The sequence below is a fragment of the Rosa chinensis genome, chromosome 3 (genome assembly GCF_002994745.2).
Source record: "Rosa chinensis cultivar Old Blush chromosome 3, RchiOBHm-V2, whole genome shotgun sequence".
Classification (NCBI taxonomy): Eukaryota; Viridiplantae; Streptophyta; class Magnoliopsida; order Rosales; family Rosaceae; genus Rosa; species Rosa chinensis.
The window spans coordinates 49417453-49489541 of record NC_037090.1 but is presented as its reverse complement, the minus strand read 5'-3'; the positions used below and the strand labels follow the sequence as shown (position 1 = coordinate 49489541).

The following is a 72089-nucleotide window of genomic DNA, read 5'->3' as shown; positions in this document are numbered from 1 at the left end:
AAACATTCCGCTACGCAGCGAAAACCCTATGAGGTCGGCGTACAAGAGGTATAGCACTTAAAAACCAATTAGACACGTATTGTACATATTTGATGAATACATCAGCACCGAAGAGTATATGATGGAGAACCGCTGCAGTCGGGCCATCACTCGGGAGGTACTGAGTAACAACAAGCATATACTGTAACAGGATAGAAATAAGTCTACAAAATCTAACAACCTAATGCTTTGATACTAACTGACAGGACCCGCCCCGAATTTTACCCTGAAACCCTAGTTTCAAAATTTCTTCGATTCTCTCTCCACACTGCAAATCGAGGCAAGAGGCTCGGGGGGAAATGATTCACTGCTCAAGGCGCTCTGATTAGACCCGGTTTCATCGCCTGAGATGGCCAGAATTGGGGGAATTCGCCAGAAACCTCGATCTGCTACAGTAAACTTCTCAGCTCCATATCTCACTTCTTCGGCCGAATCCTGACGACCCATGACCATAGGCATGTAGGGAGGAAGGAGATGAGTCGACCACTGCTTGGGGGTTCGTCGTTTGGTTGTCGGACGGTGACGAAACGAAGGGAAGAAAGAAAGAGGCCGACGCGAGGGATTAGAGAGTGGAAGAGAGAGAAATCGGGGTAGGGGTAGGTTTCCCGAAATGGAAACTTACCCGGGTAACTTTCTATATATATAGAAAGTTACTATTCAGTAACTTTAGTATTTTGGCCATAACTTTTGCATACAAACTCTGATTTTTACGCACCATATATGCACGCGCTCGGTTTAATGTCCTCTACAATTTTCATGCAGAAAGTTTCCTCAAATTCTGACCCGAACAAAAAGTCATCTTTTAGGGCCACTAAAAGTATCAAAACGACAGTAAAAGTGAAAGTAAAGATCGTTTACCGTCCAAATGACTAATAAATCGGTAAATTCAGGTTCGGGACATTATAAATGCGGTCTTCACATCCATTTGGTGAATGACTAGATTATGTACGGATGCTAAGGCTATTAAAATCCTAATGGTGGTAATCCTAGTGACAGGTAAATAAGTGTCAAATTAATCTAAGTCCTTTTGTGTAAACCTCTTAGCTACTAGCCTAGCATTGTATTTGTCTATACTTCCGTCAGGTTTCAATTTCCTTCTAAACACCCATTTGCCTTTGTAACCTAGTGCTTTGCTTCCAGGAGGCAAATTTGTTAACACCTAAGTGTTGTTTTGGATAATAGATTGAAACTCATCACTTATGCCTCTTTCCAAAAAGATGCATCTATAGATGAAGTCTTCCTTATAAGTTATGGGTTCTCCTTCTATTGAAAAGGTGTAGAAATCATCTCCAAATTTCTTTTCTACTCCAGCCCTTTTACTCCTTCTAGGATCTAAAGGTTCTGCATTTTCATTTGTGGTTGAACTGTAAGGTTTGTCTCTAATTTGTACTTTCTTTGGTATTCGGGTTTTGAAAGGAAAGATATCTTCAAAGAAAGTAGCGTTTCTAGATTCTATGACAGTGTTGTTTGCAACTTCCATAACATCAGAGTTGAATACTAAGAACTTATTGGCGTTGCTATTTTTGACATAACCTAGAAAGATGGTGTCTACGGTCTTGGGACCTATTTTCTTTCTCTTAGGATCTGGTATAAGTACTTTTGCTAAACACCCCCACACTCTAAGGATTTTGAGATTAGGTGACCTTCCTTTCCACAACTCATAAGGAGTTTTGTCATTCTGTCTCACAGTTATCCTATTAAGTATGAAACAAGCTGTCAGCATTGCTTCCCCCCACAAATTCTCAGGTACTCCATTACTAAGGATCATGGAGTTGACCATCTCTAACAAAGGCATATTTTTCCTCTCTGCTACACCATTGGATTGAGGTGAGTAAGGTGGAGTGACTTCGTGAATAATTCCATGTTCTTCACAAAAGGTATTAAGATCATTAGAGGTATATTCTCCACCTCTATCAGACCTAAGTCTTTTGATCTTTTTCTATAATTGGTTTTCAACTTCACTCTTATATACGTTGAACTTATCAAACACCTCATCTTTTGTTTTGATAAGAAAGATATAACAATACTTAGAGTAGTCATCAATAAATGTCACAAAGTATTTGTTTCCACCTCTAGTAGGGGTTCTATTTGAGTCACATACATCACTATGTATAAGTTCTAAAACTTGTGTGTCTCTTCCTACAAGCTTGTTATAGGATAGCTTAGGTCGTTTGGCTTGAACACACACTTCACATTTTTGTTTAAAATCTACAATAGACTTTGGTATTAACTCTAAGTCCATCAATCTTTTGACTTTGTTCAGACTCACATGTCCTAACCCTCCATGCCACACATCACAAGATTCAACACTAAAAATTTGAGGAGAAATTTTATTCATTTCATGTGCTACATTCAAATTAATTAAACCTTCACAAACGTACCCTTTTCCAATAAAAACATTATTCTTTGTAATAACAATCCTATCAGACTCCATTATAATTTTGAAACCTTGTTTCATTAAACATGAAGCACTAATAAGATTTCTCCTCACTTCTGGAACATGTCGCACTCCCTTGAGAATTAAGGTCTTCCCAGATGTCATTTTCAGCTCTATGTCTCCTACTCCATGTACTGGTGCAACAGTGTCATTTCCTAGGGTTACACTTCCTCCACTTGAGTCCTGATAATTTTAAAAAAACCTTTTGTCAAAACACACATGTACATTTGCTCCAGAATCTACCCACCAATCACTATTAGAGTGTGTAAAATTAATTAAGGGCTTAGAACTATACCTCAAAATATGATCATTTGGATAATCTTGATCTACAAACATATTTACTTGAGCTTTTGGACCCTTTTTCCCTTTGTTCCATTTGGGTTTAGGCTTGTAGACTTCTATCTTCTTAAAATGGCAATCCCTTGCTAGGTGATTGGTCCCCCCACAGACAAAGCATGCTTGCTCTCTCTTGTCATTGGAATTGTTATGGGACATATTTGGGTGGGAATGGAACCTATGGTTGAAGTCTCGACAAAAGCAATTTTGGTTTTGGTGGAATGAATTGTTTCTATTGGTTCTCTTGAAGGAATTCTTTCTACGTTGGAACCTATTCCTATTGTTTGAATTCTCCACTAGATTCACCTTAGATTTTTCTTGTTCAATCTGCTCCTCTAACCTATGCTTCTCTTCTACCCTAAGGTTGTTGAACACTTTGGTTAAGGTCAACTCTTCCCTATCTGTGCCTAAGGCTCTTGGCAAAGTTTGACCAACTAGGGGGTACTTTATCTATGAGGCAAGACACTTTGAATTCTTCTGTAAACTTAGTTCCCTTTGACTCTAATTTTCTTAAGAGGGTCTTTAAACTCATGGATTTGCACACTCACAGTTTTCTCCTCAACCATTTTGTAGTTTTAAAGGTTGACATAATAAAACGATCTATGCCTGCATCATCTAACCCATACTCAGCTTCTAACTCTTCCCAAAGGCTCTTTGCACTAGTGGTATCACGATAGACATCGTAGAGATCATTAGAAAGGGCGCTAAGAATCCTATTGTGACAATGATATTCTATTTCATCTTTTGTCATCTTAGGAGTGGTGGATTTTGAGCTTTGTGTTTCACTAGTGGGAGTGGAAATTGTAAGTGTGGTTTTCTTTGAAGGAGTCTCACTAGTTGTATCTTCTAAGGCGGAAACTACCCCTAAGACGGTTAGCCAGTACCTCATTTGTTTTTGCAATCTCCTAAAGTTTTGGCCATCAAATTTTTCAGGTTTCATACTGTTGGTTTCTATGGTAGCCATTCTAATTCCAACAATCAAGAGATGCAAATATTTCTGAAAATTGAAATACAAGTCTATTTGAGATTTCCTAACTTGAATCAAGGACTAAACATTTAATAGAAAATATATGTATTCAAGCTAACTAATTACACGCATTTATATGCATGTAATTGTATCTAAAACACTAGAAATAAGCTAATCCTTGAACCAATTATAATGTAATTAATCCAATTTTATTTATTGTATAGAGCATTGGTCAACCATGGTCAATCAAATATGGAAGGAAAGAGAACTTAGTATATTAATCAAGTGGCTTAATTGGTTTAATTGCCAAAATTAATTAACCTAACTATTGGTGAATTAATAAAAGCATGCACGGGCAGTGTTGTTTAATTGGTTAGAAACCAATCCAGATTGGACATGTGGCAGCCCATGGTTTAATTAACCATGATTGTCACCAAGATACCCTCAAGCACGGCAAGATTTCTGTTTCCTCCTTCCACTCCTTTCATGACACGTGGCACATATCATTCTCTTCCTGCAGCCACACATCTCGGCCACCCTTAATTCCATATAAAAAATATATCTCATCCTCTCTTCAAAAGGAGACCACGACCTCACCTCATTCCATATACATTCTTCTTCCCCTTCTGCCGCCCACCCCCATCAAGACCACAGCTCACCCCATCACCCTTCTCTCTCTTTCCTCCACACCATTTATCACCTTACCAAGATCCATTTTCCTCCTCACCAAGATTCACCTAACTAAAATTCCATCAAATCCTCATCAATTTCTCAAAGGGATTTCAAGGAGCTTCAAGGGATCTCATCTACATCAAGACTTGAGATTGGGTATAGTGGGAAGCCATAAATCAAGGCTTGTCATAATTGCTCCATAGCAATTTGTGACTTGTTCTTGTTACTTTTCACTCTTTTTCACCTTTACCTCTTTAATTAATTGATGAATATTGTTGTTGATTTGTGGATGGGTTGTGAGTAGTCTATTTAGGAAGCTAGGGTTTGAGCCCTAGCATGAATTTAATGTAATAAATATGTTTTGATTTAATGGTTTTCAATTTCATGTTTGGCATATGTTCTATTCTATAATATTTGGCTTAGATGCATGCTTAGGAGCTTGATTAACTCTTGATTGTGTAGATGAGCATGTCTAGAACAAATTAAGGGACCTAATCACTTCTCTAATTTATGGTTAGGACACTTGTTTAGAACATGGTTAGTTACAATACCAATTTCGATTGCCGTATTGGCTAGCTTGAGAACCTCGATTCTAGGACTCTTCGCCTTTTGGTGCAACTAGAGGCCCTAACAAGGCTCTAGATTGTCCCAATTGAGTTTCTACGACCTTTGACTCGGAGTAGGAATACCCTTTAAGGAATCTAATAACCCATGAGCTTTGAAAAGCCTTGGGTACGGTTCTTGATGCCACTATGAATTGAGTAACCATCGTCAGAATATATTTGTGAATTAAATTTGGCTAGAAGGATACCTTAGTGACCTAATTTCGATTTCTTGATTAGTTTCTATTATCTTTATTTTTAATTTTAATTTTAATTTTCAATTGTTAATTTTATTTTCTTCGCAATTAAAAAAAAAATCAAATTTCACAAACCACTTTCATTGTCCATACCATTTGGTTGTGAGTTTCCGCATTTATTTGTGGTTCTCTTGACCAATTTTAGGCTTGGTTGTTCCGAGCCGGGCATGTAAATAGCTTGGTGCTATTTTTCTAGGTTTTGTTTGTTAAATTGTTGGTGACTTAGTAATCGGCATAACCAAAGATTAAAGTTAGCTTTTCAATCCCCGTGGTACGATAATTTCGGGTTCAAATATTTCCCACTTCTTTGATGACCATGCCCTTATTGCGCGTAAGTTGCATTCAAGCACCCAAATCACTAACAATAACAATGATATCAATAAAAGCTGATAGTAAATGATTGAACATATATATATATATATATATAATAGAAAGCAACAGACACAATAATTACTATTTTCTTAACGAATTGTCAATTTGATTGTAGAAAGCAAAACAACCAATTAAGTATAAAATTGTAACAGCAATTCTAAAAGGTCTAAAGTGAAGTAGATAGTTGATTGAAATCGGTTAAAACAAACTTAACATGCTCGGTTAAAAGAAATGAGCATGTGGCTCCCGAGACCTAGCCGCCTCTGTGTGGTGCTCCAATTGTGGAGATCGGTGCCGGTCTCCTCTCTAAGTGGAGGTTGTCTCTCCACATCAAGTTGTTGGCCCACATCCCTCCAACGTCGATGCCTCTCGACGACAACCCATAAAAGTCAACTACTGGTGGCTTTACCTGGAATCTCATCTCACCGAATCGATCTAGGCGAGATCGAAAATAGGGGGGCTTGGAATTTTGGGATAAGGATCCGACAGAGGAGAGGGCGACTTAAACCTCCTGATGACTCGAAAACTCGATGGTTTGGGCTGGACGGTCTTCTGATTTACCCATGGCAACGCCTTGCTTATGGTGACCAAAACAGAGAATCATGGCTCGCTGCACTTCCGATTGTAGATGTGGGGGCCAGGACCCGGATCCGATTAATGGCGGCGCGAATCTTTACACTCCAATCTGTGGGAATGGTGGAGCTAGTCGTCATGCGTCATTTTGCAGATGCTGATGGAAGAAAGCTAGGCCTTGGTGAATGCAGAGCATGCCCGCGAGGCGACCGGAGGTGAGAAGATAGTGGCGATAGAATCTGCTACTCATGTTACATGGATAGTGGTGGCGTCTTCCGTGTTTGGCAAGGTTGCAGCAAGTTGGGTGCCTAGATCATCTTGGGAGCCCAAAAGGATTCAGCGGCCCAAATCAGTTTTGGGGCTAAATTCAAATGGGCTTGGGGTGCCCAAACCTGTTGTGTGTACCTACTAGAATTGGGCTCTTTTGTGGACCACACATATACGCTCTGTTTTTTCAGGGTTTCGTATTTGGGATCCTGGAGAATCATTAATTCAACTAAATGCACCTATGGTTATCTTAGATCTAAATGTAACCTATTTACTATGTATTCTTTTCATAGTGTATAGGTTTGCTTTTGAAAATGTGAGCACTGATTGTCTAATGGGTGGTGCTAGCATGCCATGTCCTGGACTTGCCCATAGATGGCAAGGGAAGGTATGTATCCGTGCCATTCTGGTTTGAGTTGAATCAGAATTGTTTGGTTAAAAAAAATATATATACAAACTCTTTAGATTGTTGTAAAAATTTGGGTTTTGTTTCTTTGTAAAATTGATTAAAATAGAAAATAAATTTGGTAAAATAAAAGAAAGAAAAGTTAAGATAAAAATAGATAGGCTAATAGATAATATATATATATATATATATATATATATAGTAAAACTAAAGTGAGAAAACAAGCCTGGTATGGTGAAGGACGTCAAAAGACGCTGTCCTAAAGCCTTTGTAGCCTCCCTACGTGCTGGTGCTGACTATCTACAAGACTCCAAGATACGACCGTTCACAGTTGGATAGAATCTCCAAGTCACAGAACCGTTGCCCAAAATAATAGTAAAATATGGAAGGTAGTAATCGAAGTGGTAGTATGTAAATGAGGAGTAGAGATAATCCTTTTGTTGTAAACAATTACTTGGGGAACATTATTGCCTTTTATAGCTCCACTTATCTCATGTAACCTCCATCATAAAACACACCATAAAATCAGAAAATTTAATCCCAAAATGAAACTTCTATAATCTCCAAATAATTATAGGAGTAAAAGCATAAGTTACAAATTGAAAATTGAAAATCAAATTAAAGATTTTAAAATCTTTTAAAATACCAATAGTTGGAAGAAGAAGAAGAAGAAGAAGAAAAGACGCAGATTGTGTCTAGAAATCTACAATTTTAATTTAATGTTCTTTACTTATCTTTATATATATATATATATATATATATATATATAAAATCTTTTTTAAAAAAAAATGGTGCCCCCTTCTCTGTTGTGCCCTGTGCGGTCACCAATGCTGCCAAGCAGCAAGGCCAGTCCTGATCAGCAATTACCTTATCTACATCTATGTCCAAGTTAATATGAGAATCATCAACGGCTGAGACCTCGCGTGTGCATTTGTTGACTTCCTTCTCTTGAGGTTCCTTTAATCGAAGGGGTATGCCTCGGAATGTCACGAAATTGTTGAAAGCCCTTCACAATCTCGTAACATTCAAAACTATTGAAATAATTTTTTTTGGGCTTCTATGCTTTGATCATTGTTGTATGCCACAAACTTTGTGCTTGACAGTGCTATTTTATTTTAAAAAGAACAACAATATCAATTAGTACAAATATAAACAAGGTACAATGTATAAAGTAATTAAATTTTTATTTAAAGTAAAGAAAAATAAAAAAAAATTAATATTTGTTTTACACAACTAGTTCATACCTCATCAATCACATTCGAAACACTCTTATACCAATTTTTCGCTTTCCTTTATTAACAATGCCAAGCATAGAATTCTACTTTCAAATTTTTCCACCTCCCCACAAAAGCTTGAATTGATCAAACACTTTCACCGCTTCAATTTCGGCATGGTGTTTGTGAACGTCGTCCCATAGATCTTCTTTCCTTCGATCTTTTCCTAAAGCCGGATTTTGGCTAACAAATTCCAAGACTTGCATAGATGAATGTCTTTCATAGGCTGTCATCTTGTCCCGCCAACACCTTGTACGCTCATATTGGAATAGAAAATTTTCAAAAGATGAAAGTTGGTAGCAGGAGGAAGAAAAAATTTAGTGGAGTTAAGAAAGAAATTTTTTGGGTGTGTGAGATAAAATAAAGGGTACATAGATATTTATAAAAATTGTGTACATTTTTTTGCTTTCTTCTCATTAGAATTAGTCACTAATTATTTACTGTCGGATTCTATTCATAATCAAAACCAACGGTCCAGATTCCTTGATCGTTGGTTCCAAAAGTTAAAAAAATCCAACAACTACATGACACGTCGCCCACTATGCCAACAAGCTACATGACAAAAAAATTGGCACAACGCGCGTCAGTATTTATCGGCGCTAGAAAATGCGAAACGAATCTTGACGTGCCTGCCTTTTCGCGTCTACTTCTGTCTCTCTCATTTGGGCTACGTTGGAGGCCCAAGTCAGTTTAGGTTACGACCTGGATAACCAGCTTGACTTAGATAGTGGCTTGGGTCTTCTACTGTTGGGGCAACAAAAGCCCGGTGGAAGCATGGTTTTGAATATTTTTTCTAACCTGGGTCAGAAAGTGAGCTGGTGCCATGGCAAGAACAAGTCCGGTAGACTTGCTCTAAGAGGTAACACCACTTATGAGAAAACATTAGTTGTATGGTTAGTGGGGTTAATAGAGTAATTAGAGGGTTGCTTGTAGACCCCCGTACTTTTATTTATTTATTTTAATTTGTTGTATAACGTATGAAACTACGTACTCATAAGGAACAAAAGTATTCGCGCTTAGGTTAAGACTTTGAGACCATTTTAAAGGATTGAGAATTTAGAGAAAATTCAATTTGGGTCTAGGAAACTATTTTTAAAGTATTGAGGCTTAAGACAAGCCCGGAAAATTTTCCCGAAAGGATTCGGTGAAGTGTCAAAGAAATAAGGATGTTTAAAGATGTATTTTCGGATTGGGCTTGAAGGAAATTAAGGGGAAAATGAAATGGAGCAGCCCAAACCCACTTGGCTCATAAGGAGGGGCAAATTAGACTTTTCGCATTCATTAAAGGGCAGAGGTATTTAAGCAACACATCCCCCTCAAACCCTAGCCTCTACCCTCATTTTCTCACATCTCACTCTCTCTCTCTTCAGCTCTCCCTCTCTCTCATCCGTTCCCTTGTCTCTCCGGAAGCCGCCGGCCAACCGCCGAGCCGCCGCCGGAACTCCGATCCAAGCGAAAATTTCCAGATTTTCTTCTCTTCATTCCCTCTTTCCATTTCTCCAACCTAAATCATGAAATTTAGCTATCCCTAGAACCCAAAGCCAAATTGGGGCTTTTTGTGACTTCTTCTTTCCAAGCTCAAATCAAGGTAATCTTCCCCCTAATCTAGCCTCTATTCATCCGATCTATACCTATTTCTTCCTAAATCCGAGTTTTTTATTTGAATTTTGTGATTTTGGTGCATGAACTCGATTTTCCCTAAATCAAGAGGCTAGGCTACGAGTTTGACAAGGATTTGAGGTAAGGATCTATCCATGCAACCTTGTTTTCGAGTTTTTGGTTGTGATATTGATGTTGGACGGATTTGTAAGTGAAGAAGGCCAAGGAGGAGGATTAGGCCGTGAGTTTTGAAGAAGAAAGGGTAAGGAATGGGTTTTGGACAAACCCTAAAATTTTTAGAATTTATTTGGTTGATTGTGATTTTGTTGAGCTATTGTTGTTGTTGGAAAAATTGTGAAAATTTGATATTTGAGAAGGGTTTAATTAGTAGGATTTTATTAGCCTAGTTTTCAAAGTGTTGGAATTTTGGTGTTGAAGATTTGGTGATTGTTGTTGTGTAATTTTGGCCAAAAGAAAAAGAAAAGGAAGAAGAAAAGAAATGGCTTTGTTTTTGGAAGAAAAAGAAATAAAGAAAGAGTAAAAGTTGGATTAAATGAGTTTTTACTGTGGTAAAGTGGTAAAAAGTGAAGAAGGTGAAAGTAAAGGTAAATTCGGTAAAAAAGAGGTAAAAGATAAAAGTGAAAGTGTGGAGGTAAAAGTCATGGTAATAATGAAAAGGTGAAAAAGGAGAAGTAGATGGGTAAAAGAAAAGGTAAAACTTTATTTATAATTATTTACTTATTGTTGTAGAGAAACTGAAATTGAGAGGAAATCGCTATGTATTCTCATTGATAATAGGGGCCACTTTATATAGAGGATTACAATGTATAGAATCTCAATCATACAAGGAAAGTAATCGTACATTGAATAGGAATCTAGATCCTTCTAATTTAACCCTATTACCATTAGGTCAAGTAACCTAGAGTTTGGGCCAAACACAAATTAGGGTTTACTTGAACATTTCCCCTTGTGTTGCCCAAACGCGGTGCTTCTCTCGTTGCCTCGTTAAAAACCTTGCCGAGTAACAAAAACCCAGTGGGACAAAAATAACATCGGTCGAAGGGGAAAAAGAGCACAACACACCCTTCACGTTTCAAGGTGAACATGTAGACATCTCCCCCTGATGTCTGCGTCTCCCCCTGATGACTACGATCATGAGAGTTCAGATAATTTCCGCAAGCCAATTCTTGCCACATGTTTCTCGAACGTGGATTTGGGCAATGACTTAGTAAACAAGTCTTTCATATTATCCTCAGATCGAACCTAGTTCACTTTGGTATTTGAGGAGAGTCTGTTGTTGCTGGTTATGCTTGGTGTTGTCGCTTTTGATGTAGCCTTGCTTCATTTGTTCAAAACGAACAGCATTATCCTCACTATGCCAGAAAAGTAATCAGACGACAGAGGAGATCTGTCGTCTGATCAAAAAAATTTCTGTTGTCTAGTACGGTGCCGTCTCTTAGGGGTATCAGACAACAGATTTCCTCTGTCGTCTGAAAAATCAGACGACATAAAGTTTTTTGGTCTTCTGTTTTCTGATGAAATCAAGACCTATGTATTAGTGAATTCAGACGACAGATAAATGTGATGTGATCTGAAAACAAATAACAGTTCCTTGTAATTTCTATGATCTAATGTTTATTCCAAAGACAGAAAAATGTGGTTTGAATGCTCCAAAGTAGAAGATATGAAATCCTATTTGTTGTCTGAATGGACTTATAATAACAGTTTAGTGTTGTTTTATTCAAATTCCAATAACAGTTAACTGTCATTAGCATTCAGTTCAGATTACATTTATCGATCGTCTTTAGTAGCCTACAATAACATTTATCTGTTGTTTTAGTGCACAAGTAACAACATATTTTTTCTTGTATCTGTTGTTTTTAGATATGTCCAACAACATATTTGTATTTCATTTTGTCGTTGCTTTTTATTTCAGATGACAATTTTCTGTTGTTTGAGTGCGCAAGTAACAACATATTTTTTTCTTGTTTCTGTTGTTCTTAGATATGTCCAACATCATATTTGGATTTCATTTTGTCGTTGTTTTTCTATTTCAGATGACAATTTTCTGTTGTTTGAGTGCACAAGTAACAACATATTTGGATTTAATTTTGTTGTTGCTTTCTAATTCAGATGACATATTTGTATTCTTGTTGCGCCACAATTATGTAAATCTGGAAACTACCCAATGCATTCATCAAATATGGAATCCATTCACAATAATACCAATATTTGATTAATCTGTTACTACAGCTATACATACATCCATAATGAAGCTAAACTTAGTAAACATCAGTTCAATAACCCATAGCAGTTGGCATGATCAACAAATGGAACTCAAAAAACACTGATATTTCATACTATTGATCATATTTGGTGAAGGAAGATTTAGGTGGTGCATTAGTCTCTTCAACAGCTGGTTTCGACACTTTTTTTCCACCTCTTTTCATTTACACTGCCTTCTTCCTTAGTGTTGTTGCTCTTTCCAAGAAACCTTTTGTTTCTCAACATGAAACTGAACATTCAAGGATTTTCAATAAAAGCTTAGAATCCACTTTCTGTAGAAAAAAATAATAATAAGATTTAGTCCAGGAAAAGCTTCTTTAAGCAAAAGCCCTTTTATGTTGATAAAAACAAATCAAGAGCTGCATAAACTGAACCACATCTGCGCTAACCAACACTCTAAAATGTTTTTGCACAATCTATAGACCTTTAGTCATTAATGGGATGAAGAGACCTATAGTCATTAATGCAAATGATCAAATAAGGTTGCTGGCAGAGTAATGTAACTCAGTTTTTCATTGAGATCGAAACAGAACCTGCCATTAGATAACCAACTATAGAGACATAAACAAACCAATCTAAAACTATAACCAGTAATCCATAATATAGTCAAAACCAACCAAACACACAAAAGAGAAGAACAAAAGAAACAATTCGATAACATAACCTATTTAAAATTGAGGTCGTCACAAAAGCTGTAGCCTTCCTTGAAAGTTGAGTCAAAATATAAACATGCAAGAAATCTCTTGAGTATTGAAACATCATATATAGCATCGTGCCAAAAAAAAAATCGTATATAGCAAACACAATTAATGATGAAAGGAATGCCAGAGAGACCTGCTTAAGGCACTCCAACTTTGATGCTTCAAATATGGCTAATTGTTTGTTCTGTATAACTAGAAGGTGTATCTTATCTTTCTAAAATTTAATGCCAATCTGAGCAGGAGGTTTAATGCCAATCTGAAGCGTATAGAAGTTGAACTTGCAGATAAATGCTAATTAAACGTACCTCACTAATAACTTCCATTCATCAGCTGTTTAGCAACTTCAATTTGTTCACTAGTTCCATCTATCTATACTGTTCTTTCAGCTGATGTGTCACTAGGGGGAAGAGGCAAAGGAATCACCTGCAAGAAACAAGATATTCAATCACAAAACCATTTGAGCTATTTACAACTCCAGTGACTTAAAAGATGGTTTGAAATTCATCTGTCTCACTAGAGCTGCTTCCACTACATAAACTGAACCCTCATAGCATAGAGAATAACTTTCTAGAAAGAGATGTAAAAGGAAGAAGAGGGAGGGGAAAAGAAATTGCCCTCATATCATGTTTACTGCAAGGCATGTAGCTTTAATGATAGGGTAGCCTCAATGTGGTTAAGTTCCTATTATGGAACAACAAAAGCTTGAAAATCAAACTACTTTAGAACCAAAGCATTGCCAATGACCCAATAATACACATCATGAAACGAATCAGAATGATTGATGCAAGATTAAGCAGTACAAAACTATAAAGGTCAGAGTATATAAACCTTGTTCCACTAGCCAATAGCCACATTCCAAATTTAATATCTTGCACTGGTCAATATATTTCTTTCAAGGAGTATAAAACTATAAAAGAGTTAAAAACTTGTACTCCTTATTTCCTTATTTCAAGAAAGCATGGGAACATAATCTCTGTAATTGTCTTCTTTGGATTTGATTGAAGTCTAAGACAAAGCAAGTTACAGATTGGTAAAAGAGACATAAAAGATCCCAAAAAGAATGCCCGGTCAGGTTCCTGTAATACAGCTCATAAATACATTACAATCAAGTTAATGTAGTGCAGACACCAAATAGATAGCAAGACCATGGAAATTCCTACTTGCTATTTTGAAATATATATATATATATATATATTACTTGTGCCAATATATATATATATATATATGATATATAATATATATAATACCTGTGCCAAGTCACATGTACCCACAGCAATTTCACTGTTTCTAGACCGAGAAGCCAGCAAATGAGGAGCTTCAATTTTGGGAACAAGTGTTTGCTTGGGATAAAACTATATTACAAAGTTCTTTACATGCCTACGAAAAACAATGTTATATAATAGTTATTAAGAATACGATTGACCCAAAAGGGCTACTTTACTAGTACCAATTTAACAACCAGCAACTTGTAAACATTGGAAGCATATATCACCTCCTCAATAGCACATAGCTTATCAGCTTTAGTGAAAACAAAACCCTTGATGTGACCAACAACAAATGCATATATTATCTGCAGCTTGGTACCCATTGATCGTAAGTCAACAAACTTCTGCATCATATAGAAAGCTAAGTGTCTCATGTCCTACCTACAACCAAAAAGTTGAGTGAGAAAGAATTGTGGTTTATTCTATAGGCAGAGAAGAGATAGATGGCTTTAGAAGACATTTCAATATACCACACTAATAAGTAAGAAAACATCTTATGCTTACCGCACACTTTACTTTCTAGATAACAGGATCTTTAGCAGAAGGGTCAAGCACAATTCCATCAATCGATCTTTTGTTTTCATAATTATCTTCAGCATAGGTAACATAGGTAGAACCAGTCCTGTAGCGTTCTTCCACCATTCTTGCAAATTCTTCCCCATCCACATCCTCCTCTTTATGAAAGATCAACTCCAACAATAAAAACAAAATGAAAACTGAAAATTGTATGTATTCAATAGAAACATCAATGTAGAAATATCTCGAAAGAAATTTGGCATTTTACAAGAAGAAAAAGCATTAGATCAATGTCTACAATAATGTAGTGACCTTAAACGGATTGATTGATTACTAATCAATAGTTATTTGAATGTTCAAATAGTCACTCTCTTTTGTTAGCACAAAGTAAAGAAATGGCTTAAAGTTTTTCAACTTTGAGGTGCTCTAGAACTAAATAACATAAATGGTGCAACCACGTACAGCTTATAAGAATATTGGAAAACCTATTACTCTAAATGATACAATTACTTATTAGACAACTTAGGTTCAATTTTACCCAAACAATAAATCCATTATGATCATCTCATTGTTTCGGCATGCACCAAGTTGTCCTAGTACAGCAACTAGGCTATACAAATGATTTTAGAAATTTCATCCTTTTGCTATCCACATGTAAAACATCTAATGTCCCTTGTAATTCATGTTGGTTTAAGCATACTAGGCTTTATTTTGGCAGCTTCAAAAAGAATTCTATTGAAGAGTTGCATTTTGAAATAATATATACATACACACTAAGTAGTGCATAACAACTTAAATCAATTAAAGTGAGACGGGATGTACTTGTGGATCACTGGGATTGTGATAAAATGGAGATGTTGTATGAAAAACAGCTACACTTCCATCAACTAAGGAATCAAAAGATCCTTCTTCCAGTAGGTCTGCTTTGAACAATTGAAGCCTTTCGTTGGCATCTGTGGCATACAAAAAGATCATAGCCATTGAATCAATAAACCATTAAAGTACAAGTTAAGAATTCCTTTGAATCAATAATTCCAAGTACAAGTCAGTAACAACTAACAACAACACATGACAACTTCCAAATTGAATCCATAGAATCGAGGTAAGAATGCACAAAAGAATAAGAATGCTTTGTCTTTTGGCTCTCTCAAGCTACTGCCTGGATGGCACATAAGAGAGTCTGTGCTGCATTTATATATAATGCCAGTGCTTCTGAATATCAGTTTATGGAAAATCAGAGAATTGGTAATGGCCTTTTTTATAATGTGTGACCTAAGAGAGAGAGTTTCAGGACTAAATTAAGAGAGATCACACACTTTTCACAATTTAAACTTAAAAAAAAACAGTACAGAGTTGAAGAAAGATGGGATTTGTCTCAAATATATCTATATATGTATACATTGTGTACGTATATACATCTGCTTAGTTTCACTACCGACTAGGAGTTTACACAATGGTATACATGCATAAATATTGTATGTATAAACCACAACAAGACAATAGCACATATATATTTATTGTGATCTTAGGAAGAGTCTAGAATTACTTACCTCAATTGAAAAAGTTATACCAGCAACCGGCAGGGCGTCCTAAGTTGAGATTTCTCAGCCTAAAGTAAACAAACACTCAAAATGAGACACGAACTAGAACCTTACAATTTGCATTAAAAGCACCTTAGCAGGACCTATGTCCAAATGAAAAATCTCACTTGCTACACTCATAAACTAAACCCCTTGAAAAATTTACAAGATAAAACTAAACAACCTCAAGTATCTACTGTAAAAATATCAAGTCAAAAGAAGAACAAAAACTAGTTCAAATAATTTTCCAAAAACGATCATTGTTGCTGCCCAGAAATAAAATTGTCACTGTCAATGGAAATTCCAAAAACTCCATAGGTTTTAATACCATCTTAAAATTATTGAAATTTAACAAAACCATTTAAAACTCAACAGTTAGAACACATTAAAAATTTGAGAGCAAAACCATCATTCCATGAACCCCAACTTAAACCATCTTTCCCTTCATACCGCAACCGAAACAAATCTCTCAACTTAAACAGGCATGGTTCAGATGATTTTCGAATTTTATAAAAATAACTATAAGATATAAATTCTTGAAAATTTTTAAAAAGAATCTAAACACAAATATAAACATCCCACAAAAATTTGAAGACTTAAATCAATCATTTGGCCTTTCAACTAACGACTGCAAGGCTTTCTTTAATTCTATCGGCAGAAAATCCTGTACCTCTATCCCAAATTGAGAAAATCCTGTAGACTTCAAAACGGACTGGAATTTTATGAAATTTTATCCAAAGAACGATTAGGACGTCTATTTTAATATATAAAAATTTCAAACCAAAATACCAAAATACAAAGTTTTTATATAGGAACACATTGGTAAAGGTCATACAGCACAGTATAAACAGAAAACCCAGATTCTCCCAAACCAAACTTTAATTCTCTTTTCAGAATATAATGCAATGGATACAAAAGCCAACAAGGAACAATCAAACAAGAGAAACTAATTAACTTCCAAAGGTGAGATATCGAGTGATGTGGAGCAAGAGATCAAGACCGTCATTCGAGGAGAGACCGAGAGAAGCGATGTGTCACTGCCAGTCATGCAACCGCAGTCGATCGTCGATTCGTCGAGAAGATTAGGAGAGAAATCTGGGTGAGTGAGGACTGGATTTCAGAGAGGATTGTGAGAGGTCGGATATTTAGTTTTGAATCAAGGGGATTGAGAGAGGACTGGGTTTCAGACTTTCCATTTAAAGAATGAGAGACCGTAAACTAAATGACGCAAAATCGAAACTCAATCAAAGAAAGACCTAACAACTATATTGAATTTACTATGAGAAACCCCAAATCAATTTCCAGAAAAACCCTAAAATGGAACACTGAACCCAATCGAAACCTCTAAACTAAATGAAGCAAAATGCTTACCAATAACCCAATCGAAAATAGAATAGTCCAGCTTCCTCTAATCTCTTGAGTCACTGGTGGAGAACTCCATTAAGCCGGACTCGAATGCAAACAGCAAGGATGTCAGGGTTGAAGGAGAGATTAGTTTTGGGTAAGGATTCTTAGATTTGAGAGATGGCCGATTTTTTAGAGATATAAATGGCTGAACTTTCCTCAAGATGTTGTGAGTTTCGAGTTTCTAGTTGCTAAGAGAGTTTTAGACAGAGGTAATGTTTGTGGGAATGAAAAACACGAAGGTTTTGTGTTATGTCAAAAGAGACTTAGAATAAAAAAATCAAACTCACCTTATTCAAACAACAGAATTTCTTGGCTCTATTGTCTGAATAGTTTTCCATTGACTAGTCACCGATAGGGTTTGGGCATTTGGGAGGGAAAAGACTTAATCTTGTTGGAGGGAAATCTAAACTTTTTGCTAAGAAAATTTCCATCTTTTCAGACGACATTTATGTGTCATCTGAATTTGCCCATATCTTCAAAATGAAACAAGCATGGTTTTTCATTGTATTCAGACAACACATTTAATTTATGTGTTGTCTGAAAAACTCAGACGACAGAAAATGACCATTCTGTCGTCTGAACTCTATTGTCTGATAGCTTTTTTGGCATAGTGCCTAAATGCTCGTATGCTCATCTTGTGGTAGACTTCAAACCATAATTGTTCGAACATCATGATTATGGATCCAATCCATAAACATTCACGAGCCACTTCGTGAAGAGCAATAATCTTTGCATGGTTCGAAGATATAGCGACTACGGTCTGTTCTGTAGACCTCCAAGATATCACAGTCTTTTCCCATGGTGAACACTTAACCAGTTTGGGAGCGACCTTTGTGTGGGTTAGAGAGGTACCCAGCATCAGCAAAACCTTCCAAAACACTTATATTATTTTGGGATGGGGATAGAGAACGTAGGCCAGCGTTGGCGGCGTTTCTAATGTGTGATGGGTCTGAATCCATCTTCTCTCTATAAGGATAGAACAAGCCCATATCAATCGTACATCTCAAGTACTGAAAGATATCTTTTACACCAATCAAAATGGCGTCGCGTTGGCGTAGAGCTATACCTTAGCTAACAAGTTCACTGCAAACGAGATGTCCGATCCTGTGCATTGAGCTAAGTACAATAATGCGCCTATTGTACTCAAGTAACTTCTGCCTCTAGCACATCTTCGTCATCATCCTTCAGACGAAGAGGATCCTTTTCAGGATCAAGACCACGGACGATCATAGGGGTGCTTGAAGGTTTGACCTTGTCAAAATGCCTAAGCATCTATTGACACAATGCTCAAGTTCCAAACTGAGACATAATCGTGTTCTCCCATAATCCTTCATCTCAAAATCGGATTTCAAGTGTTCAGCGGTTTCCCTTAACTCTTTAAGGGCTTCTAATGAAGATCATGTCCAACACGAACCGCGATGGAATCCGAAACTTGTTATGGAAACGCGTGGGCATACCCCTTCCCAATCAAGTAGTTATTTTAGCGAGTGTTTCAACCTCTTTGTAAACGCACTCCGTGGTCTAGAGCCACTTGACTTGGGTAAATGAAGTTCACCATGAACCTTCATGTATATTCCGTATCTAGATCCCTACAAAGATACGTAGTGACCACATTACCATCTCTTTTTCTCACTACGCTTTCTAATGAAGACCCATTAGTCAACAGGTTTTATGTTAGTAGGTGTTAGCATCTCTAGCTCGAAACCCTTCCTCTTCGTTAGAGAATCCATCTTAACCTGGATCGCATCTTTCCATTTAGGCCAAATTTCTCTACGTTGGCATTCATTCATCAACGAAGCGTGGTTCGATATTATCTGACTCAACAAACTCATGCACAACGAAATGCGCAACTACATCATCAATTATAATGGAGTTTCTATCCCACGTCTCATGTACACTAGTGTAAGTTTCATAGAGCTCTATATTCTCAAGAATAGGTTCTGACGTTGAGGGGTCCCCCAACAATAACCCTAACCCGGAAGATTCTCAAGAGACGGATTTTGAGTCTTGATGATCAAAGGATTAAATGTGCCAAAGTGTCCTTCTAACCAACGGGCCTCCCACGCATCCTAGCTGAGGCCATGGCCTGTAACGCCGGAGTGCCACTCTCTTTGGCGTTGGTGCCATGCCTACCTCTGTGTAGAGTGGCGCTACGTCCTCTCGTAGAGACGTCCTTCGTTGCAGGCATGTTTGCAGCATATTTGTGTGATCTCGTCACTTTAGTAGGGATCGAGATGAGACATAGTGGGGACAGGCCACGACAATTCCTGTCGTTCCTGCTGAACATCCGTGTTCTTATCTCCCCCTAATGACGGGAAGACTGTCTCATCAAAGTGACATCCGCAAATCTAGCGATAAGAAGATCGCCATGCAAGAGCATTAAGTGGCGGACGATTATTGGAGTCTTAAGTCCAACGTAGTTGCCCATTCGTCTATAAGGACCTGTCATAGTGCACTGTGGCGGCACAATTGGCACATAAATGGCTCACTCAAATGTGCTTAAGTACGATACTCGTACCCAGTCACTAGCTGTAACGCAGAGGTAGATTGAGTGGCAGTAGATCATAGATGAATTAGCGTAGCTGCATGCGATATTGCATCACCCTAAGCGGATATAAGGAAATTGGTGCGCATTACCAATGTCCGAGCTACCATCGTAGTCGTTTCCGCAAGACCATTTGGGTGTGTACATGGGAATATGATGTCCAACATCAGTCCCATTGCAATATCCATCGAAAGTCTTTCGATGTAAACTCTCTAGCATAGTCAAATCCAATTGACTGAATAGGATGATCTGGAGAGTGAGCCCGTTGTCATATGATATGTGCTAGGAGTGTAGCATGAGCAGCATTTATAGGTGGACAATGGCACAACACGTGACTAGCGTGTTTGCGTGTCAACCAACATCATGAAATATTTACCCGTCCGCAAGTTGGTTGAATCAATCCACAGAATCCCCATGGATTCTATGTAAGAACATAATGAGTATTTTCATATCCTTTGCATAGGACGGCCTCAGTCCTAATTTCACTAAGGAACGGGCTTTGTAAAACAAGCGAGAGGCTTTAGAAGCAACCAATGAGAATTTTGGTTGGGCCTGAGCGTCTGAAACGCTATTTGAAGCAAGTTGGTGATTGCAGCATCACCTAGGGCGCCATCACCATGATGGACGTTATCCATGGCGTTATGGATAGGGACTGCGCCAGCCCTAGGCTAGTGGTGGACGGAGGTGGTGCCCTAGGCAGATGCGTCGGTCACACTTAGTCCAGAAATCAACTTTTGATTCATGCTTCGTTTCGCTCGAAAGAAATGATGTCCATGTGAAGTCTTTAGTAGACAGATCATCATATCATGATTAGGATGATCTATCCTGTCGTGACAAAGCCAATATGTGTCTAAATCCAAGAGATCTTCTCTCATAACTATATTGGATTGAATAGCTCGAACAGTGACATAGAGTCCACTAGAGAGACACATAAACTTCTCTAAGATGCGTCTTTGTTCGCAATCATTAGAGGTATTGCAAAGGAACTTATTTCCTTTCTCTACATGCGTTTTCGCATGGAATCCGTTGGCTATTCATAGGTGCGATTCACCCTAGAAGCGTAGAGAGTTTCTGTGACAGTAATCAGGGTGCCATTTGGCAAGTGGAACTTGGGCTATTCCATGTCCTTGAATTAATATTGATGACCTAGCCATCGTAGTCACAAAGTAATATGCTCAGAATCAAAATTGAGTCATAATGAAAAGAACTCGAAATTTTATTCATAAGCCAATGGAGTTACATCATTGTCTCTTTGACTAAACAAAATCTAATCCAAAATGATAGCTAATGCAAAACAATGGTAGTCGTCTAACTTCTTTCGGTAATTCAAAAATAAATGTGACCAGGTGAGTAGAGAGATGTCGGTGGAGCAAGGCTCGCTTAAGTACCACTAATCTCAGGACCTTCCTAGACATCACACTTATTTTGGGTGAGCCTACTTTGAAGAAAGACTAAGCCATTGGCATTTACTACAAAGATATATGGCAATTGCCTATTACATCTTTTGGAAAAATAAAGACTTAAATAGAATTGGCGATCTATTGATCCCAGCTAGATTCGTAGTCTTCAACCCTTCATTCTAGATCATCTTCTTGATCTTCTTGTTCCATATAGTGAGCTTCTCTTGCTTCATAATATGCTTTGTAGGCAGTGACAATTTCTTCACGAGCTCTACAAATGTGTGCCCAATGATCAGATACTCCACATCGAGAACATACATCTCTTTGCTCAAACTCCATTGATTGAGGCACTTTGAAAGCGTCATTTAGATGGCTCCTAGTGTTGGTGGTGCCACCAACATGGCCAGAGGCGTTGCCTCTCTCTCTCTCTCTTTCCACGTTTACCTCTTCGGTTCCATGTTCGCCTATTTTGGCGGTTACCTTCCCAAGTAGAGCGATTATATGAACCAGAACGTCCAAATGTGTCCCTAAGATTAGGGTTTCGCTCTTGGCGCCCTCTCTTTGGAGCGCGACTATAATTGGATTCCGGAGTATGCTCTGTTCCCATGGATCTCGAATTGTAGTTCTTCACAAGGATGTTGTCATGCTTTTCAGCGACATTCATAGCTCCAATGAGCTCATGAAACCTTGTGATCCATCTTGCAGTAACATCAATTCAATAGTTCTTAGCAACCATCAATGCAGAGAAGGGGAAGGTAGAGAGAGTCTTCTCAATCAACATCGCATTTGTGATCTCTTTACCACAAAATTCCATTAAAGATTTAATGCGAAGTGCTTCCGAGTTGTAGTCAAGAACTGACTTGAAATCATAGAAGCGGAGGCTATGCCATCTCACTTCTAGGTCAGGAAGCAGGGAGTCACGGACGTTGCCAAATCTATCTTCGAGTGAGACCCACAACCTTCTGGGGTCTTCTTCATTCATACACTCGTACTATAGCGAATCATCCATATGACGAGTCATTAGGATGATGGCTTTCGCCTTATTTGCCTCTAAGGCTGCTCTATTTGCTTCCAAAGCTTGAGCTTGCTCAATAGTTAGCAGGTCTTGGCTAGGCTCGAGAATCGTATCCAAGATTCCATCGGCCTTGAGATGCTGGCAGATATCACGAACCCAACTGTGATATTCAGAGCCAGTTGTTCCCAATGGAGCAAAGTCCAATTTGTTCAGGTTACTCATTCTGGAAGAGAACAAGAAATTAGGGTTAGTTTCGGAGCGAAAAAGGCTACCACGAAAACAAATAAAATTTCTGAGTGTAGTCGCTTCCAAGAACTTAGGAATTTCCTAACGTAGTCGCTTCCAAGAAAATCGATTCCAAGAGGGGTTGGATTAGATCGAAACAATGATATTTACGGTCGATCGTTTTATCTCAACAAACTCTAAGTTTGGAGAACTCTACAGGCTCCAAGCTTGGAGCTTGTAGAGTTCTCCAAACTTAGAGTGAGCACGAATCCCCACAGTTCGGCTTAATTTGGTCTCCCCTATGATAAAGAAATGGGGGGTAGAAGAAGGGAGGTTGCAAGTCCCCGAAAAAGAAGAGAAATTAAATTTAAAAACTCTAAAAATACAGGAACGTTTAGTAAAAAATACCTCAAAATAGGCCGCGGGAAAATTTGGCCAGAAAAAGTCGCCGGAAAGTTGACAGGAATAGGTCAACCAGCGTTGACCGGTCGCTGAAGTGGCAGTGGGGTCCTGATGCTGACGCGGCAGTGGTTCCTATGTACTGACGTGGCAATAGGGTCCAGTGATGACGTGGCTGCTGACGTAGCTACTGATTGTGCTGCTGATGTGGCTTGTCTGTGGGCTCGGCTTGATCTCGGCTTGGGCTAGGATTGGGCTCGGCTTGGGCTCGACTTGGGCTAGGATTGGGCTCGGCTTCGGCCTCTGGGCTGCAGCTTCTCTTCCTCCTTTTTTTTTCTTTTCTTCTTTTCCTTCTGCCGGACTTTCAGTCGGCCGGTTTAGCAATGTTTTGGATGGTTTTTGTGATATTTCTTCCGGTTCCTAAATCTTTAGGTGGAGGAGCTTCTTGTGACAAAATTTGGTGGAAATTGGAGGTTCAGAAGATGGTGAACCGGTGGAATATTTGCTGCGAGTTGTATAGAGTTTCCGATGGCCTGTTCGGTGGGTTTCCGGCCAGTTCTTTGGGTGGGGCCGCCGGTTCTGGACTCCTGAGATCAAGTTCTTCAATGTGTGAGGTGGAGGCAGAAAAGGCATCAAGGTTTTGTATTCGGATTCAAGGTTTTTAGCTTCTTGAATCAGGGTTTGGCTATTTGTTTAAGGGTTAGGGCTTCGTGCTGATAATGTGTTGTAGAGAAACTGAAATTGAGAGGAAATCGTTGTGTATTCCCATTAATAATAGGGGCCTCTTTATATAGAGGATTACAATGTATAGAATCTCAATCATACAAGGAAAGTAATTGTACATTGAATAAGAATCTAGATCCTTCTAATTTAACCCTATTACCATTAGGTCAAGTAACCTAGAGTTTGGGCCAAACACAAATTAGGGTTTACTTGAATACTTATTTATTTTTTTAATAAATAAGAAATAATGGTAAATAAAGGAATACTTGGTCAAAAGTAGGAAATCAAAGTCAAAGATCAAAAGTCAACTCTGAGAGATGACCAGGGTTGACCGTGTGGCGACCCGAAAGGGTATACCACAGCGCTGTAATATTAAGCCAATAGGAACTCGATACATCGTAGACGTACCATAGACCAACCAACTTAATACTACAAGGCCTTTGGAAAAATGCAAATTTTAGAAAATAGGAGACCAAGAAAAACTTTTTAAGGAAGGACTTTAAATCAACAACCCAACATTCAAATTAACAAGTCTGGAAATGCTTAAAAATAAAGTGGGCAAGTGCATTGTGACGCCTTAGGGCTTACATCATAACCGAAATGAAAGGAATCCAGCGATAACAATAAAACAAAGGGTGAGGCACGCTCCCAGGTAGGCGGACCTCACAGAGTTCAACATGGAAAGAAAAAAAAAAGTAAATTAATTGAGTACCAAAGGGAAGAACTTCAAGCAACAGGAACAGCAACACACGGACTCGGCCAACGACCCACTTCTAATCCAAATCGTCCGGAATGACCTCGTTGTAACCTGAAATGTAGGGTTGAGCATTTCGTCCTCGCCAGCTTAATAGGGGCGACCCAATTGAAAACTAATAGGTAAAACATAGCTACTAGGATATAGATTGTGCGCATTTGTAAAGTCGAGTAAAACAAATGAAAACAAAAACAATCATAGTTGTTTCTTTCCAAGAAATCATATACAGCATACTTCACACAACTTGGAGCTCCGATATACTTACCTGTCGGCTAAACTAAAATAAACCAGTGACCGACCTGGTTCGTCATCCTTCGAGAACCAGCCAACTACTTTGTAGTCCTTGTGACTACATGTGAAGACCCGAAATTTCAGTTAAATATTTTATAACTCAATATTTGTTCAGTTATATGAATTATGAAATGTGGGTGTGATTCGTATGTCGTTGCATGAGAAATTTGGTTTCGAATGATTTTATTTTCAAAACGAACGTTATTTAGGGGGGGTCACTACGTGTTCGTGCATTTGGGGAATTTGGGGAATTTGGGTAAGGAATTTGGGGAAACTTCCTTCACGAAAGTTGTAGAGCTCGTCGATACGAGTTCATGCATATGCGGAACGCAAAAATAGGAATTCGTATGAAGAAGTTATAGCATTTGGAAAAGTTACCAAATTGGGTATATATATAAATGGAAAGTTTCCAAATTTACGGTTTTCCATTTCTGTCGGCAGTACTGTTCATCTCTCTCTCTCCCCCGAACCCAAGCTGAAAACAGAGCATAACTTCTCTGGCCGATATCTCCCTCTTCTGGCCACCAAACGACTTGATTCGAAAACCAATTTTTCTCAGCTTGACGTTGTCTACAATTTCCCAGAAGACATCGAGGTGAAAAACGAACTGTGGAGAGCGCTACAAGGCCGAGAAGCTACACAGCTCGAGCTGAAATCGCCCGAGCTGTTCCTCCCTTCGCCGGCTGATTTCTTCCTCCTCCGGCAACCAAATCACACCAAACTACTTCCTTTGGCTTCGCCACAACCTTGTACAGCTGCCTGTGGAAGCCTTGCGCCACCTTGTGGCATGTGGCTGCGGCGGCAGCACGTTTTTCCTTTCCGGCCGACTTGGGGTGCGAAGGGAATATCCCGAGTTCTAGGTCACCAATCTTCGATATTCTTAGCTTGTTGAACTCCCCTTGAGTTTCTGATCAATATTCCAAAAGACCAGAACCGGAGGTGAACGTTTTCACGCTCGTCGGAGCTCTCACCGGTTTCTGCAAAAATTCCGGCCAAACCGGACTGTTGTAGGTAATTTCGGCCACTTCCACTCATTTTCTGACTTCGTGCTAGTTATGAAAGTTTGTCAGATCGATGAAACGAAGAGGATTAGCATGTCCCCGACACCTTTGGCGGCGGTCAGCGGCGGCTCTGCCTCTAACTCCGGCGACCTTTTCCGGCCAGTTCCGGGGGTCCCAAGGGCAGTTTCTGCCCATTTTTATGTTCTACATATTCATACGATCATTTCAATATATAGCATGTGAATTTTGGATATCGTATGATTTAGTTATGAATTTTACAATTTCTATCGATTTCGATCGTTCGATTTGTGATCTGTGAAGATCGGACCATCCGTTAGACTTGTAGTTTTGATATGATGATCGTAGGACTGTGCTGATGACTTTGTGTGGTCACGGGCAAAGATCCGACCGTTGGATCTTCATATAATTGTGTTTTTATGAATTGTTTGCTAAGTTAAGACCGCACTTGATTAGGTACTTGACGGTTTGAGTTGGCGAACGATTTGTGAATCGTTATTTTTAGATTGTTGAGAAGATGCAGCGGGATTAGAGGTGAGTAAATCTCACATGGTTCATTTACGAACGGAATTTCATTAGTTACATTCAATTGTTATGTTGAAAAATGATTTTTAGAAAAAGAGTTTTTAAATATATAAAAATGAATTTCTCAGTTTTTACTACGTGTGAACTATAGTTGGTATTAGTGGTCATTCCTGTATGAGTGACTACGTATATATATATATATATTTACGTGGAATATATATTGGATGGTGTGACATTGGGTGAGGTATTGATTTGATTGATTGATTTATCATTCTGAGCATTACTCTTCGAAGATATAAATTATCATATATTGTTGAATTGATTTTGATAATGAGTAATTGAGTCAAGTGTGATCCTGTCATTTATTATCCATGAGGGACTTGAATCATTATTGGTCGTGGTGTCGATTTGTATGACTTGATTGATTCATGATTTGATTTGGGAAATTATTAAGCATGTGGAATTCGATTTTGATAATGGCTTGGAGATGAGAACATATTATTTGGAATTGGTTTTGATATTGTTGAGGTTGTGGGAGATGAGGAAACAATATTATGTGATGATCTGTGTGAGTGCCTGTGTGGTGGCATGTGTGATGATCTGTGTGAGTGCCTGTGTGATAGCATGTTTGATGATCTGTGTGATGATATGAGTACATTGTGCGGCTTGGGGGATAACCTCGCGTTATCGTGCTCTTGAGTACATTGTACTGCTTGGGAGATAACTTCGCGTTATCGTGCTCTTGAGTACATGTTTGCAAAAGTATGTTTTCGTGTGAGTTGCTGGTTAGTTAATTTATTTCCTTTTTCATTGCTATTGTGTGATTTCTTTATCTATTATCCTTTTATTTCTTTTGTTTGTTTTAATGTAATCTCCTGAACTAAACTATATGCAGGGATTACTATGCCTTCTTTTGTTTGATTTTAATGTAATCACCTGAACTAAACTATATGCAGGGATTACTATGATTTCATTTCTTTGTTTTAATGTAATCTCCTGAACTAAGTTTCTAAGCAGGGATTACTATGATTTTGTTTAATTATTGTTGTGAGTACAGTGGTGTTGTGGGATTTGGAGTGATGTGAAATGAGTTGTGATGCCCTAAGGTTGTCAGTTGGTTTATATTGTGAGACATTGAGCATGATGTCGTGGTTGTGCCGTTGAGGCAAAGGAATAGTGATACGAAAGATTGTGGGAACGTGAAATGTTTAATATATTTGGAGTTGCTTGTGTAATTGGAGTTTTGTGGGAAAAGAGATAAATGAATTGAGAGACAGAGCATGTGGGTTTTAGTTGAGTTAATTGATTTAAGCATGATACTGATTGTTATGGACTTGAGGTTCTTTGTTATGATAATTGCTTATTGATTTTGTTAGACAAAGATGGTGGAAGCATGTTTTTGTGGAATTACATGTTGATGCTTTAATTGTCTCGCGAATTGAGAAATTATAAGCATGCGTGACGTGAGTCACTTTAATTGAGTTTACTCATACGAGCATAAAAAGCTTACCGGGATTGTTTTGTTCAACCCGGTGCACTATTCTATGGTGTAGGGTTTATTGTGCAGGTTAGAATATCGATTATTCGTCGTCGAAGCTGAGGGGTACGTTCGGTAGCGTGGACGTCGAAGGGTAATCTTAGTTTTAAGTCTTCCGCTGTGTAGTGAGTTGTGGTGGGTGTGTTTACTTCTTGATTTGTCATTCAGTTTAATTTGTAAACTATTTATAATGTAATATGTGACTCTAGAGAACGGGTCTGTATTGACATTGTGGGTTCAGGACATCTTTACTTGTTGTTCTTTGAAGAAATTTTTTTCTAGTGTTTTGTATTGATGTCTGAACCATCACACCCTGTGTATTTACTCTGATAATTAATTGTGTTTGAAAATCGGGGCGTGACACTACAAGTAGTGAAAGTGTCTATTTCCTGGCTCTGAGTCTCCTATGATTGATTCACTGTCTGTACTCACCTTTCCTCGACAAACATAGGAGCACAGCCCCCTCCGGAGGTTCACGGTTATCGACACCGTGGGATCCCTAGGAATCAACGCGTCTAAGTCCAATTCACTTTCAGGTCACAAGCACAAACATACAAGGGTACAGTATCTCAACATGCAAGTCTAGCCTCGGTTTTCGCAATCAACAATTATCAGTTACGAAAAACAGGTATCACGAGGCATCGACTAATGAACAACCAAAAACGTACTTACAGGTAACATAATATTATACTAGAGCATTCCACATATATCGAAAAGCCTCTAACAAGGAAGGGACAACTCACCCTACCAGGAAAATGCTAGTGTATTCCACACTCTGATGCTTTCCGCTTAAGCTTCCTTAACGATCGTGTTTCCTGAACCATTACTTAGTTTGTAAGTAATTATCCAGGTAAACATCATGATCAACTTTAAGTAATCGCGCACACTAAATCCTTTTTATTTCAATGAGGCTATTAATTATTTCTTTCAACCTTTTCCAATTTGGGAAATGATGGAAGCATTTTAATGTGACGTTTTAACGGTTATTTTCTCATATTTACTTAATTATTTCCTTAAATAAATCCTTTTGTTTTAGGAAAGTTTCTATTTTCTATTTTTAGAAAGTTTCCATTTCTGATTTTTAGAAAGTTTCTATTTTTAGTCATAGTTTCTATTTTCAGGTCCTTAGAATAAATGAGCTGAAATGAGCTCAAAAGGAGAAAAAAAAGCTAGGGAACGTTGGAGAGAGCTGAGACAAGGCGCAAGGGCTGCAAAAATGAGCTGAAATGAGGATATGAAGTTTTCCTGGTCCAGCCAGGAAATCCTGTTCAGAAAAGGAAACTTTGTCAAAGCAAGACTCCTAAGCCAACCAGGAAGTATGGTCGAAATAATGAAGAAAAATGATGTTGAGAGAAGAGTCCTGGAGGCACTAGGAGACCTTATGGATTGGAGATGACACATGGAAGCCCAAGAATCTTCAAGATTAATGTGGATTTCGGCAAAATGGTGAAGAGCCAAAGTGATTTTGGGTTGTTGGACGTAATGGAGATATTTTTGGGAATTAAATCTGATTTTGCCATGGGAAATCATGAAGATAATGTGAAAAATCAAGAAGAAATCAAGGAAAAACATTGGAAATATTCTAGGGAGAGTTTCAAGGGATTGTGCAACAAGAAAAAGCTCAAAATAAGTCCAGATTCGTTCCTAAATCCCCTCAATATATTTTGGACGAAAATAAGGAATAAAATCTGCATTTTTTCATGAAAATCAAGGGGAGACGTTAAAGATAAGGTCATGGAGAGTTTTAAGGGAGAAAAGGTTCAAAATGTGTCCAAATTCATTGTTTAGGTTCATTCATTGATATTTGGCCGAAAATGAAGAAGAAAATCAGATTAAATCCATATATATTTCGGCAACAATATATTAGGGACTTATTTTGAAGGCTTTTGATTGGTTGGGTGACACAACAAAGCTGACATGGCGCTACGTGATTGGTTGAAGCTATGTGGAATTATTAAATAAATCTTTGGGCAAATAAAAGAAGATTCATGAAGCTTGGAGACCAAGTTCACATCCCCTATATATACTCCCCCCCCTAGGATTGACGTTTTACATACTCTCTCATTCAAAAAATACTCCCATAACGTCATAAGCTCTCTCCCTCTCTCCACTCTCTAGTTTCAAGTTCTGCGTTTTCAAGCAAGGAGAGGAAGAAGAAGAAGGAGCCGTGAAGATCATATCCTCCATCATCCACCTTGAAGACTTGCTTCCAAGATTCAAGAGTCCAATGTTCAAGCTCTCCATCTCCATCTCCACTCACAGTGTAATTCGATCTTTTTCCTTGTAAACTTTTGGTTTTCTTTGTTTGATTTCGTAGGAACTTGTTTCTAGTTAACAATAACGTTTAGGGCAAAGTTTAAGCCCAATTCTATGTTTAAATAAAGATTTCAAATTCCATGATTGTGATTCTAAGTTGCTTATGTGAGTTTGTTCGATTGAATTTGCTTTACAGAAAACTTTTATATGTTTATGTTCTTTGGTGGCCAACTTAGGATATGTGAATGTAATTGGTGCTAGATTTAGGTAAACGATTCACCTAATAGTTTTGTGAACCTATTTCAGAAGTAGTAAAGGCTTTGGACAAAGGTCGAATTCAATTGAAGAGGATTGCAAATAGGTGAACTTATTCATGTTGGAGAGGAAAGATCCCATATTGGAAAAGTGACAAATAAAATATAACTTATAAGTGGGTGGATCTCACCCAATTGTACCGAGGCCTTTTGTGATTAAAACCCAACACCTAACAGGTGGTTAAGTTGGGACAGTATCGGTACAATGGTGGGCCACGGGCCACGCTTGTCGCTGTTTAACATGGTATCAAAGCGGGTCCTTCTCCAATTGCGTCTCCACGTAGGCACGTATCATGAGCCCAAATTGGGGTTCCCTGTATTGCCATTGAAATTACCAAGTGTCCAATGTGGGCCTTGGATTGTATTGACCAAGTCTCTGATATGAGGCTTGTGTCCCAATTTCCAATGTGAAATTGGATTAATTAATTTCACGTGCAGACCTAGAGTTAGGTTGCACGTGAGGGGGCGTGTTGGAGAGGAAAGATCCCATATTGGAAAAGTGACAAATGAAATATAAATTATAAGTGGGTGGATCTCACCCAATTGTACCTAGGCCTTTTGTGATTAAAACCCAACACCTAACAGGTGGTTAAGTTGGGACAGTATCGGTACAATGGTGGGCCACGGGCCACGCTTGTCGCTGTTTAACAAGTAGAAAATAATACTTTGATTTTAGGGTTTTCAATAATAATACTATTCATCCCACAAAGGGGTATATATACAAGGACAAGAGGAGTAGTCTAACCCTAATAGGAAACAATCATTCCTATAATTACATGATAACCTAAATAAATAAGAATCATAATTACATAAGATTTACAGCTATTCTACACTCCCCCTCAAGTTGGTGCATAGATATCTATCATGCCCAACTTGTCAACTGAGCTGTCAAATATCTTCCTGGACACTCCTTTAGTAAGAACATCAGCTAACTGCTCTTCTGAGTTTACAAATGGAAAACGAATAACCTTTCTGTCAAGATTTTCTTTAATAAAATGACGGTCAACCTCCACATGCTTTGTCCTATCATGCTGAACTGGATTATGTGCAATCTCAATTGCAGCTTTATTATCACAATGCAAATCCATAGGTTGTCTAAGCTTGTAACCTAGATCTTTCAGGACATTACGAATCCATAACATTTCACAGACTCCATGTGCCATACCTCGAAATTCAGCTTCTGCACTTGATCTGGCCACAACTTTCTGTTTCTTGCTACGCCAAGTGACAAGGTTCCCTCCTACAAAAGTGAAGTACCGAGATGTAGAACGCCTGTCAGTTTTATCACCAGCCCAATCTGCATCTGTGTATCCCCCAACTTCCAATTCATCCTTTTTCTCAAACAGTAATCCTTTACCTGGCGCCATCTTCAAATACCTCAAAATCCGAAAAACTGCATCCATATGTTCTTCACTAGGACAATGCATAAACTGACTGACAACACTCACAGCATAAGCAATATCAGGTCTAGTATGTGAAAGATAAATCAACCTTCCTACAAGACGTTGATACCTTCCTTTATCAGTTGGAATTTGATCAGGATAAATGGCAAGTCTGTGATTCATCTCAATGGGTGTCTCAATTGGACTGCAGTCCAGCATCCCCGTTTCAGTAAGTAAGTCAAGAACATACTTCCTCTATGACAGTGAAATTCCCTTCTTAGACCTCGCAACTTCAATACCCAGAAAATACTTCAGTTGCCCCAGATCCTTCATTTCAAACTCCTTTGACAGATACTTTTGTAACTCATTCATCTCTTTCGGATCATCCCCTGTAACAATCATGTCATCAACATACACAATAAGAGCTGTAATCTTACCATTCTTGCGCTTGATAAACAAGGTATGGTCAGAATTGCTCTGTCTGTACCCAAAGGCTCTCATGGACTTTGAAAATCTCCCAAACCAGGCTCTTGGAGAGTGCTTCAAGCCATACAAAGACTTCTTCAATTTACACACCTTGCCAACTTCACTTGGGTAATTCTTAACACCTGGGGCACATCCATGTACACTTCTTCTTCCAAATTCCCATTAAGAAACGCATTCTTCACATCAAACTGGTGTAAGGGCCAATCTTTGTTTGCTGCAAGTGAGATTAGAATCCGAACAGTATTGATCTTTGCCACAGGTGCAAAAGTCTCCTCATAATCAATCCCATAACGTTGTGTGTATCCTTTGGCAACCAACCTCGCCTTGTATCTATTAATAGTTCCATCTGCATTAAGCTTCACAGTAAATACCCAACGACACCCTACAGTCTTCTTTCCAACCGGCATAGGTACTAGTTCCCATGTTGCATTCTTTTGAAGAGCTTCCAATTCTTCATTCATCGCCTTTGTCCATTTTGGATCCATTAATGAATCCTGCACGTTACTAGGAATAGATACAGTAGATAATTGATCAATAACAAGTGCATGTGACCCAGAAATCCTATGGTTAGACATAAAATTAGCTATAGGGTATTTAGCTTTGGCTTTGATATCTGGTTCATATTGTTTCTTAGGAATTCCCTTGGTAACCCTTTGTGATTTCCTAGGTTCGACACTTTCTAACCCAGAAGATTCATTAAAGTTTAGGGGTACCTGAGGCGGATCATTCTGACCGGGATCTTCAGTTGGTGATGTAAAAGGGGGAATATCTTGTGTGTGAGCTTCAGATACGTCTTGATTTTGATTCAAACTATCCAGAAAAGTCGTCTCTTCTGTCTCGGAATTCACAACACTCTGTTCGGCAGTTACATTTTCTGTTTCGGAATTCACAACACTCTGTTCGGCAGTCGCATTTTCTGTTTCGGAATTCACAACACTCTGTTCGGCAGTTACATTTTCTGTTTCGGAATTCACAACACTCTGTTCGGCAGTCGCATTTTCTGTTTCGGAATTCACAATGCTCTGTTCGGCAACTGCATTTTCTGTTTCCAAATTTTTCCTACCCTCAAATGTATCCTCCAAATTTTCCAAGTCTTCAAAGACATCAAAATCAATAATAGAACAAGGATTCCCTTCACAACCTCTCTCCCCTTGAAGGGAAGACTGAGAAGCTCCCCCTGAGTAATAAGGCTCGGATTCACGAAAAGCAACATCAAGAGAGACATGTAAAGTGCCAGTAAGGGGATCATAACATCGATAACCCTTCTGGAAGTCAGCATAACCAACAAAGATACACTTACGGGCACGGGGATCAAGCTTGTTGCGTTGAGGCTTGGGAATATGAACATAGGCTGTGCACCCAAACACCCGGGGCTCCAAATTAGGCATAGAAGGGATGGTCAAAATGTATGAAGCTTCTGATGAGGATTCTGAAACTCAATCACCAGTGAAGGAGTACGGTTGATAAGATATGCTGCAGATTTTACTGCTTCTCCCCAATAGGATCGAGGTACATTCATGCCAAATAAGGAAGCACGAACAACTTCCATCAACTGCTTGTTCTTCCGTTCTGCTAACCCATTCTGTTGAGGAGTATAAGAATTGGAGGTTTGATGACGAATTCCATGTGACCGGCAAAACTCAATCATAGGGCCATTCACAAACTCTCCACCATTGTCAGACTGAAACACTCGGATGGATTGTTGATACTGAGTTGCCACCATTTTGTGAAATTCGATAAACATTCCAAATACATCACTCTTATTCTTCAGAAATGACACCCATGTCATGCGAGTGCAATCATCAATAAACGTTACAAAATACCGAGCTCCAGAAAGAGAAGGAATCTTTGCAGGACCCCAGACATCAGAGTGAATTTTCATAAAAGGAACAGGACTTTTATGAAGACTTGGTGAATATGAAATACGGTGGCTCTTGGCCAGTTCACAAATGTCACAATGGAAATTCAAATCACTGACAACCGAAAACAAATGAGGTTGCAGCTTCTTAAGATAACTAAAAGATAGATGACCTAAACGGCGATGCCATAACCATACTGCTTCCTTTGCATTCTCTACCCCATTAATCTGATTAGCTTGCCCCAAAAGATGCTTCTGGTTTTCTCCAGTCTCTGTCAGATCCAGGTAGTATAATTTTCCCCTTCTAACACCATAACCAAGAATCCGCCGAGTCAGAATGTCTTGAAACACACAGAAAGATGGATAGAAGGTCACAATACATGCAAGTGCTAAAATAATCTGACCAACAGATAGGAGATTATAAGCTAGTGAGGGAACAACTAGGACAGATTCAAGGGTTAAGGTATCAGATACAACAATAGAACCTTCTCCGGTGACCGGAGTTGGAGTACCATCAGCAGTAGAGACAATATTTTGAGAAGAACGTCTAAGGTTTTTCACAAGACTAGGGTCATTGGTCATATGATCAGATGCACCTGTATCAATTATCCATGTATTATTCAAAGTAGCCTTACCCTTCATACCTGACTGCACTACATTAGCGGAGGCATTGTCGAGATGCTCTTCCTCTGTAGTAGCAATAGCCACCTTGCCCGGATTCTTTCGCGGTTTCCTGGTGAAGTCCCACCAATCAGGGTAGCCAATCACTTCATAGCACCGCTCCTTGGTATGACCTACTTCCCCACAGACAACACATTTTTTGTTTGCGTATGGGTTTCGGCGTGGAGAAGGACCTGAGAAGCCTGGAGGAGGACCTGGTCGGCGTTGAACGGCCATTGAGGAATTTGGGGTTTGTTTGTTTTTTTTTTTTTCAGGTTTGGTTTTTCTAGGGTTTCAAAAAAATTCAGGGATGGCTTGATTTTAATGGTGGTGGTACGCAGCGGTTTGTGGTGTGCTTTGGGATTCAGGATTCAGGATTCAGGAGTTAGGATTCAAAGGATGCAGGCAAGTTCAAAGGATTGAACCTGCTCTGATACCAAGTAGAAAATAATACTTTGATTTTAGGGTTTTCAATAATAATACTATTCATCCCACAAAGGGGTATATATACAAGGACAAGAGGAGTAGTCTAACCCTAATAGGAAACAATCATTCCTATAATTACATGATAACCTAAATAAAAAAGAATCATAATTACATAAGATTTACAGCTATTCTACAATTCATAACTAGGTTTTGCACTTAAGTTGATAATCTTTCTCTATGCTTATTGCGTTGAATATGTTTTGATTAGCTAGCTTTCTAGACTTTGATTGCATGTTTAATAGGATTGATCTAGGTGCTTTCACTTAGGTTAATTAGTAAAGGAGAGTAAAATATGGAAAATCATTTGCTTCAAATGTTTTACATGATCAACTTCTTTCTCATGACTTAGATGATCAATTATAGGGTTTGATTCGAATTTGATTACATGCAATTGGTTTTGATCTTTGTTTCTTTCGTTCAATTCTTGTACATGTGTTTTTGTATTTTCTTTCTTTTATTTATTTTAATTTTCGAAACCTTAATTCTTAAATCCCCCTTTTATTTAGTTATTTGTATATATTTTTGTAAATTTATACTTTATACTTTTATTAATTCTTTACTTATTTTTGCAATTACAGGTGTACCCTCAATCCTCGGTTAGAACGATCCCTATTTATCATATACTAACGATGACATTTTCAGGGTTAAATTACGCGCTTGCTTTAAGCGTATCAGGAAACTAACTTCTTTCTTAAAAAGGAAAACATCCTTATCGCTCCGCTAAACTTTCGCCAATCCGAGCGACCAAAGTCAAGTCGATCCTCACGTTTTACGAGGTCGATCAACCCTGGTCAACTCTCAGAGTCGACTTTTGACCTTTGACTTTGACTTCTAAGAGCAAGTTCACCCGTAGTCAAGAAATGTCAAGGTCGAAAAGTTGAGGGGTCGACCGGTCAAGAAACTATTCACTACTACGACATGGGTTTCCACCCGTTCAGTTTTTTGACCAGTCAATACTGTTCATTATTTTATTTTTTTAACTGTTCATTGAAAACCCCAGCAGCTCCTCCGATAACCCTAGCAGCTCCTCCAGTACTAGCGACACCTACAACACCAGCCTCCATTCCAACCTCTCCCTCCAGACGCTGCCATTTGTCCCCTCCCTTCAGAAGCTCATCTCCCAACTCGACGCCTCAAACCTCTCCGTCTCTCACCTCTGCTTCATCTCCCAATAGTCAGTGCTTTTAAGTTCCAGACCTTGAAGATTTGGCGGGACTCCAACCTCCGCTGCGTGGAGTCCGTCAAGGTGCACGAGGACGCAGTGAGCGCCGTGGCGGTGGCGAAGGACAGGATCGTCTACACCGGGTGGGTCGGACCGTCGGATCCGGGTGTGGGCGAGACCACAAGACGAGAAGCGCCACGTGTTGGTGGCGACGCTGGAGAAGCACAAGTCGGCGGTCGTCCTTCGCGTCTCTCTCTGGCCGTCAGTGGCTGACGTCAGCCATGTGGGGAGCTTGGGCCGAGCTGGCAGCAAACTTGACTGGGTAGGAAAATAGTCATGGACTTGACTATTTTCTTGGCTGTAGTCAAGAAGGGGTGGGTTTTGCCCCGTCAAGCTTCCACCGCTGGAGCTGCAAAAACACCACAGTCGGTCACCACATCAGCAATCTCTTGACTATGACCAGTCAAGTTCACACCGCTGAACTTGCTCTAACTTTTGACAAAATATTCCTTTATTTTTCATTTTTTGTTATTTATTAAAAATAAATAAGTAAATAATTATAAATAAAGTTTTACTTTTACTTTTACCCATTTACTTCTCATTTTTCACCTTTTCACTTTTACCTTGAATTTCACTTCCACACTTTCACTTTTACCTTTTTATCTCATTTTTTTACCGAATTTACCATTACTTTCACCTTCACCTTTTTACCACATTACCATGGTAAAAACTCATTTAATCCAACTTTTACTCTTTTTCTTTATTTTCTTGTCCTTCGAAAAACAAAGCCATTTCTTTTCTTCTTACTTTTCTTTTTCTTTTGGCCAAAATTACACAACAACAATCACCAAAATTCCAACACTAATTATGCTAATAAAATTCTACTAATTAAACCCTCCTCAAAGATCTAATTTTCACAATTTTTCCAACAACAACAATGGCTCAACAAAATCAAAACCAACCAAATAAATTCCAAAAATTCTAGGGTTTGTCCAAAACCCATTCCTTACCCTTTCTTCTTCAAAACTCACGGCATATTCCTCCTCCTTGGCCTCCTTCACCTACAAATCCGTCCAACATCAATATCACAACCAAAAACTCGAAAACAAGGTTGCATGGATAGATCCTTACCATAAATCCTTGCCAAACCCGTAACCTAGCCTCTTGATTTAGGGAAAATCGGGTTCATGCAATCAAAATTACAAATCAAGATCAAAAACTCGGATTTAGGAAGAAATAGGTATAGATCGGATGAATGGAGGCTAGATTAGGAGGAAAATTACCTTGATTTGAGCTTGGAAAGAAGAAATCACAAAAAGCCCTAATTTTAGCTTCAGGTTCTAGGGTTTTTGGAGGATTAAATGGCTAAATTTCATGATTTTGGTTGGAGAAATGGAAAGAGGGGATGAAGAGAAGAAAATCTGGAAATTTTGGCTTGGATTAGAGTTCCAGTAACGGCGGCACGGTGCCGTCCAGCGGCGGGGTGATTTCCGGCAAGGGGTAGAGAATGAAGGTCTCAGTTAGAGAGAGAAAACTGAAATGAAAAATGTGAGGGTTGAGGCTAGGGTTTGGAGAATGTTTTGCTTTTATACCTCTCCCTAAATTTAATTGTGAAAAGTCGGATTTTCCCCTCCTTTTGGGCCAAGTGGGTTTGAGCTGCTCCATTTTCATTTTCCTCTTAATTTCCCTTAAGCCCACTCCAAAAATACATCTTCAAACATCCTTATTTCTCCGAAATTTCACCGAATCCTTTCGAGAAAATTTTCTGGGCTTGTCCTAAGCCTTGATACTTTTAAAAATAGTTTCCTAGACCCAAATTGGATTTTTTTCTAAATTCTTAATCCTTTTAAAATGACCTCAAAATCTTAACCTAAGCATGAATACTTGTGTACCTTATGAATACGTAGTTTCATACGTTATACGACAAATTAAAATAAACAAGAAAAAGTACGGGGTTCTACAGATCGACCTCAAAAAAACGTGAGGATCGACTCGGCTTTGTTCGCCCGGATTGGCCAAAGTTTAGCGGAGCGATAAGGATATTTTCCTTTTTAAGAAAGAAGTTAGTTTCCCAAATTGGTAAAGGTTGAAAGAAATAATTAAAGGGCCTCATTGAAATAAAAAGGATTTAGTATGTGCGATTACTTAAAGTTGATCATGATGTTTACCTGGATAATTACTTACAAACTAAGTAATGGTTTAGGAAACACGATCGTTAAGGAAGCTTAAGTGGAAAGCATCAGAGTGTGGAATACGCCAGCATTTTCCAAGTAGGGTGAGCTGTCCCTTCCTTGTTAGAGGCTTTTCGATATATGTGGAATGCTCTAGTATAATATTATGTTGCCTGCAAGTACGTTTTTGGTTGTTCATTAGTCGATAACTCGTGATACCTGTGTTTTCATTACTGATAATTGTTGATTGCGAAAACCGAGGCTAGACTTGAATGTTGAGATATTGTACCCTTTGTATGTTTGTGCTTGTGACCTGAAAGTGAATGAGACCTAGACTCGTTGATTCCTAGGGATCCCACGGTGTCGATAACCGTGGACCTCTTGAGGGGGCTGTGCTCCTATATTTGTCGAGGAAAGATGAGTACAGACAGTGAACCAGTCATAGGAGACTCAGAGCCAGGAAATAGACACTTTCGCTACTTGTAGTCATAAGGACTGCAGAGTAGTTGGCCGGTTCTCGAAGGATGATGAACCAGGTCGGTCATCGATTTATTTTAGTTTAGCCGGCAGGTAAGTATCTCGAAGCTCCAAGTTGTGTGAAGCATGCTGCATATGATTTCCTGAAACGAAACAACTGTGATTGTTTTTGTTTGCATTTGTTTTACTCGATTTTACAAATGCGCGCAATCTATATTCTAGTAGCTATGTTTTACCTATTAGTTTTCAAACCTAACTAAGGTTGGGTCGGCTCCTATTGGGCTAGCGAGGACGAAATGCTCACCCCTATATTTCAGGTTACAACGAGGTCATTCAGGACGATTTGGATTAGAAGTGGGTCATTGGCCGAGTTCGTGTGTTGCTGTTCCTGTTAGGGCTAGGCATATAAAACCGAAGTACCGAACCCGACCCGAGCCCATACCGAAAACAACTAAAACGGGCCGGTACTGAAAATATAAAAATTACTGTTGGGTCCGTACTGTACCGTACCGAATAAAAGGGACGAGCCTCGGTTCTCATTTTTAAGTCCCGTTTTGGGTCCGGCCCGTACCGATTTATATGAATATATATATATATATATATATATATATAATATCTCTAATATATATATTCTTACCCTCCCACGTCCCACATCCCACGACCTACCCACTTTCTTCTTTCTTTTCTATCTTCTCTCTCTCTCTATCCCACCTCTCTGTGGCTGTCTCTCCCTCACCCTTTTATCCTTTATTCCTCTCGATTTCTTTCCTTTGTTCTTCCTCTCTCTTTCTCTCTCTCTCTCCCCCTCTTCGTCTTCACCTCTCTGTGGCTCTCGCTCCCTCACCCTTTCTTTCCTCACCCTTTATTCAACTTCTCTTTTTCAAAGACATCACCACCACACCACTGCACTCCGGCATCCTCGGCCCACCGCCATCTTCGGTCAACCTCGGTGGCACCACAATCGTTGCACAACCCACAAGGAACGCCCTCCAGATCTGTTCCCATTGATTTTAATTTTTTTTTTTAAGATCTGGGTTTTGTCAATTTGTGCATGTTTTACGAAAGAAATTGTATCTACAATTATGCAGGGTAATTTTAATTTTTTCTTTTCTTGAGATCCAGGTTTGTAAAAGTTGAGATCGGGGTTTGTAAAAATTGATATTTGAGTTGTATATGGATTTCGATAGTCTGCCTTTCTAAATCGGTGTTTGGTTGCTTTGCTTTTGTTTAGTTGGCTGTAATTCATGGATAGAGCCAACCTAGAACCTTCCAGAGTTCCAGATGCTCGCTCGAGAGCATGCCCATTTTTTTCATTAAAAAAAAACAAGAAGAAGCGTAAGTGCCGAACCCGACCCGGGCCCGTACCGAACCTGTTCGGTTTCGGTACCAACTTTGGAAAATCAAAATCCCGTCCCGACCCGTACCGAAATATATTTTCAGGATCGGGCTCGGTATCACTCAGTAACCGGCCCGTCCTGGCCCATGCCAAGCCCTAGTTCCTGTTGCTTGAAGTTCTTCCCTGTTGGTACTTTATCGATTTACTCGCTTCTCTTTCAATGTTGAACTCTGTGAGGTCCGCCTACCTACGAGCGCGCCTCACCCCTTTGTTTTATTGTTATTGTTGAACTCCTTCATTTCGGTTATCATGTAAGCTTTAAGGCGTCACAGTGCACTTGCCCACTTTTTTATTTTTTTTAAGCATTTTCAAACTTGTTAATTTGAGTGTTGGGTTGTTGATTTAAAGTCATTTCTTAAAAGTTTTTCTTGGTCTCCTATTTCTTAAAATTTGCATTATCAAAAGGCTTTGTAGTATTAAGTTGGTAGATATACGGTACGTCTACTACTTATCGAGCTCCTATTAGCTTAATATTACGGCGCTGTGATATACCTATTCGGGTCGCCTCATTGCTTTTCATTATGATGTATCATGAATACACCTCAACCTCCACTATATAAAGAGGTTGAGGTCTTTTCAATAAAAAAATAAAATAAAATAAAAAGTTAAGGCATCACCATTTCATAAATCAATCAAATTATTCATAGTCATCTACTACAAAGCAACTTCTTGCTCCCTGCACTTTACTCTTTTTTTATTTTTCTATATTTCTTAGTTGAGTTAATAGGCGATTAAAAACAAAATTAAAATTACTTAAAATTATTTTTTCTTTCTAAAATAGGGAAATGGATTTCCAAGATCTCACGTAGACCACTAGATTATGATGAATCAAATTCCTAGTCTAGTACTTGGGAATTGGGAAATTTTTGAAATATGTTAGAAAAATATAAGAAGGTCCAAATAAGCAGCACTGTTTTTGAGAGAGAGAGAGAGAGAGAGAGAGAGAGAGAATGTCGTCAGAAAATGTCAGCAAAGAAAGGGAAGAGTAAGTTGAATGAAGAACGGAATGGTTGCTTTGCAGTTTCGTGGTACAAAAGTCAACAGCCCCCTCCCCCCTACCCCCTACCTTGTATTCCAATCTACTTTCCCTTCCCTTCCAATTCCATTGTGTATTTATTTAGACCCACTACCATGATTAAAGGTAAGCTAATAATCGAAAATAATATAATTAAGCTAGCCGGGGTCCACGCGTCTTTGTCTTTGACATTCATTCATTTCCTAATTAAATTATTAACTAGGATTAGCATTAGCTTAGGGTGACGAGTTGCCATTTGGGATTTGACTGTTAAAGCGGTTACTTGACGACGTCGTTCCATTTGGCGTTTTTTTTTTTGGTTAGGCTAGTTTTTGTGAAATTTCCTTTCTTGTTTTTTCTGACACGTGTCTCTATGTGGGGGCATGTAAAATTAAAATCCAACAACTATTTTAGAATTTACCTAGGGTCACTAGCTACCAAATCTTAACCGATGAACTCACCTCAATTTTCTTTTTTTTTTGAGCATTGAACTGGCCTCAATTTAAAAAATTATAAACTAAAATATAAGATGGTGTTCTGAAACGTCAATCTGCCCAACTCATTTGCTTTATCATTAAGATTTTCTTTTTTAAAACGAAACTGTCAGTGGATACTAATGAAAACATGACCAAATTTCAAAATGCATCGCACTTTCAGAATAGCAATAAGATAGAGTTGAAAAAATCATTCACACATTGTTAAAAGAAACTACAAATTGTTGATTTCCAAGTTCTCCTTAGTGATTGCAATCAAATACCAGAAACTTATTTAATAGGTTGGAAAGTTTATTGAAATAGCATATCTTTTTCATGAAGCGCTAAGGCGTCTATGGCAAAATGCTCCGACCTGAGGGTGTACCTAAGGCGCTAGATTTGCTATAATGATTTACAAAGTTTTCATGCTTAATTTTCATAATTGTATCTTATAATAAATTTCATTCATGCTCTGGAATATACCATGCAGATACATGTACTACATATTTTAATTCCAAAGTCAGTTATGATTTTAGGGCACATCCATATTCATACATTTGGAAGCTTTGCTCGATCATGTGATTTTTTAGAGGTGAAATTATAATATTAATTTGATAAAGTTTGAATGAGACTTTTTTAACAGCCGACATGTAGTAGATTAATTCTCGGTAATAAATAATATATAAGTAGCTAAGTATATTAATTAATACAAGACTCTAGCTAATATTAGATGAATCAAGAAACTAGCTAGTGACTTTTGTGAAGGTTTGAACAAACAAAAGTAGCAAACTAAGATTTTTATTTTATTTTTAATGACAGTAGCAAATTAAGATTTAAGTGACGAAATTGATTGGAACATGCAATGAAATTCTTAGAGCGGTTAGATTCAACTGTTGATTGAAGCTTGGGATGCTTGATTAGAATATGGAGAAATAAAAATTCGTGAAACTAGAAACATGGGTCCCCCGAAGGAAGCGCCAACAGAGAAAGCTCCATTTATAATTTAGCAATAAGTTATCGTTTTCAAACAGGTAGATAGAGTTGAGAAAACACAGAGAAGAATAAAAAAAGGACAGAGATGAGGCTAGCTTCCTAAGTAAGTTGCCTTGCGCACCACGGATCTTGAGAGTATGAGCTGTCCCCTCATATCTTCTATTTAAGCCCTCTGCTTTCCTTGTATGATATTTTCTTAATTTCTCTCCGATCTCCTAGCTTTCTTTTCTCTTCGATCTCTAGCTTGCCTCTGTTATAGCTTAAATTATATATATGATGGAAGAAGAAGCTGTCGTGGTGAACCAAGGAGGAGGAGGAGGAGATGATGAGCTGATGGCCTTGCCTCCGGGATTTCGTTTCCATCCCACCGATGAGGAAATCATAACTTGCTATCTCACGGAGAAGGTGGTCAACAGCAACTTCACCGCAACTGCAATCGGTGAAGCTGATTTGAACAAGTGTGAACCGTGGGATTTGCCCAGTAAGTTGTACCTACTACCTACCTACCCTAGCCAGCCTGCAGCTCTCGTTTAATCGAATTAATTCTAATATGTAATTAGTTGATTGTTTAATTATATGGCAGACAAGGCAAAGATGGGGGAGAAGGAGTGGTACTTCTTCTGCCAGAGAGACAGGAAGTATCCTACAGGCATGAGAACGAATCGAGCAACGCAATCTGGATACTGGAAAGCCACCGGAAAAGATAAAGAGATCTACAAGCGCAAAACCAACAACAGTAACTGCCTTGTCGGGATGAAGAAGACTCTTGTGTTTTACACCGGAAGAGCTCCAAAGGGTGAGAAGACCAACTGGGTCATGCACGAATACAGACTCGACGGCAAATTCACACATTACAATCTTTCTAAGCCTGCAAAGGTGACCACACGCATCCTCCTCCTTTCTCTCTTACGTTACTTTTGGTGTTTGATTAATTCTGCTACCTTTTTCTTGAGATTTGGTTATGATGGCTAACTTTTAATCCTCAAATCTTTTTCACAAGTCTTATTTCCTTCTTATGTTGGTTGAGAGTTTCTTTTCATGGGACTAGGGGGACCCTTTCGTTAAAAAAAAATAAAAAAAAGTATAATTCTGGTGGAAGTCATGATTGAAGTAATTAGTTTCTGATAATATGTCTCGTCGATGCAGGATGAATGGGTTGTGTGCAGGGTTTTCCACAAGAACATGGGGCTTAAAAGAACTAGTAGTCCATTATCTCCGACTGATCAAAGCGCTGGTGGCCAGCTGCTAAGGCTCAACTCTTTTGGGGATGATTTCTTGGATTCTTCTTCTTCACTCCCACCTCTCATGGATCCTACTCCTTCCTACGACAGGCCTGCAGGCTCCTATGGCGGCTACCGCTTCGACTATGGAGAGCACGACGACAACGATTCCAAAGGAAAAATCACAGCAGCACCATTATCAGTACCATCAGCTAATAAAACAACACCAGCAGATATGCAATACTACTTTCAGCAAGTTGGCTCTTCCACTCGTCAGATCAACTGCTTTCAGCATCCCAACGCTGCTGCTGCTGCCGCTAGCTACCAAATGAGTAACCCAATGGCAACCCCCACCATGTTATACCCTCAGATTCATCATAATCACCAGTTGATTCCAAACCCTTCCTTCTCTTTTCAGCCAAATAATAATCCTGATTATTACTTCCAACAAGAGATAAGGGGCCCGAGGACTTCATTCCCAAACAATCAAGGCTCCTCCTTCGACTTTCAAAGCAGCAAACTTGATCATCAGGCCATTTTAAGAGCAATGGCTGCAGCTAAAAACAGGAACCACCAGATTGAAACATCAGTAACAACAGCAGGCTCAGGAGGCTTAGATAGTAGACAGTGCAAGGTGGAGCAGTATTCATCCAACAACCAGTCTATGTTTAGCGTCTCGCAAGATACTGGATTGAGCACCGCTGACATGAACACCACCACCGAGATATCATCATCAGTTGTCTCAAAGCAAGAAATCGAGGTCGGAAGCAGCAACACATTATATGAAGATCATCTTCAAAGTCCATCCGTTGTCCCTATTTCGGACATTGAAGGCTTGTGGGACTATTGACATTCAAAACTAATTACCCTAGCATCTTGATTACTGCTCCTAGCTAATTTCTTCTTCTTTAATTATCTCTCTCAATTCATAGGTTAATTCGTAAAAAATTAGAGGTTATTGCATATACAAGTATACTGTAAATAGTACTAGTATGCGTAGTACTAGATTTCAGATTAATTACATTGAATTATGAGTTTTGTTGTAACGTATTGTTTTGATTTACCTCATGTAACTTCCACTCCTTAATTAGTTTGAGTATTTCGTATTGACTAGAATTAATATAAATGGGGCAAAAATTACATAAATTATTAGTGGGACGTATGCTTAGTGGTATGCTAAATGCTTAGTAGGACGTATATGGATCGAACATCATCAAACAATTAATGTCACACAAGTCTAAGACGCCAAATCTCTTACCTACTTCCTTCTTAGGGCTAAAAGACGGGTGATATCACCTTTTACTGCGCAGGGTAGAAGCTAACTATATCTAGACATGCCTCTAACTCCTTACTGAACTAAGGATGGCTACAGATCGAGATAACTAGATGCATAAAGTTATTAACATGAGGATTCAAGCAAGCCAAATTTCGACGAAGATAACTGGTTTTTCACCATTCTCATTACAATAGGTTTAAGGATATATATATATATATATATATATATATATATATATATATATATATAGAGCAAGGATCTAAAGCGGACGTCCGCACTTTCGCTAAAGTGCGGACGTCGATGCAGCAGGCGGCGCGGGGCTGGCCGGAGGCGTCCCAGACCTCTTCTGGGCGGCGATCGAGTCGGAGGAGGTCGGGGTTGCTGGTTTCTGGGCAGCCACCTCACCTACAGTTGCAGGTTATGTGCAGCCATGCAAAACGCTCGCCGACGACTCCACCGGATAGTAGACCGGCTCCGCAGACCTCCGGCGTCCCTCCGGTAAGCTGCGCTGCGCAGCTGACACTCGATCGTGGCCGGAGGAGCGACGTCCGCACTTTTTCTGGGTTGCGGACGTCCTCTTTAGAACATTTTTGTGTATATATATATGTAATAACGAATTAAATTAGTAATCAATAAGTAACTGTGAGTAGAATTTGTAAAAATGGTAATTGGTATATTAATGATCATTACAACTCCAAATGTGACAAGATATATAGTAAATCAGTCTACTATCTATGGTATTTATGAAATAATCTAGATCTCAAGCATTAACATGAAATAAATTACTACAGTTAACAAAATGTGTAATGAAACAATTATTGGCTATCCATAATGAAATTATAGACCCTCAATAAATATATTAAGACTTTCAGAATAAATAACATCTTATTTTTCATTAATTATTGCCCTTCAATAAAACTTTTATTGAGGGTAAATGTTTTATTGATTCCCAATAAAAGTCCCAACACTTTTAAAATCAAGAACATCTTCATTTTTCATTGATTACTACCCCTCAATAATCTGGCTAAAACTCATTTTTGTCAATAAACTGCATGAAATTCACAAAATGAAAAACATGTGAAGTGGTAATAGATTATTGTAACTCAATAAACACAAAACAATATATATCTGAATCCATAACAGATACACACATATAAACCCCCTGACTTGATGCATATACTCTCGCAAGCGTATGAATCGTTGTCAAGTAAAGGAAGTATTTGAACCTTGATTATCGTACCTCAGAGATTAGGTGTTGGACCTAATCGAGGTAATTGACGCTAGAATAACTTAAAAGCATACAATGAAAAAAATAAAAATAAAAATAAAATGAAATATTCACAAGGCCCCAAGCCTCGACAATGCTCGGCTTAGCTCACACTAAGCCTAATCAAAGCCACTAACTTGTAGCCTAAATGAGTTATGCACAATGGAAGGTAGAATTTTGTTTGGGAGTTTTGAATTGGGAATTAACTAAATTAAATGAAAACTAAAATAAAAGCAAACAACTAATTATCAATCAAGAATTTAAACTTGGATTTTCAAATTAAAGGAAACAAGGGAGTGCCGGTGATTCACACTAACTATCTTGTAAATATCGATGCCAATTTCACAAATGCATGCATTTCCTATATGTGTTAAGTCTCGTATCTAGTACCGGTTAAGACTACTAAACCAATTATCCTTTCAGTGTATCGATTATACCGGTTTGGGCCACAATCAATTCTCTAACTTAGGCATTACGCTAGTTAAGGCTGCAATATCTAAAATTAGAGGCCTAGAGAGCAAGAGAATAGAGACCCAAGCAAGCTTAGCTACAATTAAGCTAGCTAATGGTCACCACATTTAAATCCTAGATGCCACAAGATTAATAAGTTGTCAATTTATCAATTTATTCATCACAATTGCCCACAAACATAATTTCAAAGGGTGACAAAGCCTATAAACATGTTTCTAATTAAGGACCAATAAATTCAGATTTAAAGCATACACAAGGAAAATTACATTTATTAAAACTAAAGCATCAATATTTATACAAGATGAGTTAGGGCTTCACAACCCTAACTCCCAACTTGAACTACTCACAACCCATACAAGAATTCATCAACAAAAGTACACAAGAATTATGAACTAGATAATAAGGAAGAGAGAGGAGAGTTAGCTTGGTCACTCCTAGCTATGGGTTAGTATGAACCAAGAATTTCTTCACCCAACTACCCAAAATAAGATGTATGCTCTTGATGATGATTCCCTTGAAGCCTTGAGTGTCCAATCCCAAAAGATGAAATTAAAAATGAAGAAGGGAAGAAGAGAGAATGTGAAGTGATGGGTGAGAGAAAATGGGAATGAATATAATGGCATGGGGTGGTGTGCGGCTACTCTTGAAGAGAGGAAGAGGAATATATATATATGGATGTGCAACTGTAGGGTTGTTCTCTCTTGATTGTGATTGGGTGAATGAATTTATATGAGGGGCCTGTGTCGTGTGAAGGAGAAAAGGAAGGGAATTGAGTGGATGGGGGCACGTGTGAAGGGGAAAAGCTGATGGGATTTTTTTGGCTAACTGGAATGGGGAGAACGTGCAGCACATATGGCCAAAATATTGGCTAACAATTATGTTTAATAATTAATTGATTATGATTAATTAATCGTCCACTTCTCTTCACTTTATTTAATCCTTCTTTTCATTCAATTTTTATCGGAGACAATTAGCTACCGCTCTCCTTCATAACATCGATCACGGTTGACTCGGTGTTGACTTTTCGTCCTTTTATCGGAAACTCTCATTTTCTCCAATTACGCTTTGTTTTCTCGCAATTTTCGTAACTCCACTTATTACCTACAAATAAATAATATTTTAATTAACTTGAGGATTAGCTTAATTCTAGTATTTTAGATATAATTACACGTATAAAAATGCGTGAAATCACCCTCTATTTCATATATTTTCCAGACATGCAAACCCTAGATTTCTTATCAACCAACCATATAAAGAAAATGTAGGTTAACAACAACTCTAAAACGCATATATATGTAATCAATTTCACAAAACACTTAAAATCGCAAAATGAAATTGAAGATTAAATTTTTTCCTGTTTTGACGAAACCGAAACCGAAGCCGAAGCCGAAGACGAAGAATCTGTTAACTGAAGACCTTTCAGCTTCTGGATTTGCTTTCAAAATCGCCGGCGAGAGAATCTGAGGAGATTTTGAGAGAGAGAGAGAGAGAGAGAGAGAGAGAGAGAGAGAGAGAGAAGGAAAATTGAATCAGATTAATTGGGTTTTGACCTCTCAGTGGTAGTTTGTAATCATTTAACTTTCGGAGCCCAAAAGCAACTTTTTGACTTTAAATTGGGTGAGTGAGAATTCTAAGTTGTTGGTGGGGTGAGTGAGAGTTCTCTAAGTAAATTTTGGGCATTGGGTCAAGGCCCCAAAATAAAAGGACTAAATATTGTTTAGTCATTGAGCTTTTAACCATAAAACACTTCAGTCCCTGACCTTCTAATTTCACACGTTTAGTCCCTGTACTTCAAAATTTCAGACCAATAGGTCCTTACCGTCTAAAAGTTGCGGCGAAATGTCTATTATGCCCTCAGTTTTTTTTTAATTAATTAATTAATTATTTATTTTTGGAAAATGAATTTTTTTTTCCCTTTCTTTCTTTCTGTTTATTTTTTTCTCTTTTTTTCCCTTTCTTTCTTTCTGTTTGAAAAAAAAAAAGAATAAATAAAATAAAGAAAAAGAATAAATAAAAAAAGAGAGAAAGAAATAAATTTATTAAAAAAAATAGAACTGAGGGCATAATAGACATTTCGCCGTGACTTTTAGACGACAATGACCTATTGATCTGAAATTTTGAAGTACAGGGACTAAACGTGTGAAATTAGAACGTCAGGGACTGAAGTGTTTTATGGTCAAAAGCTCAATGACTCAACAGTATTTAGTCCATAAAATAAAGACCAATTGACGTGTACGCGTGTGTTAAGAGCCTAGTATGTGTGTGTAGGATTCTTTGTTTGGTTCACTACTAGAATTCTGTTCATTTACATCACCACTATTAAATCGGTCAGAATTGCATGCGATGTAAAAAAAAACGTGTAAATATCGCCTTATGAAATATCGATTTCTATTGTGGTTATAAACATCGGTCATTAAATTAACCGATGTGTAAGATTTCGTTCAAAAATTTTGAAAAAAATGCGGAGGCACTAAGTTAAAAATTTTAAGAACGCGGGGGGGGGGCCTAAATGTTCATTCCGTCCAACACCAACATTTTTCACTTTCTCTGAAACTTTCGAACCCTAATTACTAACTCTCACTCCATCCAAACCCTATTCTCTCTCTCCCCCTCTCCCTCTCTAGTTTCACAGCTAGCTAGCTCATGCAAATCGAGCCATGGCTCCTCCCAGTCTTTTCTGTCCTCCCGAGCTCCACAAACCCTCACCCACCACCACCGCTCCGCAGCCACCCCAACCCGAATCCAAACCCCAAGTCTTGGAACCGCGACGCCCTCACCACGCTCAAGCTCATCTGCAACCTCGGCAGCGTTATCCTAATTAACTCTCTGCTCTGCCGCGTTATCCTAATTACCTCTCTGCTCCGCCCTCTTTCGTCTTTCAATTCTTTGAGCCCATAACTCCATCTCGATCTGATACCCCGATGATTACTCAGATCTCCTCCTCGTCTCCACTTTCCATCACCTCCTTGAGCTATTTTCCTCTCTAGATCTACCAAATTCAGCAGAATACAATGTTAGGAATTGGATCTAATTAGTGGAACCCCAACTGGTCCAACCGGCCTCCACACTTTGTTCTTTGTTTCTGGGTTTGCAGATTCCGGGTTCTTCCTGCTCTCTCTCCGTCTCTTTTGATTTTTATTTCTTTTTAGAGTCTCTAAAAGGTTTTCCAAAAAGTTACAATCTTTTCTTTTCTTTTCTTGTGTTTCAGCATCTGCTTTGAGAGAGAGAAAGAGAATCAAGAGCCAATCGATTCAGAGGAGTAAAGCCCAGGAAGTCGATTCTCCGCGATCGCCGGAGCAGATAAAGAAAATCGCATCAGATTTACAGGTTTCTGCAGAAAAAGTATATACTCCGAATTTGCTGCATTTAATGGTTTTTGTTTTTGGATAGTAATTGGGGATTCTGCAGTTGAATCAGAAAATTGATCGGAAAATAAACTATGTTTCATTAGTTCAGTGGTGTTTGTATGCAATTAACTCAGAAGAATTCATTTTTTAGTCAGCTGAGTAGTTCTATGTTTGAGTATGCTTACTTCATGGAATGTCCTTTTCTTGCATGATTTGGTTACCTAAACTATGTATTATAGCTTGGTCAGGGTGGTTCTACAACAGTCGAAGCAAAAAGCTTTAATCGTAGGAAGCAGTTATCTCCAGTTGTATTTTACGGGTCTCCACATGGTGTACCTCCAAAGCAACCATCAAGGTTGTTGCTGCAAGTGTTACGTGAGATACGTGTTGATCTCACTGCACAGAAACGATTGAGCTCAAGGTATGTGTGTAGTTGTTCTTCCAGCTTTTACTGCTTTAAGACATTTTCTTCTGGCTTTTACAATTTGACTTGACCCTTGTTTTTAGTCTGTTTAGGAAGGAAGTATGGGCTACATTTCCAAGGCAGGAGGAAGCAATGCAGTTTGCCAAACGGCACGAGAATGTTCACGTTTTTAGTTATCAAGATCACTTTAGTGGACAAAGAAGGTTCCTTGTTTCAAGTTATGATGAGTTTTGGAGAAGGTTTGTCCTTTCTATGTGTTCTTCTACAAATATATGTACTTTATCGTTATTTGAGGTATTCTCTTCTTGATGTATTTGTACTGTTTGTCTTTAATTTCAGGTACAAAATTATGGAGTCCAAGTTTCGTCACCATTACGAAGTCATTCAGGAGGTGACAATTTTTCTTTCTTTTCATTAATAAAAGAAAGTGTGAGTACCATATATAGTCATCAACATTAGATGCTTTTTTAGGCTGTGGTTCCTAAAATTTTTTATGCATTGTTGTCAGGATTTACCATGCCACCTTTATTTTGACCTGGAGTTCAATAAGAAAGACAATGGAAACAGAAATGGAGATGAAATGGTTGATCTTTTAATATCAGTTGTTTTTGAAGCCTTGCTTGAAAAGTATTCTATTCAGGGGAACATGGAATGGATATTGGAACTTGATTCCTCTACTGAAGGTACAGTCCATGACTATCGCTTGGCTGGATATTCGTGAAATCTTATAAACAAATACTATAATTAGGCGTTATTAGGCGTTTGTTTTCCATGTTACAACATAAACGTATGTTATATATTGCAATTAGGTTCATTATTTGCTTGGTTTTTGAAACTCGTTGTTGTATTTGTGCCCCTCTGCAGTAAAGTTCTCTCGACATTTAATTATTCGCATTCAGAAGACTGCTTTTAAGGACAACTCACATGTAGGTGCATTTGTCACTGAGGTATGTGTTGATGAAGATGACCAAAATTTTGTGCCACTTCTCTTCATTAATGGAAATTGAGTCTGTAATTTATCATTATATTATGATCATTAATTCTCATTCTTTCCTTTTTTTTAATTTATATTTGCCAAGTAAAAATATAACAGAGATTATAAGCAAGAAGCAAATTCTACATTGCATATAGCCTCCTTTTCTAGTGATGAACAGATAGCTACTTCATTTACTACGGTTCTTTCATTTACTTTTCCCTATAGAAATACCAACTCTTGTCACTATATGATGACATATTATCAGATATGCTCACGGATATCAAGTGCAAAAGGGAGGGATGGAAGATTTGAGAATTTGTCTATTAGAAAAGATTCAAGCTCTGCAGACTTTAGTCACCTATTTGTGGACACTGCTGTGTATACCAGGAATCGTTGTTTTCTTTTAGCTCTATCATCAAAGGCAGGGAAGAATTCAGTGCTTCTACCTACTGGGTGCTTCAAAGCTAAGGACATGATGGTATGCTACCCACCCTTCTAAATGGTATCTGACACCTGGCCTTTTCTTACCAATGTTTTGATATCTAGTGCTTCTTTAACTATGATAAATCTTATGATCAAAGTTATGGTTTCCAACAGCGTCTGAAGAGGAGATGTTCATGGTGTCTTTGATCCGCAATTTGGAAGTTGATTGTGAGAAGCTCCTAGTCTGCAAATCTGATCTTGATTGAATAAAGACCCTGCATTTTGATACAGAGGTATATTAGAGTTCAGACGTTTACTTTTTAGTTTGATTACATGCCAAACTTCGAGTCTTGACATTTAGTTTGAGGACAATCTATAGCATTTTTATACTTCTTTAAGTCGCAATATATCGTATTGACTAGATAAATTCTTTCTTATGAAGGTCAACCCTAGTTTTGGAAAATCTTACAGTTGGCCCCAAGAATTTGCATTGAATGGTTGCACCAGTGATGCTTCAGCAACATACTTCCTGGGGAAATCTCCATTTCCAGCTTTGGATGCATTTGTAGAATTTGTTGCTACAATTGGAAATGTCTCAGGTGCTAACTTGTAGCTTGCTTTAGAAATATTTGTTCTTCTAGAAATTTTGTAGATTGTTGCTCATATGTTTCTAGGCTATCATTTGTAGGTTTTGGGGTTTTGTTTTGTGACATATGTTCAATCATGAATTTGGAAAGAAAATTAATGGAAAGCCCTAATTTTTGGATGATTATGAAATGCATTTCTTTTCCTAGCAGCAGCTAGATGCAAACTTAGCTCATCACGCTTGTCAAAATGAAGTGAAGTATATAAAAGCATAACAAAACAGTAATGCCAAGGAAAACGAAGTCACTTGAGAGATTAGAAATCAGTATCAAAATGAAAATCGATGTCTTATGATTATTAATGTATCGAGTCGTGTCCGCAGAACCGATGTACTCAAAACCAGTGCACATTGATTTTACAAAACAAAAGCGATGTCTACAATGAAACAACACATTGGTTCTAGAAAAAGCAACCGATGTACATAAAACCATTGAACATCGTTTTGCTTAAATGAAAACGATGTGCTGTATTAAATGAAACATCAGTCCTTAAAAAAAAACCGATGACGCCTAAAGATACAGACATCGTTCCTAAGAAAATAATGTGCCAAGCTACATGTAAAAATGCCCACGAACAAACAATACTCATGGCAACTGATGTCTACAAGTGTATTGGACATCGCTTCTGGAATAGAAATCGATGCAAATGTTCACGTACCTATTGTTCGACATATACTTTATTAAGCATAAAATGTGAAAATATGAAGAATTAGACATACCTAACATACAAAAATATGATGATTATAATGATTATACATCGATTTTTTTTTTAGAATCGATGTTGGTTGTTGTCTGGGACATCGGTTGAAAACGCGCTTATACTGATGTCTATACTTTTCTCTACACCCACTAAGACATCGGTCGAAAATTAGTTTAACATCGGTCCAGAACCGATGTCTATGAACAAAATTCTAGTAGTGGTTATTTTAAAGGATTGCTTATGGGTCCCACTTTTCGATTACATATCGTCATCTCGATTGTTCAGTTTTAAAGTTCTAGCTATTTCATTGCAGTCATCTGGAATTGCCTAGGGCTGTTTGTACGTTTACCTGTAATATCTTTTAGACGAGCGACCTTGTGCAATTTTGTAGCTTTGTGATTGGGCAGTGCTACTTGCGGTGAGAAGCAAGGCATCTTAGTTGGGCTTTTCTGCATTTTTTTATTGTTTAAACCCACGTTAAAGCACCAAAGCGGAGCAAAACATCCATTTTTTTTAAGGGAACGAATAGATTTCATTGGTAAAAATCATAAGACCTTACTTGGTCATTTGAGAGGAGTCCGAAGACTTCTACATTACAATCACCGCTCAACTATTAAGACTATATTCCAAAAGAAAATGCAAAAAAACTAAAATCCAAAAGGAAAATGGAAAGAAAAAACTAATTTGTTGAAGAATGTTGACATCTAGTGTGCCTTGTCAAACTAGAATTAGTTCTATGATTGTAATAGGAGAGAAGGTTCTAGAATTCCTAGTCCTATTCGGAATAGTTTTCCTTGTATCATTAGAATATGTACTTTGTGATCCCTATATATAGGGCTCCTATTATCAATAGTGGAATACACAATTCTCTCATCAATTTCTCTCAATTCTCATATCCTAAAACACATTATCAGCACGAGCCCTAACCCTGAAATCAAAAACCCAAAACCAGAAATTTCTCCAATGTTAGTCCTGCCAAGTACCTAGCCTCTTGCTAGCCGGCTTGCCCCTGCAGCCCTCTTGGCCAGCAGTGCTGCCAGCCCAGTCGGCGACCAGCCAGCGTCAAGCCAACTTCGACCTGCTTCAGTCTGTTTTCAACACGCCTCGGCCAGCTCTTCGCCACACCTCAGACAAGCAGCAGCAACCCTCGATCAAGCTTCCTGCAGCCTTTGGCCATCCTTTCTAGCTCCGACTTGCAGCCCCAAAACAACTCCAAAGCTCAAGAAATAAGTTTTCAAGCCCCGATTCAAACAAGTAAGTATTTAAAATTAAAGTTCCTGCTTCCTGTCTTTAAATTCTTTTCTTTTTCTCGGGACTTACAACCTCCCTTCTTCTACATCCCACCTTTCTTATAACTTGGGTTCGATCCTTTGAAAAGCGGAATCGTGGGGATTCACGCTAAACGAACTAAGAGCGTTCATAAAACTTCGGACTAAGAGTGTTTGTAAGCATTGATTTATGACCATCTAAACATCATTGTTTCGGTCTAATCCAAAAATTCTTGGAAATCGATTTCTTGGTAGCATAGTTCGGAAATCTTATTATTTATTAGTTGTCGTGGAACCTTTAACTCCGAAAGTAATCTATTTCTTCTTCTTATTTTTAGGATGTCGAAATTGAAACATGACTTTCCTGTGCTTGATTCAACTAGCTCGGAATACCACAGTTGGGTCACAGATGTTGAGAACCCATCTCACTTCGAAAGGGATCCTACCCATAATTCAGGCACCAAACCCTGAGCTTATATTCGAGCGTACGACTACAAATAATGCCACTGCCCTCATATTGATGCGACGCCACATGGACAAATCACTCCGATTGGAGTACATGGTGATCAAGGATGCTAGAGAACTATGGGTTGCACTGGAAGAGCGTTTTGGTAATGTCCAGGATTCCCTCCTCCCTGACTTGAAGGTTCAATGGAGCAGACTACAATTCGCAGATTTCAAGAAAAGGTTGGTCAAATTTTTTTTTTTTTTTTTTTTTTTTTTTTTCAGATTTCAAAAAAGGTTGGTCAATCCTGGTCAAACCAGGAAAGGTTGGTCAAATCCTAGTCCAACTAGGAAAAGTTGGTTTAGACGATTTATTAATTGTCGAGATTTCGTAAAATTGTTCAATGGATTATTAACTGTCGAAATGTTGGAATCTAGGACTCCAGTTACTCAAGGAATGGAAGGTTCGCGACTCTCAGAATACATGAGAGAAAGCATCGGAATTCAGGTAGGGATTTAGGACTCTCCTCGTTTAGTTGTTTTCTTATATTGTGTTCAAATTCAAATGATGCATGTTTGGTGGTATGGTTTGGTTATGTTAAAAATACAATGCCTACCAACCAAATCGTGAGAAATGTGATGGCTTGAGAGCGGAAGGGGCACTGACTTCCTTGGGTTCGATTCCCTAAACCTCCGGAGGGTTAGCTATGTCGGTCGTCCGAGTATCTGCAATCACGGACTCGGTACGTGTGTGTAGCTAGGTAGTGGACGCTCTCGCTACGCTTACCTGGTGATAAATTAATTTGAGGTAAGGTCGTGTAGTGGTTCTATGGGACCGGCCATTAGGTAACACTTGGATTTGGCGCCGTATTTATTTAAAGCATCAGTTGAAAAACATTAAAGTTTGTCGTTCCCTTAAATATTTGGTTTCAGCATGTTTTCATACTGGAGCTCCAAACATTTATCTATTGATTTTCAAATCTAGTTGAGGTAGAGTTCCTGTTGAGCAGCGAGGACGAAAGCTCACCCCTACAACAGTGTGGATGCAGGTACTATGCACTGGTGACGGGACAATAGCGGACGGAGCTGGGTGTGCAGAACAAGTTCAGTAAATTACCGTGTGAATTTTATTTATTTAAAGCATCATGCATCGGTTTTCAAGTTGAAAAACATTAAAATTTGTCGTTCCCTTGAATATTTGGTTTCAACATGTTTTCATACTAGAGCTCCAAACATTTATCTGTTGATTTTCGAATCTAGTTGAGGTAGAGTTCCTGTTGAGCAGCGAGGATGAAAGCTCACCTCTACAACAGTGTGGATGCAGGTTCTGTGCACTGGCGATGGGACAATAGCGGACGGAGCTAGGTGTGCAGAACAAGTTCGGTAAATTATGGTGTGGATTTTATTCTAGATTCTATTTCTCGAACTTCGTGTTCCAAAATTTTTTGATATTTAGTCTCGAGTCAAATTTAGTTGAATTCTTCTTCATTGGGATTCGTACCTCGTGTTAGCCTTTATTCAAGTGCTGGACAAATGAAGTAGATTTAAGCAACTCAAGTTTTTCGCCTCAAAAATATTTGTAGCTTCCGCTGTGTTTGTACAAAACGTTTTTCAAACAAAATGCCTAGCGGCTCTCTAGGATGTAAATCGAGCGTTCGGTTTATATTTTAGAGACTTGCGGCACTGTAATGTGCTTAGGCTGGTGAGGTGCAGCTTGGGGCGTTACAGTTATCAAGGAATTTATTGGTATAATCTCCTCCTCCATCAGATTGAAGAATTTTGATTGAACTAGAAAATTGATTTTCAACAAAGGAATGAAATTTTATGAATATAGAGGCAACATCTGATTTATTGAAAAGTGGGAACATCCACATGTATCTTGTACAGTCATCGATGAAAGTTACAGAGTATCTGTGACCCTCTAAGGATTTGCATGGAGCTGGACCCAAAACATCACTATGAACCAGAAAAATTGTAATATCAAGAATAATTCTACATTTATTATCTTTGCATAACTTGTTGACAGAAATCAACTTTTGAGAATCTCATGCACATGCAACTCATTTTTAAGATGTAAAGTGTGAGATGAAGGAGTAATATTAGTTGAACCAATATGTTTAATTTGTAGACCATCACCATTGCCGACAATAATCCTATCATTATGCGCCTTTGAGTGAGGTTGTTCATATCGGAAGTGATATGATGTGTTGCACCGGTATCAAGGATCCAAGCATCAGCATCGAAGAAGTCATGTGGACTTTGAGTTGCCATAGCATGAAGTTTATGTGAAGTAGGAGCTCCTTGGTAAGCATAGTTAGCTCTGTGAACATAATCAAGAGCATCATGCCCCTTTTGACCACAAATTTGGCACTCTACCATACTTGTTCTGAGCATTGCCATTTCTGTATCGACAAGTAGTAGCTATGTGACCCTTTTTCTAGCAAATTTGGCATCCCATAATACTTCTATTATTCCAATGAGCTCCAAAAAATATGTTGTTGCTATTGTACCTCCCTCCATCATTATATCTTCCTCCTTCATTGTACCTTCCACCATCATTATATCTACTTCCATAGTTTCTTCCTTCATAGTATTTGTCATCATCATATCTGCCATTATTCCTGCTATATCGGTCACCATTGTATTTCCCTTTGCCACCATTGTTACTGCCTCTGAACCCTGCATTAAACCCATATCCTTGATAGGGGCATAAAATGCGACGATTATAATGGGAAATCCTTTACATTTTTCTTAGATATTTCCTTTAAAAAGTCGTCGTTTTAACTCTATTATCTTTTTAGGTACTTTGTGAATAAATTCAAGAGAAATAGGAGCTTTAATGGAGCAACGAAGGCATGAACCATGAAGTACTGATGCAAAGGACGAAATTTGATCATTCATTTGGCCGCAAATTACAAAGGAAGCTTACGGAAGTCGTTGTACAAAATAGTTGCTGCAAAGCTGAAAACTGAAAGTTCAAAATCAGCTTCTCGGATTGAGTTTTGGAGAGCTTTTCTTGAAACCTTTAGAGTGGAATCTTGCTAAAAGGGCTCGCATTTCTTAAATACATGATGTTGTACTACAAGATGAGTTGAAGGGGTGGCCAGAAACATCATCAAGGCAGCAGGAATTAATGCTCAAACTATACTTTCCGAGAAGGCAGAATCAGTAAGCTTTTCACGAAGCATTTTGGGAGATCTTTTCCAGCAACTTACATGGTGATTTTCTCAAAGATTATTGATTATTCTAGAAGACATGATGTAATAGAGCATAAAAGTCGAGAACCATCCAGAAACATAGCAATAGTAAGTCAATCCTAGTCCAAAAATGAAGCTTCAGAAGCAGAAATGAAATCCAAGTCAAATGAGGGGAACTTGGCTGTGAATCCTTTTTGAGCAGCTTTTCTGTACAGTTTTGGAAGGTTCGGGACACCACAATCATCAAGGAGAATTCTTAGAAGAATCCTACAAGATTATGGCAAGATTACCATGACTTGTAATTCCTTAAATTGTGCACCAATCAAAGGAAACCTCAAGCAACTAAGCAAGTAAATTACAAGCAGAGTTGAAGAAGGAAACTAGGGCAATGCATCCCCTATATAAAGAGCCTCTACAACATAATTAAACACCACACCCTTCTCCTTCTCTTATATCCCTCTTTCTTTTTCATCCACCACCATCTTTTTCTTCTTTTTCCTTTTATCTTTTTTTATTACCCTCAGTCTTATTTTGGTTTTTAAAACAATGTATAACTAAATTTCTTAGTTAGATGCGAGGTTTGAAGCACCTAGACATGTTTTTGACATTGTTTGATTCTTAGTTTTAAAATTGCTTTGTTATGAAAATTGAGTATTTGATTTCGCTTAATGGATAACTCTTGCATGTTTTAATGTACACATAGAATATTATGAGCATGTATGTGGGGTTAGAAATAAGTATTTTAATCTCCTACAAGGTTAATAATGCTTGCTTTATTGGTAGCAAAGTCTGTAGGACAATAGACCAAATCAAAAAATGAGAGTTGCATGCTAGTAGGCGTTCCACACTAGTATTGGATTCTTGTTTCGATCAAACTTCCACATATGCTTAATGCTTAGAATAAATTGTTGATAGGATAGTGTTCTATACCTTGACCGTTTGTTCTAAAGGCTTGGTAATGGTGAGGTCATCTTGCTTAAGTAATCAAAGGATCTGAAATAATAAGAACTTATGCCTACGTTCATGGTTTGTTCTTGACTGAAACATTTTTCATGACTTAGTAATTGAAACTAGATAATAAACTTGTCTTAAGCATGTTACGTGGTGGATTACCGAGTTCCTGACATCTTCATCATATCTTTTCAAACCCTAAAAATAGAATTTTTTTTCCTTATTTTCTTTTTATATTTATTAAATCTCAAAAAACCCTAAAAATATTGTTTTCATTTTAGGTTTCTTCTTCTCTTTTTATTTTGTCACTTCTTCCCCCATTCCAACATTTTTGCTTTTGTTTAATTAGTTAATTGTTTGTTTGTCTTGTGTGTTAGTTTAACTTAGTTTTGTTTTTGCATGATTAATTGTGTACCCTCAATCCCGGGACTCTAACGATCCCTACTTATTCTATACTACAATCTAACAATCTTGCAGGGTTAAATTGTGCGCTTGTTTTTAGCGTATCAATCCTTTGTTGGGCATATTACCATCAGAACTGGAATCAGTATCGTCTTCATTTTCATCATTGGGAGTTCGAGCATACTTCTTCTTCTGGGATGCAGTACATTTGGTCTTTGGTTGCTAAAATTTAGCTACCATTGCATTAAGAGTGGCAAACAAAGGTAGAGAGCACCTATTTTCTCTTTCAGCAACAAGAAGCTGTGCACGAAGTTCCTTAAGAGAGATTAGTGTCTCTCTTGCCCTTACCACGGTGTTTTTATCGTAACAAAATCAGCAGGCAGACCATTGAGAGTGACAACCACAATGCCTTCATCAGAAATTTTAGCTTCAAGTGAGGCAAGTTGGTTCCTAGCATGTTTAATTAAGAGAAAATATTTTTCCAGATTATCTCCACATTTTTGAATTGTTTGAAGATCAGCCGACAGGATCTGCCCAGGATTTCACCCCGAAATCCGAAGTGGCCCTGCAGGGCCCACTTTAGAAGAAATAATTCTACAAAAAATTTGGCGGAACTTCTCCTAAAAATGGAGTATCCAAAACCTGTAGAGAGACATCTACACTTCTAAACCATCCATCCTTATACTCCTGGAGCCACCATGCTCCCCAAATCTCAACATCTCCCATTTCAAAAGTATAAATCTCAACTTAATAACATTCATCCCACAGGTTATCAGAGCAATTCTAGAATAAAAGGTAAGTAAGCAAAACATGAATAAAATGGATACGCGTAAGTGGTGTTGTTGACTATGCCTCAACTCCATGTACGCCCGACCTCAACTAATCTAGCCTGCAAACTGGGCATTTGAAACCGAAGGGCCCAGGGGAAAAGTATTGAAAAACACATTAGAGTGAGTGGATAAAAATAAATGTTCAAGATAATTTAAATGAAGCAAACTTGAATACTTTCCCACTTATTTAAATTTATAAAACCTTGATGCATGCAACGTTCATAAAACATATTTCTTTAAACTCAAAATCTCGTGAAAACATACCAGCCCCGCTGGTTAAGAGAAATCGGACTAGCCCCGCTATGTAAAATATTATTTGGACCTAATATTATCTACATTAAGTAAATAACAAATTGATTAAGCTTATTACAATAAATAGGAAATATATGAATTATCTACCTAGACATCTAATGAGCTTTGGTATGTCACTCATATGATTAGGAATCCATTTTGATAATGATAAATATCTAATTAGTTGATATGATAAATTATAGCATATGTCAAATAACTCATTGGCTAGAATCAAAGATTCTTTTATTGGAAGACCTATCTAGCTTGTATATATAGGTGCTTGAAGTCCCTATTCACTGTGTGACAAAACATTCAGTCCTGCCCCATAGAGAGGAGTTAAACACATAGTTGAGTAGAAGATTTCTTGCGTGTGGCTGCTTGAAGTTTTGGAGCTCGGATTATTTGTGTTGAATAGCTGTGTTGCTGCTACTGCTTTTGAAGGAATGGCTGTTGTGCATGAAGCAGGTGATGCATCTCCTCTTGTTGTATTCTAGCTCATATTGTATTGATCATTTGGTTGTGTTTATGCATTTTGTGAAACGATCTTGGTTTGCTCATTAAGTTAACAAATGGTATCAGAGCTAAATTTCACAATTCATAAATCAGTTTTAGAAGATCAATTCATTGTATTTTGAACTAGAGTTTTGTGTTATGTTGAATTGCAAAATGTTTTGGGAAATTAGGGTTTTGGTTAACAGGCCAAGAAAAAAAAAATTAAAATCGGATAAAGATCGTTCTTGGGGAATACAAGTATTGGGAATTATTGCTTCCACTAAAATTGTTGCAGAATTGCAGTCGCAAAGGTTAGGCCTTCTGAGAACCATGTTTCGGTTCAAAGCTTTAATTCGTTTTCTGTTGAATTACAAGAACACTAGAAGCATTCCCGGCGTGCACCTATGTTACATCCCAAACCTTAATTTATCGGTTTACTAGTCATTTGGACGGTAAACGACAATTACTTTCACTTTTTACTCTGTTTCGATACTTTTAGTGGCCCTAAAAGTTGACTTTTCGTTCAGGTCAAAATTTGAGAAAATGGTCTTCATGAAAGTTGTAGAGGATGTTAAACCGAGAGTGTGCATATGTGGTACGTAAAAATCGGAGTTCGTATACGAAAGTTATGGCCAAAATACTAAAGTTACTGTTTATGGTAAGTTTCTATAAATAGCCGAGTTACTGTGGTAAGTTTCCATTTTCGGAAACTTACCGAGCTCTCTCTCTTCTCTCTCCCCGATTCTGTCATCCTCTCCGACCTCTTCACCTTCTTCTGGCCATAACTTCTTCATCCGGCGACGGATTTTGACGTATAAGATGTCGTTGGAAAGCTCTCTTCCCTCTCTTCATTTCTATGGCGCTTTGGTGATTGATTCTGGACTGTGGAGGGTGCAGCAACCAGAAGAAGAGGCCAGTCACTGTAGCAGATCGGGATTTCCATCAATTTCCGGTGATTCCGGCCGTCTCCGGCCACCAAACTGGCGTCGAAGGTTCGGTTTTTGTCAAGGATCATTTCACCCCTATCCTTGAGCCACGATTTGCAGTGTGGAGGTCGAATCGACAATTTCAAGTTCTAGGGTTCTTGGGTTTTTCTGGAAAAATTTCACTGGCCAAATTGGAGCCCTTCAAGGTAAAATTGGAACTTGTTGTAGTTGTGAAAAATGTTGGGTGTGTTGAGTAGGTGGTTCTGCCAAAATTTGGTGGCCATCGAAGGTGGTGGCCGCCGGCACGTGGGGCCCACGCGCTGCCACTGTTGGTGGAGCGTGGAGGCGTGTAGGGTTGTGTTTTAATTCCAGTTTTTAGCCCATTAAATTGTAGAAATGTTGAAGAGCTTGTATGTGAAGTTTGGTGAATTTTGGAGGAGTTTGGAATTGTTTGTGATTTTCCGAAGTTCGGAGTTTTGTGATTGAATTGTGGGAAATTCCGGCCGTCGGATTTCCCTCATTTTCGTTGTGGAATATGTAAAATGAGGAATTGGTGTTGTGGGTGTGATTTGGGTTGAATTTGAGAAGTAATGGAGATAGGGATGTTCGAGGTTTCGTTTAGGTTCGTAATTATTTATTCGGATTGTCATTTACGGAAATATAATTGTGTACAGGACGATGTCGCGAGCTACGGCTAGATGAAAGAACTCGTTTGCATGGTCGCCCAATAGTACTGTGAGTGGACCTTTGCTTTTAAATATGGATGCATGCAAATGTTTTTCCCGAATTAATTATTTAATTATTTAATCCATGTTATTATATTTTGCTTTCGGGAAATTATTGTTGATTTGTCTTGATTTGTTTTGGGAAATGAATTAGTGACTTAAATTATTGTTTTAATTTATCGAGCATATTAAACGGATTTAAATATTTTTATTACTATGTCAATTGGATTTTCGAATTGAAGTTGTTATGCTCGATTTTGAATTTGTGATTTATGTTAAATTTCGTTGAAGTAATTTTCCGAGGTGATTTCTGGAATTAAGTATCTTTCTATTCATTGATTTGAGATTTTTGGAAAGATTTTCGAAATGGGGTTTCGATGAAGTTATTTCTTATTTATTTATTCGACTTTCGGTTTTGGCATTGGGAATGTCTGGATGATGATCTAATTATTCTTTTAGCGTGTGGGACACGCTGTTGAATTATGCGACTTTTTACGGGAATTTCCGGGTATGGTTGGGAATCGTACCCGTGTTTTCTTTATTTGCGGGACTTATGGGGAAGCCTTATAGATTTACTGGATTTGAATGGTTTTTACCCGCCATACATGGGTCGTCATTTAGTTCTCCTCCTCACGTGGGTGTAGTCGAGCCTTATTAGTACTCCTCCCTGCTTACTATGTGTTCGCGGGTGAGTCGAGCAGAGCATGGGATGCTCCAGAGTGTGGGACACTCCGACCCAAGCCTGGGAGGCTCCCTTCTTTCGTATGGTGATACTTCTTCCCCATATCTTATTGTGCTTGACTAGCGGGGCTAGTCTTATCTTCTTGAGAAACGAGATTTCGGTTTATCGTTTTGAAATTCTTGGATTTAAAGCTAAATGTGTTTTCTTATGGTTGCATGCATCAGATTTTTAAGAGATTAAATGTGGGAAAGTATGAAATCCTTTTTCTTTTAAATTGTTTATTTTTGTCCACTCACTCTAACGTTTTTCGTCTACTTTCCCCTGGGCCTTTCGGTTTCAAATGCCCAGTTTGCAGGCGTTAGTAGTTGAGATCGGGCATACATGGCTGTAGACACCAAAAATTTAATGAAAATAAATTCATTAAATAATTCGGTCACCACTTGAAATTATGACCGAACAGATTTAGTCAGCATGTGGGTCCCACAAATTGTTCACGTGGCCTGTGAGTCAGCAAAATCACTCAGACTCAGAGAATGACACTTGGCGATACATGAAAGGCTCGACGGCAATAAATGAATTTGCTCCGGCTAAATCAATTGATATTAAAGCGGATCAATCAAATCAATTGATTCCGAATAAAATCAAGCATTAAATCTCGTCTGCTGATTAGATATCAATTTATTTAAATTGATAATCAAGACGCAAATCAGCCATCAAATTAATTGGCTAATTCCTTAATAGTCATAATTAAATCAGTTAATTAAAGCTGATTGATTTGATTATGCTATTAATGAAAATACAATTAAAATCAGCCATCAAATTGATTGGCTAATTCCTTAATAGTCGTGATTAAATCAGTTAATTAAGGTTGATTGATTTGATTATGTTATTAAGGAAAATGCAGTTAATTACGTGTCATCAAGGCATTCCAAATTGAGAGATACGCCGACACTATAAATACCCCCTCTCAAATCAAGAGAAGGACTGGAGCCGGAGAGAAATCACTCCCAAAGTTCATAAGTCTTCAAGTGCGTGAAGAGCCTTCAAGCTGCCAAATAGCCGGTTCATCACCAACCTCAAGTCAAAGCACTCGTCACGTGTCAACCCTCGTGGCCATCATACGACTCAAGATCAAGCGTCAATCGCCCTTGAGCCAAGTACACCATCGAGGACGACGACAGACAGAGGGACGCAAGCAGACGGAAGAAACCTCTCCAAAGCTCAGAAGTCTCCCAAGCTCGTGAAGAACCATCAAGCTGCCAAATAGCCGGTCTCTTCACCTCGCTGACTTCAGACAAGCAGGGGAAATCACCTACAAGCTCGGAAGTCGTCAAACACGCGGAGGATCAACAAGCACCAAACACACGTGCTGATTCATCCACCATCAAAAGCCATACTCCCCACGTGACACTGCTCGTGGTTCAAATCTGATCAAGTTCAAGCCTCTACAGCCCCTTGATCATCCGTCGTCTTCAAGTTGTCTTCAACAAAGTAAATCCTCTACAAGTTCTTCATCAAGCTCGTGGAGAATCAACAAGCACCGAACACACGTGCTGGTTCATCCCCTACCAAAGCCGAAGAACAATCATCACGTGACACCACTCGTGGCCTAAATCCGATCAAGATCAAGCTTCTACAGCCCTTGATCAATCATCTTCCTCAAATCGTCAACATAGCAGGAGGTCCACATTGCAACCGTTTGATTCAAGATCAAGTGCTCGCCACCCTTGGATTAAATCAACGTCAGAGATCGAATAAGAGGAGAATCTTGTGAAAGAGCATCTACAGAGATTGTAACCCGCAAATTCATTAATAAAAATATATTATTTTGTACACGTGTCCTTCTTTCATTCGTTGCAGGATTTTTCGTGTGTACAATGGCATTTGAGGCATAGTTGTCACTATTTCCGCAGTGTAGGATCCCTTGATCCTTTCCTCTTCTTTTTATATCCCTGTGTATAGTAGTATTGCTCTGATAACCTTTGGGATTAGTATTGTTGAGTTTTGTGTTTTGTGAAAATGGAGTTGTTGGTAATTGGGAGCAGGGTGGCTCTAGGAGTATAAGGTTGATTTTCTTGAAGTGTTTTTGTGTGTTTTACAGGTTTTTGGGTAGTCCATTTTAGGGGTGACTCTGTCGAATTTTTGGTAGAGCTATCCCTAAGGTGGGCCCCACAGGGCCACCTCGGATTTCAGGGTAAAATTTAGGGCGGGTCCTGTCAACCTAGGCTAGAGTAGATGGTGACCGGATGAAATTTAAGTTTAGGTGTGCTTGTGTCTCTGAATTGAATTGAGTTGAATTGAAACGAATTTTGTGCTTTCTCTGTGATTGCTTATGGATGGCTGTGCTTAATATTTTCCATTCTGCTAACATATATATGTGATTGAACAATGATTATATGATAAATTGATGAATGTTTGAGTTAAGAAGTTCACTGTCTCCCTGTAAATGTTGTCATATTTTCATTGAGAAAATTGCAGATTGAGTAAAGTTTGTTTTCAAGTGCCTTGATGTCTTGAATTGAATTTAGTTAAACTTTATTTAGGTTACAGGTTGTTGCAAATAAAAATAGGCATGTTGCACAAAGCAATTTCTGTTGTTATTTGCCTTTGATCATTAAGATAAAAATGGAAACTTGTGTTAATTGTTTTCAAACTGTGCTTCCTTGTGTCTTCCAAAGAAGTGTTAATATAGCATAGTTTGTGACAAACAGCTTCACACATGATTTTGAATTCATATTTTGATACTTAAAGACTCTTCTACTGTCATAAGATGTTGATTGTCTTTTTGGATAACTTGAGTTCTCTAATTATGGGGTGAAGATTTAGAAACTTAAGTACATTATGTCTACTGCTACAAAAGTGTTGCCTAATGTGAAATTCAAATTTGGGGTATTTTCATTGACATAGTATCTTGTGGTACTTGTTGCCATTATGGTTGATATTTTGTTTTGGTGTTTTATGTGTTTTTTGAACTGCTTTTGGAACTAACACATAAATCTGTAGAAATATTGCTAAATTGAAACTTTGTATTTTTTGAGTTTTGAAACTGAAACTTACAAAATTTTTCTTTTTGACTTTGCTCATTAGGAAGTATTTACATGAACCTCAACAATGTTTTGATGCTCACTGGAACAAACTTTAGAGCCTAGAGAGATTCGGTAGAGCGTTATATAATGATGCATGAGAATATAGACCTAGTCTTTCATGAGGATGAACCTGAGGCATTAACTAAAGATAGTTCAGCTGAGGAGGTTAAGACATTTAAAGCCTGGCACAGGTCAAAGAGAATGGCCAAGAACACCATTAGGAACACTATGTCTGACACTGTAAGAGGTAGTGTAGAAGAACCTAACTTGGCTACTGACTATATGGAGGCCTTTGAGAGAAAATTTAAAGAGAGTGAGAAAGCAGAGGCTGCAAAATTGTATAAGGCTTTCCATGAGCTAAAGTATGAAGGATTTGGGGGAGTTAGAGAGCACATAATGAAGCTGATCCACATTAATGCTAGGCTCAGGGAGTTACTGATGGGAGTGAATGATAGCCAAGTGGTGCATGTTGCACTGCATTCTTTGCCAAATACCTTCAGTGGGCTTAGAACAAGCTACAATGCTCTAAAGGGTACATGGACCATAGATGAGCTCATATCTATCTGTGCTGATGAAGAAGATAGAATTAAGAAAGAGAGAGAGCCTGCAACCTCTGTGAACCTGGTGGAAAAGCTAAAGAAAAAGAAGAACAAGCTTAAGGTCACCAAAACCATCACTAAGCCATCTGGAAACACTGCAGCACCTAACACCACCAACGCTTTAAGTTCAAGTGCTACTTTTGTAAGAAAGTAGGACATATGAAGAAGAACTGCTTAGGTTTTAAGGCTTGGTTGGTGAAGAAGTGTAAGAATTTCTTAAGTACTTCATAAACTTTTTCTTTAGAAATTAATTTTGTCAATATTGAACCTCACACTTATTGGTTAGATTCTGGCTCACCCTTGCATATTACGAATTCTTTACAGGGATTCACAAAGAAGAGGGCACCAAGAAGTGAGGAAACCAATGTCTGCGTGGGAAATGGCATGAGGGTTGCAGTGAAGGCTATAGGAACCTTAAGACTAGATCTAGGTTTTGGAAATTTTTTAGTTTTGGATGTTGTTTATTACATCCCCTCGATTAAGAGGAATTTGCTTTCTATGTCTCTTTTGGTTAAGACTGGTTGCTGTTTTTACATTGCTTTGGATGGAATAAAAATTTCTAAAGGTTCCTTGTTATATGGTTCTGGTGTTATTTTGGATAATTATATGAAATTGAATTGTTCAATACCTCAACAAGTAATCTCACTTGTTGAAGACAGAAATAACACATTAAGTAACAACACCATCACAGGTGTTAAAAGGACCTTGTTCAATGATAAATCAGCTTACTTGTGGCATAGGAGACTAGGCCACATTTCAAAAGAAAGATTGCAAATATTAGTAAAGAACAAAACACTTCCAGAACTAGACTTTTCAGACCTAGCAGACTGCATTGAATGTTTTAAGGGTAAAATGACAAACTTAAGAAAAAAGCTGCTAGAGTTAATTCATACAGATCTATGTGGTCCCTTCAGGCATAGAACAATATGTGGAAATGTTTATTTCATTGCATTCATAGATGACTATTCAAGGTACTGTTACATCTACCTATTGTCAGAAAAATCACAGTCACTTGAGGCATTTAAAATTTTCAAAACTGAAGTTGAACATCAACTGGAAATGAAAATTAAGACTGTGAGGTCTGATAGGGGGGGTGAATTTTATGGTAAATATACTGAGCAAGGACAACAAAAGGGTCCATTTGCTTTATATCTGCAGGATGTAGGTATAAAAGCTCAATATACAACACAGGTATAAAAGCTCAATATACAACACCATACAATCCCCAACAGAATGGTGTTGCAGAGAGAAAAAATAGAACTCTGTTGTGTACTTCTGGGTTGCCAAAAATGTTTTGGGGAGAAGCTTTAAGAACTGCAAACTATCTTTGCAATAGGTCCCCAAGCAAGTCTGCGGATAAAACACCATTTGAGTCTTGGTGTGGTAGGCAACCTAGTCTGCATCATTGCCATGTATGGAGTTGTAAAGCTAAGGCAAGAATTTACAATACCAATTTAGGAAAACTTGACCCTAAATCTGTGACTTGTCATTTTATAGGCTATTGTGAACAATCTAAAGGTTATAAACTCTTTGCACCTCACTACTCACCTAGAATTTTTGAAACTCATCAGGTTAAATTTATGGGGGAGAGTATTTGCAATACTAAATTTGAAGATTCAACTGATGATTTTGAGGAAATTGCAGAAAGTGAGGATACAGAAATAAAAAGGGAAAAAAATACAAACAGTAACCAACCTATGGCCGACTCCGAATTTCTGTACCCAAATTTTCAAAACAATCACTTTGGTACCTGAAGTTAGGACCCCGACCCAACTTTAGTACCTGAAACACTGTTGGCCGTTACGGTGTAAGACAGGTGGCATATATTGAAGGGTAATTTCGTCATTTCATGTTTTATTCATTATTTTTTCTTTCTTTAAGCATTTTTCCTCTCTCTCTCTCTCTCTCTCTCTCTCTCTCTCTCTCCCCCCCCCCCCCCCCCCCCCCCGTTCTTTATTATCTTCTTCTTCCCTCTCTCCAGATCTTCATTTTCCTCAGCACCAACCCTATCATATCACTCATAACTATCATATGATGGGTTTCACATCAGCCAATTGCATTATTTAAAGGCACGTGATTTTTGATGAACATCAATTCCCCATGAAGTTCCATTCTTTTACAACCGCTTCTTCATCACCTTCAGATCATCATAAATCAATTCCACGTTTGTTTCAACTTCTTGTCATTTATCTCCATATTCCATCTCTCAGTCTCAGCAGAACCAGTACTTTCACCTTGTCCGAGCCACCACAAGCAACAACAATGTTTCTTCGGACTTTGATTGCAATAATCAAGATCTTACTGATACAACAGATGCATTTTTCTTTTGCTAACCAGAATGGTGGCTCCTCTTTGGCTATCAAGAATCTCTATAAGGCTATGACTCCAAAAAAGGCATCGGAGATATCAGATAACAACAAAAATCATAGGGATCAAAGCGTTTTGAAGGAGATTAACCACAATTAAGTCAAAATTATCAAAAATAACCCAAAATCTCAACTGCAGCCCCATCACAATTCACATGTAATAATCAAACAAGCAAGTAAGCATTTTGCAAAAGCAAACCAGAATTACACACAAATCCAACTACCACCAATGGTGAAAACGCATCATTAAACACCCAAAACCCAGAAACATGAGCAAATTACATAGCTGAGCAGCCCAAATAAAGATTGAAGACGCCTTCGATGGTAACAAAAACCAATTTCAGAGTAACAAACAATAGCAACCTAATACAAAAAACACAGTTGCAATGTCAATTCAATTCTACTATGCAATTAAACATTCAGGAAGCAACTGATGAGGAAGGCAAGACGAAGTGCTGTCATCGTCTTGGGTCAAGGTGACGACACCTTCGAAGGTTGAAGTGCCCTTAAGGACGGCGACGACCTTCTTGGTGGCAGCAACGACCGTGAGGGGCTTGGGGGCAGCGGCAAGAGACATGGATTGGGATTGGGATTTGATAGGGAGCTTGAGAAAGACGCCGTGGAAGGAGGGGTGGAGAGTTGGGCGGGGGTTAGGGGTTTGAATTTGGGCGAAGAGAGTGGGGGATGAGTAAGCTGAGAGCATCACAGAGTGGGCTGCCATGGCTGCCAGTGCTGCTTGCATTGGTTGGTGCAGAAGGGGAAATGAAGATGATGATGATGATAATCCACCCCATTCTGTGTAAATTTCAATCGACTCAAGACTGGGTAAAAATGGGAACTCACCCCAATCTGCAAGGAGGAGGAGGAAAATGAACATCTAGAAAGAGGGAAGACGAAGATAATAAAGAACAGGGGAGAGAGGAAAAATGCTTAAAGAAAGAAAAAAATAATGAATAAAACATGAAATGATGAAATTACCCTTCAATATATGCCACCTGTCTGACGCCGTAATGGCCAACAGTGTTTCAGGTATTAAAGTTGGGGAAATTTTTAAGAATAGTACATGAACTTAAGGCCACTCCGAATTAAGGTGGCCAACATTTATATAACCCAAAATAAGTACATGAACTTTTAATCCCGACCCAGTTTTCATACATACCGTCACTAACACCGTTAACACCTATGCCTTATTAATATGCCACGTGGCATAGATGTTAACGGTGTTAGTGACGGCATGTATGAAAACTGGGTCGGGATTAAAAGTTCATGTACTTATTTTGGGTTATATAAACGTTGGCCACCTTAATTCGGAGTGGCCTTAAGTTCATGTACTGTTCTTAAAATTCTCTCTTAAAGTTGGGTCGGGGTCAGAACTTCAGGTACCAAAGTGATAGTTTTGAAAATTTGGGTACAGAAATTCGGAGTGGGCCAAAGGTTGGGTACTGTTTGTATTTTTTTCCCAAATAAAAATGCCAAACCTTAAAAATAATGCAGAAACTGAAAGTGAAGTTCACAATGCAGTAGGTGGTGACTTAGAACTTGAAAACCAAAATGTTGAAGTGGCTGAACCTATACCAGATCAAAATGTTCCTGAACCTCAACAAAATGCAATTGAACCTAGAAGATCACAAAGAACTAGGAAGCCAACTTTTGGTGGTCAAAATGATATTTATGAGGTTTATCTACAAGAAGTTGAGAGCACTTTAGCAGATGATAATGACCCTGTAAATTTTAAGCAAGATGCAGAAAGTAATGAGTCAAAACAATGGAAGAAAGCCATGGATGCAGAGCTTGAATCCATGTATAATAATGAAGTGTGGGAGCTTGTGAAGCCAGATCCAAATCACAAGCCTATAGGCAACAAGTGGGTGAGAGACACAAAGCAAGACTTGTAGCTAAAGGGTTCACACAAAAGGAGGGTATAGATTTTACAGAAACATTTTCACCAGTTTCAACTAAGGACT

At 38.3% G+C, this 72089-nt stretch overlaps 2 protein-coding genes, 1 long non-coding RNA gene and 1 pseudogene across 6 annotated transcripts; 3 read left to right on the top strand and 1 right to left on the bottom strand.

Annotated features, from left to right (window-relative positions):
• Positions 1-11990: 11990 nt before the first annotated feature.
• Positions 11991-14475, bottom strand: LOC112193571. Of its 3 annotated transcripts, XR_005808838.1 has the most exons (4): positions 14036-14472; positions 13094-13211; positions 12922-13002; positions 11991-12359 (listed from the first exon to the last, which is right to left on the bottom strand). It is a non-coding gene; the product is annotated as an uncharacterized LOC112193571 (long non-coding RNA). The 3 variants fall into 3 exon arrangements; XR_002933938.2 differs by having other exon boundaries at positions 12922-13211; positions 14036-14475; XR_002933937.2 differs by lacking the exon at positions 12922-13002 and having other exon boundaries at positions 14036-14465.
• Positions 14476-43293: 28818 nt separating this feature from the next.
• LOC112193448 (NAC domain-containing protein 46) lies at positions 43294-45308 on the top strand. Of its 2 annotated transcripts, none has more exons than XM_024333593.2 (3): positions 43294-43599; positions 43702-43994; positions 44265-45308. In XM_024333593.2, exons 1-3 carry the CDS (start codon positions 43392-43394, stop codon positions 45186-45188), a joined length of 1425 nt encoding a protein of 474 aa, XP_024189361.1. In that variant the 5' UTR covers positions 43294-43391; the 3' UTR covers positions 45189-45308. The 2 variants fall into 2 exon arrangements, with proteins under 2 accessions (XP_024189361.1, XP_024189362.1); XM_024333594.2 differs by having other exon boundaries at positions 43475-43599; positions 43679-43994.
• A 4701-nt stretch (positions 45309-50009) lies between these two features.
• LOC112194697 lies at positions 50010-53154 on the top strand (annotated as a pseudogene).
• A 14096-nt stretch (positions 53155-67250) lies between these two features.
• On the top strand, positions 67251-67913 carry LOC112194696. The gene has a single exon (XM_024334915.1). It carries the CDS (start codon positions 67251-67253, stop codon positions 67911-67913), a length of 663 nt encoding a protein of 220 aa, XP_024190683.1.
• Positions 67914-72089: the final 4176 nt, after the last annotated feature.

What these genes read in the sequence shown, in the direction of transcription:
- LOC112193448 (XM_024333593.2), top strand. Translation starts at nt 43,392, where the DNA reads ATGATGGAAGAAGAAGCTGTCGTGGTGAACCAAGGAGGAGGAGGAGGA. An exon ending in TGAACCGTGGGATTTGCCCA is followed by an intron (nt 43,600 to 43,701) that starts GTAAGTTGTACC and finishes ATTATATGGCAG; the next exon opens with ACAAGGCAAAGATGGGGGAG. An exon ending in ATCTTTCTAAGCCTGCAAAG is followed by an intron (nt 43,995 to 44,264) that starts GTGACCACACGC and finishes TCGTCGATGCAG; the next exon opens with GATGAATGGGTTGTGTGCAG.
- LOC112194696 (XM_024334915.1), top strand. Translation starts at nt 67,251, where the DNA reads ATGCATGAGAATATAGACCTAGTCTTTCATGAGGATGAACCTGAGGCA.